This window comes from Choloepus didactylus, chromosome 24 (assembly GCF_015220235.1).
Source record: "Choloepus didactylus isolate mChoDid1 chromosome 24, mChoDid1.pri, whole genome shotgun sequence".
Lineage (NCBI taxonomy): Eukaryota > Metazoa > Chordata > Mammalia > Pilosa > Megalonychidae > Choloepus > Choloepus didactylus.
This window is the reverse complement of record NC_051330.1, coordinates 2,654,015-2,726,103: the sequence shown is the minus strand read 5'-3', so window position 1 is coordinate 2,726,103 and position 72,089 is coordinate 2,654,015. Positions and strand designations below refer to the sequence as shown.

The window sequence follows — 72,089 nt, the reverse complement described above, 5'->3', positions numbered from 1 at the left end:
TTTGGTGATGAACGCACAACTATATAATGGTACTCGAACAACTGAATGTTCGCTTTGTATGACTGCATGGTATGTAAATATATCTCAATAAGAATGAATTTAAAAAAATTAATCAGTTAGACACATAGTAACAAAATGCAGGAGCAAAGACTCATGACCAGTTCCATATTTGCAAAGAAAACATTTAATAAAATTCAGCAACAATTCATAATAAAAACAAAAAACAATTTTGTAAACTTCTTAGTATACTACCTCCAAAAAGGAAATTCCTTAATCTGATAAAGGATTATCAAAACGCCTACAGCAAATGTTACATTTTATGGTGAAATATTGAAGGTTTTATTTTGAAATCAGGAGAGAGATAAGGATATTTGTTATTTGTAAGAAAAAGAAATAATAGTTAAGAGAAATGGAGAAGAAAAAACGGAGAAGAAAAAATAAATTAATATTATTTGCAGATGTTATGATTGTATATGTAGAAGGGCTGAAAGGAACTATAGATAAAGTATTAGAATTATTAAGCGGATTTAGCAAAATTGCTGGATGCAAAATCAATATATAAAAATCTGTTGCAATTCTATATACTAGCAACAGATATTTATGAAATGGACATATACTTGTGAAGTGATTTTATATTGAAAAGTGTAAAAGCATAAAATACTGGTCTGCTATAATAAATAAATATGTTATTAAAATTTAAAAAAAAAAACACAATTGGAGCTTGATTGAGCTACCCTTCCTCACTCCTAGTATGATATGTGTCTAGTCACAGATGTCCCCCAAGCAGCAATTCCAGACTATTTACTAGTTGTTCCTGGGTGTTTACTAGCTGCTGTAGAGGACTAACTAATCTTGCCCCACCTCTGAACTGTTGATCTTTAACGTCTGTTCCAGTCACGGAGGCAGGAGTCTGAAATGACTTGCTCTCAAAATGGAGGTGGGGCCCTGAATACTGGGAAAAATACAGCTAATGCAAACTATGGACTATAGTTAACAGTAATATTGTAATATTGTAGCATCAATTGTAACTAAGGTACTATACCAATATTAAGTATAAATAATAGGGGAGTATAAGGAGTACAGAAGTTTTCTTTTTGGAGCAATGAGACTGTTTTCAAATTGTGGTTTTGAAAGCACAGCTCTGTGGTTTTACTGAGAGCTTGATTGTACACTTTGAGTGGATTATATAGTGTGTGAATAAAACTCTTAAAAGAAAGAAATAAAGAAAACATGTTGCCATCAAGTTAATGTTTATCTATGGAAAAATAAAAACAGAAACCCTTTTTTGGCATTTGTGTTCACATCTTCTAGTAGGTACTTTCATAAGTTTTATCACCTTCAGACTATCTATTGTTTATCAGCGTCACAGGTAAAATTTCAATTCACTTTCATTCCCAGAAAATACCCCTTCAAGCTGTATTCATAAATTTAGTATTACCTTTCATTTTTCTATGCATTAACTTTGTAGCTGAATGCTGGTTCCTTTTTCTAATAAGCAGTTTCTCTTGACTTCTTCTATGAACAGTGATAATATCAGTCTTTATTTCCTGCCCTTACCTCTGCATGCCTGCCAGCTCTGCCCCCACATCATGCTGGTCCACTTGAATTGGCAAGGTTTACCTTCAGTTCTGATGCATATTAAATGTTCCAGCCTTTTAAACTAATTCAAATCTAAAATGTTTATTTTGTGATAGCTATGCTTTCTTGTGGATAAATAAAAATGTATTTTACTATATCCCCAACCTTGCAATTTCCCAGAACTGAAGAAAGACAGGTGTGTTCAGGTTAAAAAGGGGCACTGAAGAGCAACACAATAATGATCCAAATCCAGAAATATCCCTGTGAAATGATAGAACTCTTAAGAAAAAATAAGATATTAGTGCTACCCAAAAGGAAAAGTGTGCAACACCTAAAAAGGTGAGAAGCTGACCAGATTCAGGCATCTCGTCAGTGGCACTGGGTGCTGGAGGAGAGTATGACAATGTCTTCCAAGTTCAGGGAACCTGATAATGGAGTTGCGGGTCTACAACCTGTAAAATGACCAAGAAACTCTGAAAGCAAAATATAGACATATTCAGAGAAAAAAAGGAATCAGGAGGATTTTATCCCATGCACCTCATCCATATAAAAGGTTGGCATTATCTCCAGCAACAAGGAGGAAACCAAGAAAGCACATGGTTAAATAGAAGCCAGTAACCCCGTATCTATCCAGAAGGGCCCTCACCATTCCCAGAGGAAGGGAGATTTCTTGGCTTCAGGGCTGAGCTCCAGAAGCACCAGTAAGTAATGCAGAGAAAGGCAGAGAAATCCCCTTCACAGTCTGATCCCTTCAACTGAGATCCAGGGAGCGCAGGGGACCCACAAAGCTTCCCAAGCCTCGAATTAGCCAAAGGGTCTCAAGCAACAGAGGGATATCTAGTCCCTGACTCCTTCCTGCCCCTGAGGAGGCTGGCTCAGGAGGGAAAAGGAGGGGCCCACACATTCCAACCTTGCTGCATTTTCCAAGAAAGCAAAAGTGAAACTTAGCTCCCTGTTCTTTCCCCAGGCACCATGAACACAGATCCCATGTCTCTGAGCCCTGGGGCTCTGCAGTGGAGACCAGGAGAGAAAGAGATTGACACTCAGCCTGTGATTCTCCATGCCCCTGCAAGCTCACCACGTCTAGATTCCTGGACACCATCCAGTGCTAAATACAGCAAATGTCTCACATTAGAGCTCCCAGGTCCTGTGCAAAGCAGAGTAAGCCCCCAGTTGTCACCTCCCTGGCCTTACCTTGGGCAGAACAATTTTCCTGTCAGCTATGGCCTTTCACCTCAGCATGCAGGGAAGGCTGGGGTGTGACTTCTTCTCCACAGGACTGTGGGCTGATCAGAAAGCTTTTCAGAGAAAGCTGCTGGGTCAAGTCAAGATGAATGGGAAAGGCAATGGGAGGAGGGGCAGGGTGTGATGCAACATGAAAAATTTCAGGTAATTGTTAACTAGGAGCCGCCTTGGCTGCAATGAGTCTTTAATTATCACAAGCTGCCTTTAAACAAGTTGTCTTATTTAGTGTACTCCAAAGTCCGAAGAGGTAGATAGAATTGTGCCTATTGAAGAGATGACAAGTCTGAGGTTAGGCTATGTGACAAGGTTACCTTACAAGTGACAAAACAGATATGGTAGGTGTAGGATTTGCTAGCAGCCTAGTGAGAAAGAAACAATTTAAGCAGATTATCAAAAATAGCTTTAATGTTTAGAAGTATTCATAATTGAGATGCAATTGAAGGGTGGAGGAAGAGTATAATGAGATTTTCATTTCTGAACTGTGGATGTGTAGGCATGAAAGAGATCCTCAGGAGGAAAATTCAACAGTGCTTAAAAGGGGCAGTGGGGCTGTCACTTAGAGATAGGTGAGCAGGTGTCAGGAATCCTCAACTTCATAATTGCAGGATTAGAGGAATGGTGGTGCTGTTCATAAGTTGGAGGTCACTGGAAAAACAACTCTCAACTCACCATGGCTCTTCCAGGTCCTAAGCATGTTGCACAAGTCTTCCCACTTATCTCTCACCTCCACCCTATGAGGAAGGTGTGCTGCAACTTCACAAATGGAGACACTGGGCATAGAGATGATAAGAAGCTTGCCCACATTTTAAACCGTGTGTCAGTAAAGGAGTAAATACAGGAATCTGAGCCATAGCCTCACCTCTAACCATGGCCTTCTACTGAGAACCAAACGTGGACATAGCTAAAAGGTGTTGTTTTTAGGGACTGTGGTCCTGAATGTGCTGTATTAGTGTTAAGCATTGTTGGGGTTTAGGGTTTTTTGTATAGGATCTATGGACTCAGTGTCATGAAAGAGTCTGAGAGTTGGGGCAGAGATGGGGTCAGCCCAGCTGAGGAGATGTGCACCAATGTCAGATGCTAAAGACAGTAAGAATCTCTGCATTTGAGGCCTGGGGAGCTGGGGTGAGATGACAGAGATCCCATCTTGGGCATTTTCGGGTCCAGCAGTTGCCTGAGTACTCTTGGATTGCAACTGCGTTGCAGCTTTCTCCACAGTGGGAGGACTTACCGAGTCCCTGTCTTCTTTCATCATGAGACTTCAAAGAACTAGACACAGTCATCTACAATAAGCTCAACTGAATGCAAAAGAACAGATAGAGAACAAAGTCAACCAACAAGAAAACTCTAGGTAAAAGAGTGAAAATGATGTCTAGAATAAAGTAATTAAGGCAAAGAGATGCCTAGACACCAACGAAATTTATGAGTCACATTAGGTAAAATGAACATATGGCCCAGTCAAAGGAACAAATTAACACTTTAAATGAGATACAGGAGTTGAAACAAATAATTAAAGATATTCAAACAAACATGATAAATTAATTCAAAAATCTAATCAAATGTTATGGGAAGATATGGCAAAACAGATGAAGGATATAAAGCAGACATTGGGCAAACATAAGGGAGAACTTGAAAATTTGAAAAAACGATGGCCAAACTTATGGGAATGAAAGCACAATAGAAGAGAAAAAGAAATGGAAATGTACATCAGCAGAATTGAAGAGGCAGAAGAAAGGATTGGGGAACTAGAGGACAGAATATCTGATATCATACACACAAAACAACACATAGGGGAAAGAATGGAAAAAATATGAGCTGGGTCTCAGTATTGAATGACAACACAAAAAATATGAATATATGTGTCATGGTTGACCCAGAAGGAGAACAGAATGGAAAAATGTCAGAAAGAATAATGGAGGAAATAAACACTGAAAATGTCCCATCTCTTATGAGAGACGTAATAAAGTTACAATTCTAAGAAGAACAGCATGCCCCAAACAGAATAAATCCAAATAGATCTACTCCAAGACACACACTAATCAGATTGTCAAAGAGAGAATTCCTGAAAACCATAAAACATTGTTGAAAACCAAAAAGCTCGAAATAAATGGAGAGATACCCTGTTTCATGGATCAAAAGATTCAATAATGTTAAGATGTCAAATTCCCCAATTCAGTGTATGCAAACTTTAAAAATCAGCCAGGATGTGAGAGATTTCAAGATGAACTGCCAACAGTCACAAATAAATGTAACTGAAATACAAATGTATTTCATAATCTTACTAAAGATGTTGGGAAAAAAGTGCTAACTTTAGTAAATTGGAAAACATTTTTTCTTTTGCCTGTAAGGTTAAATACAAAACAAATTGTCCATAAACACCTACTCTAGTAGGTTATACAGTTTTTCACAGGGATATGATTCAGCAATTATAAATGTTTATGTATATTCAGTTGAATAAAAAGGAAATTAGCTGTTGATAATGGGAGCCAGGTTTCTACTCTCCATTAGGATAACTTCAGGAAAGGAAGCTGGGCTTTGTCCAGCTGGATGCACCATGGGGTGTAGGAGGAGCTGAGCTCCAGCAGAATACCCCTTAACCTGAACCTCATTTATTTCTAGAGTAGTTGTAGGAGTTGCCTTGCAGGTAGGGTACCAATTCCCTGGGCTTGTTTGGATGACAGCTGCCGAGACAGGCTCTAGGAGCAGCACAGGTAACAAGGTGAGACCTCTGGGGAATTGGTTCTGTTCCCAGATGCTCCTGCTGAGGGAGGGGAACTACTGGTCACAGCTGATCCATTGTCAGACATCTCCTGGAGAGCTTTGGAGTCATACAGCAGGCAGTCCTGTTTGTCATTTACAGGAAGAATATAAAAAACTGAATTCTTAATGATCACTCAAGATGCAAATAAACAAAACCAGTAGGTGAAAAGGAGGAAATAATTACAGTCCACCAATAGATAACAATTAATTGTAAAGCAACAAATGCATTTATTACAGGTCTTAGAATAGCATTTTGGGGAGCAGAGATTCAGGTAACAACCTAAATTGTGTTCCAAGTTGAGGCTGTCAGGGAAAGGTTTTTAAAGGAAAAAAAAGGGGAAAAAAAAAGAAGTTGATTAGGGCAAGGACCTTAGAAATAGATTTGCACCCCCAACCCATAAAGGAAATTTCCTTAGGTTTCCTTGATATAGATTAGTTTCCATGATGGTGTGAGGGGTACCTGTATATACAGCTCTCACACTCTGTTTGAGTCTCTTAGCCTAATATGTTTCATTTTCCTTCTACTCAACACAAGAGATTAAAGACAATAAGAGATTTTCTGGTACAAAATATATGCATACATTTATAAAAAATGAATAAATAGGATTCATTTTAATGTCAAAATTAGCACAGAAAAAATACAAAATTTGAAGAAAATGCCAAATGCTAACATTTTTTACTTAAGAGGAATTAAATTATTTTTTTATTTGAGAAGTTGTGGGTTTATAAAACAATCATGCATAAAATACAGGATTCCATACACACACCACACCCACAAACTTGCCTTGTTTTGGAACATTTGTTAAAATTTATGAAAGCACTTTTTTATAATTGTAATATTTCTTAACATGGTTATCTTTGTTACAATCAGTGAATGAAAAATTATAATTGTATCACTATCATCCATAATTTACATTAAATGTATTTTCCCATATATTACCCTATTATTAACACCTTGTGTTAGTATCATACAATTATTTTAATTTATGAAAAAAATCCTTGTACTTGTACAATTAACTATAGCCCATCATCAACAACAGGGTTAACTCTGTTTTTAGAGTCCTGTTTTATATTTTAAGTTTTATTCTAGCAATATATGCATCCTAAAGTTTCCCTTTAACCACATTCACCTACATAGTTCAGGCCTACTGATTACACTAATGTCTTACCATAACAACCATCCACTGCCAAACCTATGCCATCAACCTAAATAGAAATTCTAGCAAGTTAAGTATCAGTTCCCTATTCTCTAACCCCCGAGCTATCTCCTGGTAGCCTATATTCTAGATTCTAACTCTATGAATCTGCTTATCATAGTCAGTTGTTTAGATGAAGTTGAAGTATCTTTTTGAAGTTCAAAACCAGACAAGGGTATACGATGTAACCCCATAATTTAACACAGTGGAGAACACAGCCACACTTAGACAAGGTGCTTAACCTCTCCAAAACTCAATTTTCTCATCTGAAAAAGTGGAGATACTTAAGAAATGCATTGAGTAGAGTGTTGTGTGTATGAAGTGAGATGGTGCAGATAAAACCCTCACACAGTGCCTGCGGCAGAGCACACGAAGTTCTTACTAAAAGTTTGCTCTTCCTGTTACTCAGCTTCAGGTTAGAGTATATCAAAGTTGCTACTGGGAATGGGAGGGAAAGTGTATTTCCCTTTTGGGCTTACGAATGATGCTCATATAAGCAAGAGAGGGTAGAAAACCACAGACAGGTTAAAACCCTCTGCCCCTTGCCTCTCTGCCTTGGAGGAGGGGAGGGCAGTAAGACTTTGAAGATGGTGGCGCCCAGAAGACTGGGCTGTTGAGTTTGTCTCAGTTCACAGGTTTGCTACTTACTTTCATTTTTAGTTATTTTGTAATGTTTAAGTCTTTGGAAAATTGAGTACATTGAAGAAATATTTTTACGTTCCTCACCAGAACCATAGATGCTTTGCTGCACCTACTTCCCCTCCCTCTCTATACCCACCCTTCCCACTTTTTAATTGAGATCAGGCTGTGTACATAATGACACATCACAACCACACAGCTCAGTGTGCATCTCCCAAGGATCAGGACTTTCTCCTTCAAGCCACGTCACCACTGATGCAATACCATTCTCCAACATACACAAAAGATGCGTCTAGAATAGCTCCCTCCCTCTCTTTCATGACCTTGAGTTCCTTAAAGAGTCCAGACCATTTCTCCTGCAGGACTCTTCCCACTGGTCATTCAACTTATTGTCTATTCACATCCAGGCAAACCAAACCCTTGGATATGGGATTGCGTGGGTGTTGTTGGGTGACGCACTTGATGTCAGGCCATCCCTCATGATGATTTCATTAAGATCATGACCACAGAATTTCCCCAATGTAAAGACATTTCCCCCTTTGTCATTAAATAAATGATCTGTGGTGTATTGTTCTGGGACTATATGAATCCTTTGTTCACCAAAAGCCTTCTACCAAGTGGTTCTACCATCTATTGAGGATGACTGCCAGAACTGGTAATTAGACTGGCATTACATCCTTCACCTCAATTTTTAAACTGATATTCTATAAAGAAAAGCTCTTTCTCTCTCTCACTGTGCCGGTTTGAATATATTGTGTCCCCCAAATGCCATTATCTTTGATGTAATCTTGTGTGGGCAGACATTATCTGTGTTGATTAGATTGTAATTCTTTGAGTGTTTCTGTGGAGATGTGCCCCACCCAGCTGTGGGTGATGACTCCAATTGGATAATTTCCATGGAGGTGTTGGCCCACCCATTGGGTGGGTCTGAATTAAATTACTGGTACACTATATAAGATCAGACAGAAGGAGCAAGCTTGCTACAGCCAAAAGGGACATTCTGAAGAAAGCACAGGAGCTGCAGATGAGAGACAGTTTGAAGATGGCCATTGAAAGCAGACTCTTGCTCTGGAGAAGCTGAGAGAGGACAAATATCCCAAGCGACATTTTTGAGGGACTGCAGCCTAGAGAGGAACGTCCTGGGAGAAAGCCATTTTGAAACCAGAACTTTGGAGCAGACACCAGCCACGTGCCTTCCCAGCTAACAGAGCTTTTCCGGACACCATTGGCCATCCTCCAGTGAAGGTACCCAATTGCTGATGTGTTAGCTTGGACAGTTTATGGCATTAAGACTGTAATTGTGTAACCAAATAAACCCCCTTTACAAAAGCCAGTCCATTTCTGGTGTTTTGCATTCTGGCAGCATTAGCAAACTAGAAAACTCACCTTCTCTCTCTCTTCCACTCTCATACATGCATGCACATACACACACACTATGGACTCATATATCCTATTTAAATTAAATGTTTTAAAAACATTACCTTCCATACTGTTTTTCATGCTCTAATTGTGTTAAATGGTGCCTGTGGGAGGCACATTAATCTTTGAACACTTCCTAGCTTGAGGGCACACCAAGAAATTGTAGAGTTTCTTGTATCTTCCCTGTCTCAGACCAGAATCAACCTTTTCTTCAAGCAGTTCTGATTTCTCTTAGTGAGGGATGGTATTTAAAATTTAGATCTGGACACTAGATGAGGTAGTAGCTACTCTCATATCATTGTTTCTAGGATCTTTATGAGAAAGAGCTAGGAATATATATCATGAATTCACACTGAGACTTTCAACTCACAGCCCAACACTTTAAGACCCTGTCCCACCGTTTCCCATTCCCTGTTTCTGTCTGCATTCTCTCAGAGTGAAAATATCAATGTATTAACTCATTTACTCTATCCTCCAACCTAATAAGAATGCACTATTGGTGAAAATTTTCCAGTGTTACCAATAAATCTCAGTCGTTTATTCCTCTGCCCTGTAGTTCTCAGTCATATACATGTCTCCTCTTATTTAATGCAGGTGATAGACTTTACCACTTCAAGATATCACATGGCAGAACAATATCCATAATTCAATAACTTTGATCCAGGCACAATAAAGAAATATGTTAGAGAGACATGAAGTGTCTCAACCCATTTTATGCTTAGTGTAATATATTCCATGGTTTCATTTCTGTACCCAAGGTTTAGGATTTTCTTAAATTATAGTGGGAAGATATAGATACAGGGGAAATATTGAAGCAAAATTATTCGGGGGGCAATGATTTCATGTCTGTTTCTGAGCACAGCAGAAAGCTTCTCCACACAGTGCACGGTGCTTTAGTTTTATACAAATTGCATCAGGATCATCAGCCAAATCCTCATATGTGGAAGTTGACTTCAGATAAGCATTTATTGTGTTCAGTTAGTAACAAAGAGTAAAGAAATTTTAAGTCTCATCACCTGTGGGCAGTCACTCTCATCAGTTCCAGGTAGTGACAGATCTCCTCCCAAAATACATGAATTGTACATAGAACCACAGGTGCTGTCATTTCCCATTTTGAGCTCTCAAATACATTTCACAGTTTATTTACTCTTTAAATAATTGTACAATTTAATTCAGTGACTATTTCCTGAATATTTTCTAGTACCAATAACTATTCTGGTCATTGGGGTTATAATAATGAAAAACACAATTTACCTAATCTGACTCAAGAAGAAATAGAAGATCTGAATAAACAAATAATAAGTAAAGCAATTGAATGAGTAATCAAAAATCCCTGAAGCAAGAAACACTCAGGATTAAATGGCTTTGCTGGTGAATTTTATTACACATTCCAAGAAGAATTAACACCAATTCTGCTCAAATTATTCCAAAATTTGAAGAGGATGTAATACTCCCTAACTCATTCTATCAGGTCAAAATTGCCATAATACCAAAGCCAGATAAAAAAAGTACAAGAAAAGAAATTACAGACCAATGTACCATTTGAATACAAATGAAAATATCATGAACAAAATATTAGTAAACCAAATCCAACTGAACATTAAAATAATTATACACCATAATCAATTAGGATTTATTCCAGCTATGCAAGTGCTGTTTAACACAAGAAAATCATTTAAATAATAAAATACATGAATAGGAAGAAGGGTAAAAAGTAAAACACACGATCATCTCAATGGACACCAAAAATGCATTTTACAAAATCCACCATGCCTTCTTAGTAAAAATGCTCCTCTAGTCCCATAGAAGAAATCTTCCTCAACACGATAAAGGGCATGCTATGAAAATCCCACAGTTAACATCATACTCAATGGTGAAAGACTGAAAGCTCTTCCTCTAAGAACAAGAATAAAACAAGAATGCCCAATGGCACCATTATTCAACATTGTAGTGAATGTTCTCAACTGAGAAATGAAGCAAGAAAAAGAAATAAAAAGCATCCAAATTGGAAAGGAATAAGTAAAACTTTCCCTGTTTGCAGATGACAGGAATGCTATATATAGAAATTTCTGAAAAAATCCACAACAGGGCTACTAGACCCAATATATGAGTTCACCAAAGTGGCAGGGTACAAGATCAACACACAAAATTCAGTATTGTTTCTATACACTAGTAATGAACTATTCAAAGAGGACATCAAAAAAATTACACTTACAGTGGCAACTAAAAAATCAAATATTTAGGAATAAATTGAACCCAGGATGTAAAGGAGTTGTATGTGGAAAATTACACAGTGTTGCTGAAAGTAACTGAAGAAGTCCAAGATGCCCCTTGAAGGGCATTGCATCCCATAGATTGGAAGACTAAATATTAAGATGTCCCATCTACTCAAAGCTATTTGCATACCCAATGCAATCATAATAAAAATTTCAACAGCCTCCTTTACAGAAATGGAAAAGCCAATCATCAAAATCACATGGAAGGGTACGAGGCTCTGAACAGCCAAAAACGTCTTGAAAAAGATGAACAAAGTTAGAGGACTCAAGCTTTTCAATTAAAAAAAACTTATCACAAAGCTAAAGTAATCAAAACTGCATGGTATTGGCAAAAGGACACACTTAGGGGCCAAAGGGCTCAGATTGAGAGTTCAGAAATAAATCTTCATACCCATGGCCAACAGATTTTGATAAGGGCAAGAAGTCCACTCAATGGGGAAATCATTGCCCCTTCAACAAAATTTCTGTGAAAACTGGATATTCATATTAAAAAATATGGAGTGAAGCACTACCTCACACCAGAAACAAAAATTAACTCAGATTGGATCAATGATCTTTATAAAAAACCAAAACCATAAAACTTGTAGAAGAAACAATATCTTCAGGACCTTTTTAGAAGTAACGATAACTTAGATTTTGAAACAAAAGCATAACAAACAAAAGAAAAGGTAGATAAATGGAACATCATTAAAATTCAAAATGTTTCTGCATCAAAGTAATTCATCATGAATGTACAAAGCAATCTACACAATGGGAGAAAATATTTAGAAAACACATATCCAAAAAGATTGTAATAAAAATATCTACAGATATCCTACAACCTTCCATAACTTATCTGTTCTTTTTTTAAAAAAAATATTTAACTTTACTTATTGAAAAATTAAAACAAACAACAAAAAACATTTCAAACAAAACATTTAGATACATAATACATAGCCAAACAAAGAAATAAGAAAAACAAATAATATAAAATAACGACATTGCTTCCAACATGTTCCTACCACATCCCAAGAAAATTAACAAACCATAATCAAACAGATATAAGAAAAACCATATAACCTAAAATAACTACATTGAAGCTAATTTTTTAGTGCAATAGCTTTTTGCTTTATCAAAAAATTAAAAAAATCAAACAAAACAAAACAAAGGAATAAGAAAACAAATAACCTAAAATAACTGTATTGCTTCAGACATGTCCCTACATACCCCAAGAAAATTAACAAACTCTAACAAAACAAAGGAATAAGAAAACAAAAAAAAACCTAAAATAACTACATTGCTTCCAACACGATCTTACCATGCCACAGAAAGCTTCCACACCATAATCATTTCTGAGCATTCCTATAAGATTGAGATTACCCTCGGTAGTTTATCTGTTCTTATTAGATTATCATTCCCCCTTCACTCATTGCTATCTATATCTAGGTTCCCTAAATTCTACTTATTTATTTTACATTTTTCACAGAGTTCACATTAGTGGTAACATACAATATCTCTCTTTTTGTGTCTGGTTTATTTCACTCAGGATTATGTCTTCAAGGTTCATCCATGTTGTCATGTTTCACGACCTCATTCCTTCTTACTGCCACATAGTATTCCATTGTGTGTATATACCACATTTTGTTTATCTGCTCATCTCTTGAAGGACATTTGGATTGTTTCCATCTCTTGGCAATTGTGAACAATGCCACTATGAACATTACTGTGCAAATATTTGCTCATGTCACTGCTTTCAGATCTTCCAGGTATACACCGAGAAGTGAAATTGCTGGATCAAAGGGTAACTCTATGTCTAGCAATCACCTTGAGTCACCCTCGGGGAGTCATTGCATTGAGTCAACCACATCCAGAGCAAGAGAACATTCAGAAAGAAGCTCCTGTCACCAGAGATTCACTGCAGCACATTGCTTTGCTTTCCTTCTTCAGAGTTTCTGAGGCAACCATTGAGAGAAGGAGGGACGTTCTGCCAGGGAAGATCTGACTTGAGGCCCTAAAGGCTGGTGTTTGAGCTATATTTCCATAGTGGGGATCAACGCCGATGATGTGAATAGATGGAAGAAAGTCATAAACAGTTACAGAACCTGCTTTGTTTTGGATGATTAATCCCTTAAAGAACTGGTCAAGAGTTTGAATATGCCTGAGGAGACACTCCAAGCACATATTAAGTCTCCGAGTTTCTTTACGTATAAAAAGGTTGATGGCATAGGGGAAACACTTCTAAAATATATTGAGAAAATCAGCTCATACACTGATGGTCCATTCATACACTGTTAGTCTTCACTTCAGAAAAACCTTTTCTGTACATTCTCACCTCCTGGAAACAGTGAAATGGTGATGCTAAAACTCTTCACATAAATATTGAAATGTTCACAGTGAATGAAGGACAGAAACTTGAATCACATAGGAAAGACAGAAGGGAAAAAGAATAGTCCAGAATCCTGGGCAGAGATGAGAGTCCTCACTTTCATGTGCTAAACCATAAACTTCTCCCAGCAACCTTAGAACAGTAGAAGATGATTAGTCTCTGCCTAACACACACAGTTTCCCTAATGAATGTTCACTGACCAAATGCTGTTGAAGTGACCAGGTATTTTTGTTTTGATTTTTCATCCTTCCTCTGCTTCATCCCAATCACTCTCCCCTGGAGACTCTGTCTTACATTTCTTGTTTTTTTCTTCCTTCCCACCTCTCCGTAATCTTGTTCATTTTTAATGGATTCAACTACCGTCATTACAGATGACTTTCAGACCCATTTGCATTAGGGCTCTCCAGAGAAAAAGAATCAACAGGATATTAATATCTATACCTATACCTATTTATATCTATGCAAAGGTTTATTACCAGAATTGGCTCTTGTAGCTGTTCAGAATGGTAAGTCCAAATTCCATAGGACAGGCCATAATTTGGAAACTCCAATGAAGGTGAAATTGTATTACCCAGGAGAAGCTGGCTGGCTGGGAGTATGAAGTAGATATAGAAACTTTTCAACTTCAAAAATTCTTAATTTCTGACTTTAGGAGCTACAATTGATTGGATGACAGGATTCTCCTCATTGCTGAGGGAAATTTTCTTTGTTGACTGTAAATACAATCAACTGACTATAGACGTAAATCCACCTACACAGTGGTTTCACAGTCACAGTCTGTTCTGTGTTTGCTTGAACAAATAATCAGACACCACAACCTAGACAAGCTAATACTTCATTTGTCTATTCATTTAACCTTTTTTGAGCATCTTCCATGTGCCTGGCCTGGAAATGTGTCACTGAACAAAGCAATGGCACCTTCTGCCTCAGGGAGCTAGCTCACAGTCTATCTGGAAAGACAGATAACACACAAAGAATTGACATACATAAAGAAAGAGTTACAAGGGAATATGGCAAATTAGGAGAGGCAGGGCAAAATTCTCTGCTGTGAAAAAGACTAGATAATGGCAGAAAGTTCTCCAAAATAGCAGTTCCAAGATGCCACCAGACAGGCAGGGACTTCTAAACCATAGCTAGTGGGGACATCACTAGAGAGGCAGAGAGGATGCATTTGAAAGGATGAGTTTGAGTGTATTTGGCTGAGACTGCTGCCAGGGATGGCCGGCTGGAGCCAGCAATTGAACACGGGAGGGAGCAGGATTCTATGCCCTGTGAACCCTTCTTAGCAGTTAGCTGGTGAGATAACCCTTCACAGCCCTGCAGCCAATGCTCCCAGGCTGGGGACTGGTGGCTGGAGCCAGAAACTGATTATGGGAGAGAGCAAATTAACATGCCCTGTGCATCCTTCTCATCAGTTGGCCAGGGTGATAACCCTTCACAGCCCCATGACTGAGAGTGCCCGTGCTGGGGACTGGCAGCTGAAGCCAGCTGATGAACATGGAAGGAAGCAGTTGCCTTCAGAGATAACCCTTACCAGCCCTGTGGCTGAGAACTCCCATGTTGGGGACTGGCAGTTGAAGCTGGCCAACAAATGCAGGAGGGAGGAACTTTCCAAACCCTGTGCACTATCTCAGAAGTTTGATGGAGAGGTAACCCTTTGGACTCATGGTGGCCACATTCACTCTTTCAACATGGAAGCCCATATTAAGCACAGCTGAGAGAAAAGGGCACTGCACAGAAGCAATAGGAGCACAAACTCAACCACAGGGACTTGAGAGCAAATGGTAGACAGGGATTGGGATGCATTTGCGCTGGCAGGTGAGACATGCAGATCCACAGCCCCATGGTAGTCCACTCATAGCCATGGGAACCGCAAGGACCACTGTGCACTGGATCAGACTCCCTGACAAACTGTGCAGGGCCCAACCCCCACACACAGGGTTGGCAGTCCCAAGTGCACACAGAGAACTGGTGCACTGATTGGATTTCAATCCAGGTTGGAACATGCCTAGTGCACAGGTGAAGTTAGGGGAGAGCTGGCCTAAGAGTAAGTGGTATCTCAAGATGGCCATCTGCTTATAGGACAGGGAAAGTGCACTAAACCAAGCTGCAGTTTTGCCAAATTATAGATAAATGTTCAAATAAGCCTGCATATGCTAAAACAACCTTATCAAGAAAAGCTAATGCCCCAAGGCCAACCATAGAAAATCATAAAGAACATGAAGAAATGAGAAGATATAGACAACACAAATGACCAAATTGAAAACCCAGAGGAGACACAGAACATGGAGCAATTAATCAAAGAAGTACACACAAATCTCCAAAACTTCAGTGAATTGGATAAGGACATAAAGAACATCAAGAAGACACTAGAAGAGCATAAGGAAGTATTTGAAAGAGTAAATAAAAAATTGCAGAACTTATGGAAATAAAAGATAGCATTGATTAAAATAAAAAGATCCTTGAGATGCATAACACCAGATCTGGAGAAATACAGGAATGAACAAACGAACTTGAAGATAGTGTGTTCATAAGTGAAAACACAAAAGAATGAATGGTGAAAAAAATCAAAAAATTTGAAATGGATCTAAGGGCAATGATGGACAACATGAAGTGCAGAAAAGAATAATAATTGGTGTTCCAGAAGGGGAAGAGAGGGCAAAGGACTAGGAACACAATTCAAAGAAATTGTTGGGGAAGACTTCCCAGCCCTGCTACATGACATAGATATGCAAATCAAAGATGCCCAACAAACCTCAAGTAGAATAAATCCAAATAAACCCACTCCTGGACATATTCTGATAAGATTGTCAAATTCTGAAGAGAAGGAGAAAGTTCTGAAAGCAGCAAGAGAGAAGCAATTCACCACATACAAGGGAAACAACATAAGACTAAGTATTGACTACTCAGCAGGCACCATGGAGGTTAGAAGGCAGTGGTATGACATATTTAAAATTCTGAAAGAGAAAAATTGTCATCCAATAATCCTTTATGCAGCAAAGCTCTCCTTCAAAACTGAGGAAGACCTTAAAATTGTTACCAACAATTTGCAAACAAGAGACCAGCCCTACAAGAAATACTAAAGGGAGCCCCACTGGATGAGAAAAAAGAAAGGAGAGAGAGGTCTGGTGAAGGGTACAGAACTGAAGAGCTTTAATAAGGATACCTTAAAGTAAATAAAGAGAGAGAGAGGAGAAATATGTATCTGACAAACATAAACCAAAGGATAGGATGGCTGATTCAAGAAATGCCTTCACAGTAATAACACTGAATGTGGATGGATTAAATTCCCCAATTAAAAGATATAGACTGGCAAAATGGATTAAAACATGTGAACCATTAATATATTTGCATACAAGAGACTCATCTTAGACACAGGGACACAGAGAAATCGAAAGTGAAAGGATGGAAAGAAATATTTCATGCAAGCTACAGCCAAAAGAAAGAAGGAGTAGCAATATTCATCTCAGATAAAATAGACTTTAAATGCACAGATGTTATAAGAGACAATGAAGGTCTCTATATACTAATAAAAAGGACAATTCAACAAGAATAAATAACAATCATAAATTTGTATGTACCCAAACAAAGCATCCAAAGTACACGACACAAACATTAACAAACCTGAAGGAAGCAATAGATGCTTCCACAATAATTGTGGGAGACTTCAATATATCACTCTCTCCTATAGATAGATCAACCAGACAGAAGACCAGTAAGGAAAGTGAGAACCTAAACAATAAATTAAATGAATTAGACTAAACAGACATATATAGAGCATTACATCCCAAATCACCAGGATATGCAGTCTTCTCTAGTACTCATGGAACTTTCTCCAGGATAGATCATATGCTGGGGCATAAAACAAGTCTCAATAAAGTTAAAAACACTGAAATTATTCAAAGCACATTCTCTGATCACAGTGGAATTCACCTAGAAGTCAATAACCATCAAAGATCTAGAACATTCACAAATATCTGGAGATTAAACAAGACACTTATAAACAATCAGCAGGTCAAAGAAGAAATAGCAAGAGTAATAGCTCAATATCTAGAGATGGATGAAAATGAAAATGAAAGCACAACATATCAAAACTTATGGGATGCAGTGGAGGTTGTATTGAGGGGGAAATTAATAGCTCTAAATGCATACATTAAAAAGGAAGAAAGAGCTAAAATCAAAGAACTAATGAAGAACTGAAGAAGCTAGAAAGTGAACAACAAACTAATACCAAAGCAAGTAGAAGAAAAAAAAAAGGATTAAATCAGAAATAAATGATATTGAGAACAAATAACAATAGAGAGAAAACTAATACTAAAAGTTGGCTCTTTGAGATCAACAAGATTGACAAGCCCCTAGCTAGAATGACAAAATCAAAAAGAGAGAAGACTCAAATAAACAAAATAAAAAATGAAAGAGGGGACATTGCTGTGGATCCTAAAGAAATTTTAAAAATCATAAGAGGATACTATAAACAACTGTATGCCAACAAACTAGAAAATTAAGAGGAAATGGATAATTTTATGGAAACACATGAACAACCTAGACTGACCAGAGAATAAACGGAAGACTTCAACAAACCAATCACAAGTACGGAGATCCAATCAGCCATCAAAAAGCCTCCTACAAATAAAAGTCCAGGGCCATATGGCTTCACAGGGGAATTCTACCAAACTTTCCGAAAGGAACTGACAACAGTCCTACTTAAACTCTTTCAAAAAACTGAAGAAAATGGAACACTTTTCTATCTCATTTTATGAAGCCAACATCACTCTTATAACAAAAACAGATAAAGATGCTACAAGAAAGGAAAACTACAGGCCAATCTCTCTCATGAATATAGATGCAAAATTTCTCAACAAAATACTTGCAAATTGAATCCAAAGACACATTAAAAAATCATACACCGGACTTGGGCAAGATGGCGGCATAGAGAGGAGTGGAAGCTAAGTAGTCCCCCTGGAACAACTACAAAAAACCAGAAACAACTAGTAAATAATCCAGAATAACTGCGGGGGGACAAACGAGACCATCCACTCATGATACACCAACCTGAATTGGGAGGAATGCCCGAGAACACAGCATAAAATCTGTAAGTAAACCTGCGGAACCAAGTCAGGAGACCCCCTCCCCCATAGACTGAGCTGCAAAGCCTCGTGGTGCCAGAGAGAAGCTCTCCCCCAGCAAGCAAATACAGCTCAGCTGAGCTCCAACTGGGGTTTTAAGTAGCGAGTGTGAACTGCTCACTACAGGTATACATCCCCCAAAACAGACAGAGGCTTTGGGTGACGACTGACCTTGGAGAGCCAGAGGGTCGCCTTGGACTAGGTCTGAAGGGGACTATCTGTTTCTTTTTCGGCTCAGTGGAGAAAGCCCCAGTCATTTTCAGTTTCCAGGGCTGTGACTCTGGGAAGGGTGGAGACAGCACAAGCAGGGAGTGGGACCATTGAAATGCTAATGACCTCCCCCTGGGGGCTCTGTCTTCTCTAGGAGGAAAGGGGTGGGGCCCTTTCCATTCAGAACCAGACCCCAGAGCCTGGGGGAACATGGCCATACCTCCTCACACCAGTGAAGAATTATAGGCTAACAGGCATCACCTGCCGGGCAGAAAAGCACAGTGACCAGAAGCATCAAAGGGTGGAGCAATTTTCTAAGACACACCCACAGGGAAACCAGATACTGAATATTTCTTCCCTCTGGGACCTGAGCCTGTTCTGGTCTGGGAAAACCTGATTTGGATAACCAAGGAAACCATGCGTAGACAACAGAATATTAAAACCTACACTAAGAAAAACAAAGTTATGGCCCAGTCAAAGGAACAAACGTACACTTCAACTGAGATACAGGAATTTAAACAACTAATGCTAAATCAGTTCAAAAAGTTTAGAGAAGATATTGCAAAAGAGATAGAGGCTGTAAAGGAAGCACTGGACATGTATACGGCAGAAATCAAAAGTCCAAAAAAACAACTAGAAGAATCTATGGAAATGAAAGGCACAACACAAGAGATGAAAGACACAATGGAAACATACAACAGCAGATCTCAAGAGGCAGAAGAAAACACTCAGGAACTGGAGAACAAAACACCTGAAAGCCTACACGCAAAGGAGCAGATGGAGAAAAGAATGAAAAAATATGAGCAACATCTCCGGGAACTCAAGGATGAAACAAAGTACAATAATGTACGTATCATTGGTGTCCCAGAAGGAGAAGAGAAGGGAAAGGGGGCAGAAGCAATAATAAAGGAAATAATTAATGAAAATTTCCCATCTCTTATGAAAGACATAAAATTACAGATCCAAGAAGCGCAGTGTACTCCCAACAGAAGAGATATGAATAGGCCTATGCCAAGACACTTAATAATCAGATTATCAAATGTCAAAGACAAAGGGAGAATCCTGAAAGCAGCAAGAGAAAAGCGATCCATTGCATACAAAGGAAGCTTCATAAGACTATGTGCGGATCTCTCAGCAGAAACCATGGAGGCAAGAAGGAAGTGGTGTGATATATTTAAGATACTGAAAGAGAAAAACCGCCAACCAAGAATCCTGTATCCAGCAAAGCTGTCCTTCAAATATGAGGGAGATCTCAAAATATTTTCTGACAAACAGACAATGAGAGACTTTGTGAACAAGACACCTGTCCTACAGGAAATACTAAAGGGAGCACTACAGAGTGATAGAAGACAGGAGTATGTGGTTTGGAACACAATTTTGGGAGATGGTAGCACAACAATGTAAGTACACTGAACAAAGGTAACTATGAATACGGTTGAGAGAGGAAGGTGGGGAGCATGTGAGACACCACAAGAAAGGAGGAAAGATAAAGACTGGGACTGTGTAACTTGGTAAAATCTAGAGTATTCAACAATTGTGATAAAATGTACAAATATGTTCTTTTATGAGGGAGAACAAGCAAATGTCAACCTTGCAAGGTGTTAAAAATGGGGAGGCATTGGGAGAGGGATGCAATCAGCATAAACTGGAGACTGTAACTAATAGAATCATTGTATTATGCTTCCTTTAATGTAACAAAGGTGATATACCAAGGTGAATGCAGATAAGAGGGGGGGATAGGGGAGGCATGTTAGACACTTGACATTGGTGGTATTGTCTGATTCTTTATTCTACTTTGATTTAAGGTTATTTTTCCTTTTGCTGCTTCCTAGCTGTCATTTTTTTTCCTCTTTCTTTTGCCTCTCTACCTTCTTTGACTCTCCCTCCTGCCTTGTGGAAGAAATGTAGATGCTCTTATATAGAAAGTGGTGAAGGTGGTGAACACATAAATGTATGACCATGCAGGGAACCATCGATTATTTACTTGGGATGGAATGTACGGTGAGTGAACAAAACCATATTAAAAAAAAAATGAGTTGATGACAAAACCTTGAGGGCAATATACTGAGTGAAATAAGCCAGACACATTAGCACAATTATTACAGGGTCTCACTGACAGGAACTAATTATAATATGTAAACTCATAGACATGAAATATAAGGTACCAAGATATAGGACGAGGCTTAAGAATGGGGAGTGGCTGCTTAATATGAGGAGAATGTTGAATTAGGATGAACTCAAATGTTTGGAAATGAACAGGGGTGTTGGTAGCAAGATGTGAGAATAAGTAACAGTGCCGAATGGTGTGTGAATGAGGTGGAAAGGGGGAGCTCAGAGTCATATATGTCACCAGAAGGAAAGTTGGAGGTCAAAAGATGGGAATGCATAAAACTGAATCCTATGGTGGGCAATGTCCATGATCAACTGTACAAATACTAGAAATCACTTCCATGAACCAGAACAAATGTATGACAATACAATTAGACGTTAATAATAGAGGGGCATATAGGGAAGAACTATATACCTATTACAAACTATATACTACAGTTAGTAGTATTTCAACATTTTTTCATAAACAGTAACAAATGTACTATATCAATACTATGAGTCAACAATTGAGGGGGGTGGTTAGGGATAGTGGAGGATTAGAGTTTCCTTTTCTTTTTTTCTTTTTTCATCTTTCACTTTATTTCTTGTCTGGAGTAATGAAAGTTTTCTAAAAATTGAACACATTAAGCTGTGTGATGGATGCACAGCTGTATGAGGGTACCCAGGGGCAAGTGATTGTACACTTTGGATCTTTGGATAATTGTATGGTAACTGAACAATCTCAATAAAAATGAAAAAAAAAATCATACACCATGACCAAGTGGGGTTCATTCCAGACATGCAAGGATGGTTCAACATAAGAAAATCAATAAATGTAATACAACGCATTAACAAATCAAAAGAGAAAAGTCAAATGATCATCTCAATAGATCCTGAAAAAGCTTTTGACAAAATCCAGCATCTTTTTTTTGATAAAAACACTTCAAAAGGTAGGAATTGAAGGAAACTTCCTCAATATGATAAAGGGCATATATGAAAAACCCACAGCCAGCATAGTACTCAATGGTGAGAGACTGAAAGCCTTCCCTCTAAGATCAGGAACAAGACAAGGATGCCCACTGTCACCACTGTTATTCAACATTGTGCTGGAAGTGTTAGCCGGAGCAATCCAGCAAGACAAAGAAACAAAAGGCATCGACATTGGATAGGAAGAAGTAAAACTGTCATTATTTGCAGATGATATGATCTTATATTTGGAAAACCCTGAGAAATGAATGACACAGCTACTTGAGCTAATAAATAAATTTAGCATAGTGGTGTGATACAAGATTAATGCACAGAAATTAAAAATGTTCATATACACTAGAAATGACTTAATGGAAGGGTCACTCAAGAAAAAGATTCCACTCTCAATGGCAACTAAAAAAATCAAGTACCTAGGAATAAACTTAACCAACGATGTAAAAGACCTCTAAACAGAAAATTACAAAACTTTACTAAAAGAAATAGAAGGGGACCTAAATAGATGGAAAAATATCCTGTGTTCATGGATAGGAAGGCTAAACATTGTAAGATGTCAATCCTACCCAAGCTCATCTACAGATTCAATGCAATTCCAATCAAAATTAGAACAACCTGCTTTGCAGAATTGGAAAAACTAGTTATCAAATTTATTTGGAAAGGAAATCCCTCGAATTGCTTAAAAAAAAAAAACCTTCTAAAAAAGAAAAACAAAATGGGAGGACGTACGCTTCTGGAATTTGAAAGTTTCTATAAAGCCACAGTAGTCAAAACAGCATGGTACTAGCACAAAGATAGACATTTTGATCAATGGAATCAAATTGAGAATTTGGAAATAGACCCCAAGATCTATGGTCAACTCATTTTTGATAAGGCCCTCAAATCCACTGAACTGGGACATAAAAGAGTCTCCTCAACAAATGGGGCTGGGAGAACTGGATTTCCATATCCAAAAGAATGAAAGAGGACCCCTACCTCACACCCTACACAAAAATTAACTCAAAGTGGATCAAAGAATTCAATATAAGAGACAGTACCATTAAACTCCTAGAGGGTAATATAGGGAAACATCTTCAAGAGCTAATATTAGGGGGTTGCTTCTTATACTTTACACCCAAAGCACTAGCAATGAAAGAAAAAATAGATAAATGGGAACTTCTCAAACTTAAAAGCTTCTGTACCTTAAAGGAATTTGTCAAAAAGGTAAAGAGGCAGTCAACTCAATAAGAATAAATATTTGCAAACCATGTATCTGGTAAGAGACTGATATCTTGCATATATAAGGAAATCCTACAACTCAATGACAACAGTACAAAGAGCCCAATTATAAAATGGGCAAAAGATATGAAAAGACACTTCTCTGTAGAAGTTCATTTTCATTAGCAATCAGGGAGATGCAAATCAAGACAACAATGAGATGTCATCTCACACCAATTGGAATAGAATACACACAATAGAATACTATAGGGCAGTAAGAAGTTACGAGGTTGGGAAACATATGACAACATGGATGAACGTTGAAGACATAATGCTTAGTGAAATAAGCCAAACACAAAAGGAGAGATATTGTATGTTGCCACTAATGTGAACTCTGTGAAAAATATAAAACAAGTGTATTAAAAGTAGAGCATAGAAAAGCACTGAAATTGTGGAGCTGTAACCCATAACAATTTTTGAAATTACCTGTATGACTGCTTGTTGAGCTGTACATCAAGAGATGACACCTTTCTGTACATGTTATATTTTACAATAATGGAATTGGCTGAAATTGTGGAACTGTGACCCATGACATTCATTGAGATTTGCTCTGTAACTACTTGTGAAATCATAAACTGAATGTTATCAATGTTATGTATATAGATATAAAAAAAAGAAAACACAGAAGTGGCTCTCTGGATGGGCACCTGCTGCCAAAGACGCTGACCACAGAGCCATCCTTGGTAGTGGCTTAATCCCACAGATATTCAGGCATGGATACCCAAGGCCACATAGACCCAGTGTGGGACACTAGACTTTAGCATATGTGCACATTTAAATTGACTACATGGAAAACAGATCATCCTGGAGGAATTTGTGGCAGGCTGTGTACAACCCAATGCACCTAATTTCCAGGACACTTTTACAAAAAACAATTTGGTATCTTTGAGCATTGACCCTATATGGCTCCTTAGGTCAGAGTCACCTCTTGCACAAGTTATTGGAGGCTGAAAAGGCATATGAGCTGGCATAGAGCAGTATGGACTCAGGACTGAAATGTGGAATGAAAGGGTGGCCCAGAGTATGGCAGAAGAGTTGAATGAACCGTAGTCACCAAAGAGGAATATTTGTATAAAACCAAAGAGAACAGCCCAGGATTCCCAGGGGAGAAACAAAGGAGAGGAAATCCACCCCAGGAGGAGCACTATTGCATGCCCTACAGTAACTGTGAAATAGTTACTGCACATACCCAAATTTAGAAACATGTGCAGAAAGACCAGAGAAAAACTGAACTGTTAATCATGATCTGCTCTAAATGTTCAATAGTAACTGGAACAAACCTTTCCGAAGTGCCTCAACACACACCCATCTACACCAAAACCTAGGCAAAAGTGAGAAATTGACTTCCAGAATTAGCAGATCAAAATTATCAAATGCCCAGATATTAACAGTGATCACAAGTCATACAGATAATCCATAAGAGATGACCCATTCAAGGAAACAATTTAATACAGCAGAGGAAGCAAGATATCAGAACAACTAATCATTCATTCATTTTCCTCAGATTCTATGAGGAAATAATGGCTGAAATTTTCCCAAATCTGACAAATGACTTGAATGTGTACCCAAGATGCACAATGACTTCCAGACAGGATAAAACCTAATAGACAGGGAGGCGGGGCAAGATGGCAGACTGGTGAGCTGTAAGTTTTAGTTACTCCTCCAGGAAAGTAGGTAAAAAGCCAGGAACTGCGTGGACTGGACACCACAGAGCAATCTGTCTTTGGGCATACTTCATACAACACTCATGAAAATGTCGAACTGCTGAGATCAGCGAAATCTGTAAGTTTCTGTGGCCAGGGGACCCGCGCCCCTCCCTGCCAGGCTCAGTCCCATGGGAGGAGGGGCTGCCAGCTCCGGAAAGGAGAAGGGAGAACTGCAGTGGTAGCCCGTCTCAGAAACTCATTCTACTGATCCATACTCCAACCATAGATAGACTGAGCCCAAACACCAGAGAATCTGACAGCTGCCAGCCCAGCAGAGAGGAGAAAGGCATAGAAAAAAAAAAAATAACACGAAAAACTCCAAAATAAAAGCAGAGGATTTCTGGAGTTCTGGTGAACACAGAAAGGGGAAGGGCGGAGCTCAGGCCTTGAGGCGCATATGCAAATCCCAAAGAAAAGCTGATCTCTCTGCCCTGTGGACCTTTCCTTAATGGCCCTGGTTGCTTTGTCTATTAGCATTTCAATAACCCATTAGATCTCTGAGGAGGGCCCTTTTTTTTTTTTTTTTAATCCTTTTTTCTTTTTCTAAAACAACTACTCTAAGAAGCCCAATACAGAAAGCTTCAAAGACTTTCAATTTGGGCAGGTCAAGTCAAGAGCAGAACTAAGAGAGCTCTGAGACAAAAGGCAATAATCCAGTGGCTGAGAAAATTCACTAAACACCACAACTTCCCAAGAAAAGGGGGGTGTCCGCTCACAGCCACCATCCTGGTGGACAGGAAACACTCCTGCCCATCGCCAGCCCCATAGCCCAGAGCTGCCCCAGACAACCCAGTGTGACAGAAGTGCTTCAAATAACAGGCACACACCACAAAACTGGGCGTGGACATTAGCCTTCCCTGCAACCTCAGCTGATTGTCCCAGAGTTGGGAAGGTGGAGCAGTGTGAATTAACAAAGCCTCACTCAGCCATCATTTGAGCAGACTGGGAGCCTCCCTACACAGCCCAGCAGCTCAGAACTGCCCTGGGGGGACAGCACTCACCTGTGACATAGCACAGTCATCCCTCAACAGAGGACCCGGGGTGCACAGCCTGGAAGAGGGGCCCACTTGCAAGTCTCAGGAGCCATACGCCAATACCAAGGACTTGTGGGTCAGTGGCAGAGACAAACTGTGGCAGGACTGAACTGAAGGATTAGACTATTGCAGCAGCTTTAAACTCTAGGATCATCAGGGAGATTTGATTGTTAGGGCCACCTCCCCTCCCCGACTGCCCAGAAACTCGCCCCACATACAGGGCAGGCAACACCAACTACACATGCAAGCTTGGTACACCAATTGGGCCCCACAAGACTCACTCCCCCACTCACCAAAAAGGCTAAGCAGGGGAGAACTGGCTTGTGGAGAACAGGTGGCTCGTGGACGCCACCTGCTGGTTAGTTAGAGAAAGTGTACTCCACGAAGCTGTAGATCTGATAAATTAGAGATAAGGACTTCAATAGGTCTACAAACCCTAAAAGAACCCTATCAAGTTCAGCAAATGCCACGAGGCCAAAAACAACAGAAAATTATAAAGCATATGAAAACACCAGACGATATGGATAACCCAAGCCCAAGCACCCAAATCAAAAGACCAGAAGAGACACAGCACCTAGAGCAGCTACTCAAAGAACTAAAGATGAACAATGAGACCATAGTACGGGATATAAAGGAAATCAAGAAGACTCTAGAAGAGCATAAAGAAGACATTGCAAGACTAAATAAAAAAATGGATGATCTTATGGAAATTAAAGAAACTGTTGACCAAATTAAAAAGATTCTGGACACTCATAGTACAAGACTAGAGGAAGTTGAACAACGAATCAGTGACCTGGAAGATGACAGAATGGAAAATGAAAGCATAAAAGGTAGAATGGGGAAAAAAATTGAAAAAATCGAAATGGACCTCAGGGATATGATAGATAATATGAAACGTCCAAATATAAGACTCATTGGTGTTCCAGAAGGGGAAGAAAAGGGTAAAGGTCTAGGAAGAGTATTCAAAGAAATTGTTGGGGAAAACTTCCCAAATCTTCTAAACAACATAAATACACAAATCATAAATGCTCAGCGAACCCCAAATAGAATAAATCCAAATAAACCCACTCTGAGACATATACTGATCACACTGTCAAACACAGAAGAGAAGGAGCAAGTTCTGAAAGCAGCAAGAGAAAAGCAATTCACCACATACAAAGGAAACAGCATAAGACTAAGTAGTGACTACTCAGCAGCCACCATGAAGGCAAGAAGGCAGTGGCACGATATATTTAAAATTCTGAGTGAGAAAAGTTTCCAGCCAAGAATACTTTATCCAGCAAAGCTCTCCTTCAAATTTGAGGGAGAGCTTAAATTTTTCACAGACAAACAAATGCTGAGAGAATTTGCTAACAAGAGACCTGCCCTACTGGAGATACTCAAGGGAGGCCTACAGACAGAGAAACAAAGACAGGACAGAGACACTTGGAGAAAGGTTCAGTACTAAAGAGATTCGGTATGGGTACAATAAAGGATATTAATAGAGAGAGGGAAAAATATGGCAAACATAAACCAAAGGATAAGATGGCCGATTCAAGAAATGCCTTCACGGTTTTAACGTTGAATGTAAATGGATTAAACTCCCCAATTAAAAGATATAGATTCGCAGAATGGATCAAAAAAAATGAACCATCAATATGTTGCATACAAGAGACTCATCTTAGACACAGGGACACAAAGAAACTGAAAGTGAAAGGATGGAAAAAAATATTTCATGCAAGCTACAGCCAAAAGAAAGCAGGTGTAGCAATATTAATCTCAGATAAAATAGACTTCAAATGCAGGGATGTTTTGAGAGACAAAGAAGGCCACTACATACTAATAAAAGGGGCAGTTCAGCAAGAAGAAATAACAATCGCAAATGTCTATGCACCCAATCAAGGTGCCACAAAATACATGAGAGAAACACTGGCAAAACTAAAGGAAGCAATTGATGTTTCCACAATAATTGTGGGAGACTTCAACACATCACTCTCTCCTATAGATAGATCAACCAGACAGAAGACCAATAAGGAAATTGAAAACCTAAACAATCTGATAAATGAATTAGATTTAACAGACATATACAGGACATTACATCCCAAATCACCAGGATACACATACTTTTCTAGTGCTCATGGAACTTTCTCCAGAATAGATCATATGCTGGGACATAAAACAAGCCTCAATAAATTTAAAAAGACTGAAATTATTCAAAGCACATTCTCTGACCACAATGGAATACAATTAGAAGTCAATAACCATCAGAGACTTAGAAAATTCACAAATACCTGGAGGTTAAACAACACACTCCTAAACAATCAGTGGGTTAAAGAAGAAATAGCAAGAGAAATTGCTAAATATATAGAGATGAATGAAAATGAGAACACAACATACCAAAACCTATGGGATGCAGCAAAAGCAGTGCTAAGGGGGAAATTTATAGCACTAAACGCATATATTAAAAAGGAAGAAAGAGCCAAAATCAAAGAACTAATGGATCAACTGAAGAAGCTAGAAAATGAACAGCAAACCAATCCTAAACCAAGTAGAAGAAAAGAAATAACAAGGATTAAAGCAGAAATAAATGACATAGAGAACAAAAAAACAATAGAGAGGATAAATATCACCAAAACTTGGTTCTTTGAGAAGATCAACAAGATTGACAAGCCCCTAGCTAGACTGACAAAATCAAAAAGAGAGAAGACCCATATAAACAAAATAATGAATGAAAAAGGTGACATAACTGCATATCCTGAAGAAATCAAAAAAATTATAAGAGGATATTATGAACAATTGTATGGCAACAAACTGGATAATGTAGAAGAAATGGACAATTTCCTGGAAACATATGAACAACCTAGACTGACCAGAGAAGAAATAGAAGACCTCAACCAACCCATCACAAGCAAAGAGATCCAATCAGTCATCAAAATCTTCCCACAAATAAATGCCCAGGGCCAGATGGCTTCACAGGGGAATTCTACCAAACTTTCCAGAAAGAACTGACACCAATCTTACTCAAACTCTTTCAAAACATTGAAGAAAAGGGAACACTACCTAACTCATTTTATGAAGCTAACATCAATCTAATACCAAAACCAGGCAAAGATGTTACAAAAAAGGAAAACTACCGGCAAATCTCCCTAATGAATATAGATGCAAAAATCCTCAACAAAATACTTGCAAATCGAATCCAAAGACACATTAAAAAAATCATACACCATGACCAAGTGGGGTTTATTCCAGGCATGCAAGGATGGTTCAACATAAGAAAATCAATCAATGTATTACAACACATTAACAAGTCAAAAGGGAAAAATCAATTGATCATCTCAATAGATGCTGAAAAAGCATTTGACAAAATCCAACATCCCTTTTTGATAAAAACACTTCAAAAGGTAGGAATTGAAGGAAATGTCCTCAACATGATAAAGAGCATATATGAAAAACCCACAGCCAGCATAGTACTCAATGGTGAGAGACTGAAAGCCTTCCCTCTAAGATCAGGAACAAGACAAGGATGCCCGCTGTCACCACTGTTATTCAACATTGTGCTGGAAGTGCTAGCGCCAGGGCAATCCAGCAAGACAAAGAAATAAAAGGCATCCAAATTGGAAAAGAAGAAGTAAAACTGTCATTGTTTGCAGATGATATGATCTTATATCTAGAAAACCCTGAGAAATCAACGATACACCTACTAGAGCTAATAAACAAATTTAGCAAAGTAGCGGGATACAAGATTAATGCACATAAGTCAGTAATGTTTCTATATGCTAGAAATGAACAAACTGAAGAGACACTCAAGAAAAAGATACCATTTTCAATAGCAACTAAAAAAATCAAGTACCTAGGAATCAACTTAACCAAAGATGTAAAAGACCTATACAAAGAAAACTACATAACTCTACTAAAAGAAATAGAAGGGGACCTTAAAAGATGGAAAAATATTCCATGTTCATGGATAGGAAGGCTAAATGTCATTAAGATGTCAATTCTACCCAAACTCATCTACAGATTCAATGCAATCCCAATCAAAATTCCAACAACCTACTTTGCAGACTTGGAAAAGCTAGTTATCAAATTTATTTGGAAAGGGAAGATGCCTCGAATTGCTAAAGACACTCTAAAAAAGAAAAACGAAGTGGGAGGACTTACACTCCCTGACTTTTGAAGCTTATTATAAAGCCACAGTTGCCAAAACAGCATGGTACTGGCACAAAGATAGACATATAGATCAATGGAATCAAATTGAGAATTCAGAGATAGACCCTCAGATCTATGGCCAACTGATCTTTGATAAGGCCCCCAAAGTCACCGAACTGAGCCATAATGGTCTTTTCAACAAATGGGGCTGGGAGAGTTGGATATCCATATCCAAAAGAATGAAAGAGGACCCCTACCTCACCCCCTACACAAAAATTAACTCAAAATGGACCAAAGATCTCAATATAAAAGAAAGTACCATAAAACTCCTAGAAGATAATGTAGGAAAACATCTTCAAGACTTTGTATTAGGCGGCCACTTCCTAGACTTTACACCCAAAGCACAAGCAACAAAAGAGAAAATAGATAAACGGGAACTCCTCAAGCTTAGAAGTTTCTGCACCTCAAAGGAATTTCTCAAAAAGGTAAAGAGGCAGCCAACTCAATGGGAAAAAATTTTTGGAAACCATGTATCTGACAAAAGACTGATATCTTGCATATACAAAGAAATCCTACAACTCAATGACAATAGTACAGACAGCCCAATTATAAAATGGGCAAAAGATATGAAAAGACAGTTCTCTGAAGAGGAAATACAAATGGCCAAGAAACACATGAAAAAATGTTTAGCTTCACTAGCTATTAGAGAGATGCAAATTAAGACCACAATGAGATACCATCTAACACCGGTTAGAATGGCTGCCATTAAAAAAACAGGAAACTACAAATGCTGGAGGGGATGTGGAGAAATTGGAACTCTTATTCATTGTTGGTGGGACTGTATAATGGTTCAGCCACTCTGGAAGTCAGTATGGCAGTGCCTTAGAAAACTAGATATAGAGTTACCATTCAATCCAGCGACTGCACTTCTCGGTATATACCCGGAAGATCGGAAAGCAGTGACACGAACAGATATCTGCACGCCAATGTTCATAGCAGCATTATTCACAATTGCCAAGAGATGGAAACAACTCAAATGTCCTTCAACAGATGAGTGGATAAATAAAATGTGGTATATACACACGATGGAATACTACGCAGGCAGTAAGAAGGAACGATCTCGGTGAAACATATGACAACATGGATGAACCTTGAAGACATAATGCTGAGCGAAATAAGCCAGGCACAAAAAGAGAAATATTATATGCTACCACTAATGTGAACTTTGAAAAATGTAAAACAAATGGTTTATAATGTAGAATGTAGGGGAACTAGCAGTAGAGAGCAATTAAGGAAGGGGGAGCCAAAATCCAAGAAGAACAGATAAGCTATTTAACGTTCTGGGGATGCCCAGGAATGACTATGGTCTGTTAATTTCTGATGGATATAGTAAGAACAAGTTCACAGAAATGTTGCTATATTAGGTAACTTTCTTGGGGTAAAGTAGGAACATGTTGGAAGTTAAGCAGTTATCTTAGGTTAGTTGTCTTTTTCTTACCCCCTTGTTATGGTCTCTTTGAAATGTTCTTTTATTGTATGTTTGTTTTCTTTTTAACTTTTTTTTCATACAGTTGATTTAAAAAAGAAGGGAAAGTTAAAAAAAAAAAAAAAAAAAAAAAAACAAGGAAAAAAAAAAGGATGTAGTGCCCCCTTGAGGAGCCTGTGGAGAATGCAGGGGTATTCGCCTACCCCACCTCCATGGTTGCTAACATGACCACAGACATAGGGGACTGGTGGTTTGATGGGTTGAGCCCTCTACCATAAGTTTTACCCTTGGGAAGACGGTTGCTGCAAAGGAGAGGCTAGGCCTCCCTGTATTTGTGCCTAAGAGTCTCCTCCTGAATGCCTCTTTGTTGCTCAGATGTGGCCCTCTCTCTCTGGCTAAGCCAACTTGAAAGGTGAAATCACTGCCCTCCCCCCTACGTGGGATCAGACACCCAGGGGAGTGAATCTCCCTGGCAACGTGGAATATGACTCCCGGGGAGGAATGTAGACCCGGCATCGTGGGACGGAGAACATCTTCTTGACCAAAAGGGGGATGTGAAAGGAAATGAAATAAGCTTCAGTGGCAGAGAGATTCCAAAACGAGCCGAGAGATCACTCTGGTGGGCACTCTTATGCACACTTTAGACAACCCTTTTTAGGTTCTAAAGAATTGGGGTAGCTGGTGGTGGATACCTGAAACTATCAAACTACAACCAAGAACCCATGAATCTCGAAGACAGTTGTATAAAAATGTAGCTTATGAGGGGTGACAATGGGATTGGGAAAGCCATAAGGACCACACTCCACTTTGTCTAGTTTATGGATGGATGTGTAGAAAAGTAGGGGAAGGAAACAAACAGACAAAGGTACCCAGTGTTCTTTTTTACTTCAATTGCTCTTTTTCACTCTAATTATTATTCTTGTTATTTTTGTGTGTGTGCTAATGAAGGTGTCAGGGAATGATTTAGGTGATGAATGTACAACTATGTAATGGTACTGTAAACAATCGAAAGTACGATTTGTTTTGTACCTAAGATAAAAAAGGATTCTGAAAGCAGCAAGAGAAAAGCCATTCATCATCACACAAGGGGTCCTTGACAACACTACATGTCAATTTCTCATTAGAAACCATGGTGACAAGAAGGCATTGGTACAACATATTTAAGGAACTGAAAGAGGAAAACTGCCAGCAAAAAACATTCAGTATTAGGCAAAATGTCCCTTAAAATGAGTGGAAGTTTAAGATATTCACAGATAAACAAAAACTGAAAGAGTTTGTCACTGAGAGTGCTACAGTACAAGTAATGCTAAAGAGAGTTCTTCAGGTTGAAAGTAAAGGACAAGTGATACTAGCTTGGAGTAGTATGAAGAAATGAAAATCTTCAGGAAGGCTAACTACTTGTTTAAATGCAAAACCCAGGAGTATGATATCCTCATTTTGTAACTCTGCTTTTATTTCCTATAAAATGTAGAATACAACTGAATAAGGAATACTCATGTTCCTTTGTTACAGAAACCTAAAATATAAAGAAGTAATGTGTGACAAAAACAACAGAAAAAAAGGAAAATGAAAGAGTATAGGAACAGAGATGGTTTATACTATCGAAGTTAACTTGGTATCATTTCTAACTGGTGGTTATAGAATTAGGTTGTTTGATACATACTCCAGGGTAACCACAAAGTAAGTATTAAAATATATGTAGAAACAGAAATGGCAAAGGGAACAGTCATTTACATGACAAAAACCAAATATCCACAAAAGAAAGCTTCAGTAAAGGAAAAGAGGGACAAAAAATGTATAAAACATGTAAGTAACAATGGGAAACATGGCTGAAGTAAGCCCACCTTCTCAGTAAATACACTGCATATAACTGAAACCCTCCAAACAAAAGACACACATTGTTTAAATTTGCATTTGCCTGATGGCTAATGATTTTGAGCATATTTTCATGTGCTTTTTGGGAGTCTCAAGGATCTTATGGTTAGTGGGAATGAAACTGAAAATAAACACATATGAAAATATACGTTAGTGACAAAGTACAGGAAGGAAAATAAAGCAGGGTCAGAACACAGTTTGAGTAACTGATAAATAAAGAATAACTTCATTCCCTATAATTTGTAGGATCCTCTGTACTATATATCAAGTTCCCAGGCATGTCAGCCTGTCCATGAGCTCACTGAACTTTTATTTGTTCCTGTTCCAATGTTGAAGATTAAAAAATGTATATTCTGTCTTTGTAGCTGGTCTCAACAATGCATAAGGCATGCTCCCTCTCTTTGATCTTCTTTCCAAAGTCATCTCCCCTATCACGGACTTCTGTTTCTTAATAAACATTTTAAAATAGTTTATTAACATTCTCAAAATAATCTAGCTGAATTTTTGTAAGGATTGTAACAAATTCATAGATAAATGTTGGAAATTTTATGTCTTTTCAATATTAGTTCATCCCATCATAAGCATAGAATATGTCCCCACTCATTTTTATCCTTTCATGTCCTTTAGTAGGCTTAGTTCTTTCATGGAAGTCTAATGCATTTTTGTTTAGCTAATTCCTAGATATGTTATTGTTGTGGTTAATTTGGTTACCATTGAGATTGTCACCTTGTTGATTTTAAAACTATGATTTTAAAAATTTTTAAGTGTTTTATAATAGATCAGTTGTTAGTTTACAAGAAAAAAGCATGCAGAAAGTACAGAATTCCCATAGGCCCCCGGTTCTGCTGCAGGGATACTGCCTCAGGTCCCAGGGTGTTACCACCCTTGCTCAGGACCACAGAAAAACACTTCAGTGAGACATGAACGTATCATATAATCATTTTTTTGGAGAAGTTTACAGACAGGGATGCAGTCGAGGGCAGCAGCTGTATTCCAAATAGTACACCACATTATGCAGCAGATTACATGGGGATTATGTAGGAGAGGAACAAAGAAGTCACAGAGCCAAACTGTGCAAGACCACAAGATTTGTTTAACAAGGAATGTGTGTGAGACTTCAGGGGCTTTGTGTCAAACAGCTCCATCCACCATGGTTTCCGGGCAGTTTTCACCTGCCCTGAAATCATTATACCTGCCTTGTATAATTTACACCTTCTAATTAAGTAAATACTTCCTCCTTCCTTGGGGCTTGGCCAGAGCCCTTGGAACACATTCTTTGCTGTCACCAGAAAGCAGGAAAAACAAGGGGGAGAAGGCAGATGCGAGGTTTGCACATGAGAAAATATCTGCCTTACACTCCATGCATGCAAACCTTGTTGACCCTTACGATCTTATCCACCATTCTTCTGTGACCAATCTTGGGTCAGGTTTGCAGAGAAACATTGCATGAAAATTCCACAATAGCAGTATAAATCGTAGCAGCTACATAAGATGCCTCTAAGAGTTGCGTGCATACTTATGAAAATATGCTGCCATATGGCCATTGTCCTTCCCTTAAAAAAACATGCAAGATCTCATATTGGAAAGCAACCCTATGAATATCATTGTTTTGGTTTGCTAAAGCTGTCAGAATGCAATATACCAGAGATCGGTTGGCTTTTATAATAAGGACCTATTAGTTACAAGTTACAATTCTAAGGCCATGCAAATGTCCAAATTAAGACATCAACAAGAGGCTACCTTCTCTGAGGAAAGGCTGCTGGCATCGAGGTTTCCTCTATCACATGGGAAGGCAAATGGTGAGATCTGCTGGTCCTTCTCTCCTGTTTCTGGTTTCAATGGCTGTCTCCAAATATTTCTGGGCAGTTCTCTCTAAACTCTCAGGGCTTTTACTGTCTTTTTATCACTTCACAAAGGACCCCAGCAAAGTGTAAGGCCCACCTAGAATTGGGTGGATCACATCTCTATGGAAACCACCATATCAAAATGTCCAACCTGCAATAGGTCTGCACCCACAGGGATGGATTAAAAGAACATAGGCTTTTCTGGGGTACATAACAGATTCAAACAGCACAGTTATCTATGTTGAAAAATCTTCAGTCAGTCTTCAACCTTTGAAAACACGAAAGAATTGACACAGGAGAGAAACCCCATGAATGTTTTCTATATGGGAAAGCCTTCAGTCTATCTACTTACATTCGACAACACGAAAGAACTCACACTGGAGAGAAACCCTATAAATGCCATCCATGTGGAAATGCCTTCAGTCATTGGTCTTTCCTTAAACATGAGAGGTCTCACACTGGAGAGAAACCAATAAATGCCATCTATGTGGGAAAGCCTTCCATCAATCTGCTCATCTTCGACAACATGACAGTTCATGCTGGAGAGAAACCCTGTGAATGCCATGTATGTGAGAAAGCCTGCATTCACTGCTCTTCTCTCAGGTGACAGGAGAGATCTCACGCTGGAGAGAAACCCCATGAATATCATGTATGTGGGAAAGCCTTCATTCACTGCTCTGTCCATAAACAACATGAGAGAACTTACACTGTGAAGGCCATCCATCTGGGGAAAGCCTATGCCATCCATGTGGGGAAGCCTTCAGTCATTGCCCTGGCCTTAAGTAACATTAGGGAACTCACACTAGAGAGAAAACCTATACATGTAATCTATGTGGGAAAGCTTTCACTCATAGTCATGCCCTCAGCTAATATGAGAGAATGCAGAATGGAGAGAAGCCATAAGAATACCATCAATATTTGAAAACCTTAATTTTTGAACCACAGCCATGTCGACCAGGTTCGCATATAGTTGAACAATTGGCATGCTCCATCTCTTGTAAAAGTTTAAGTACAGCACCTCTTAAACATTTACTAGGATGGTCAAAATTCCCTATGATATGCAGCCAATAACTTCAAATTTTTTGTTTTATAGCGATTGTTTTAAGTGCAAAAGTTGAGGCTGCGTTAAGAATAAAGATTAGAGCCCCTCCCTCCCCCAGCCTTCCCTGCCAGCGGACGCTGCAGCGCTTCTTTCCCGCTTTTTTCGTATTCCCGCCCCCCTTACTATTTTTTTTTTTTTTTTTTTTTCCTTTTTTCCCCTTTCCCCTTTTCACCATTTCCTCTCGGAGGCTCTTTCTCCGGGCAGGGGCAGAGCCGGTCTCCCCTCCCGCCGCCCCCGGCCCCAGCCGCCCCAGGGCGAGAGGGAGCCCCCTCCCCACCCGGGCACAAGCGGCGGCGCTTGGAGGAGTGGGACCGGCGGTGGCAGCTTCAGGTCCAGCAGCATCATGCAACTAATCCGCCGATCGACCCCCCGGTGCCGGGGAGGAGGAGGGAGAAGAGAAGACAGCTGCATCAAGCTGGGTGGCAGGCACATTCCAAGGATATCATGAAGTTTCCAGGATCTTTGGAAAACCAGAGATTGTCTTTCCTGTTGGAAAACGCAATCTCTAGGGAAGCCAAGATGTGGAAGGTGAATGTGCCCAAAACGCCTACAAATCAAGTGTTGCATCTATTGGTGAGACTGGTGTAGTGAAGTCTCCAGCTATTATCATAGATACATCTATTTCTCCCTTCAGTTTTGGTAGTGTTTGCCTCGTGTGTTTTCGGGCACCGTGTTAGGTGCATAAATACTTACGATTGTTATTTCTTCTTGGTGGAGTGCCCCTTTTATTAATATGTGGTTTCCTTCTTTGTCTCTTATAATGGTTTTTGTGTTTAAAGTCTATTTTGTCCAATACTAGTATAGCAACCCCAGCTCTTTTTTTGGTTACTGTTTGCCTTTGTCCAGGGCAGATTGGAACAATGGCCTCAGAACCACCCAGCCAATCCAAAGTTGCTAATCAAAAGTCACGATCAGTGATCAAATCAGCCGTTCCCACCCCTGTAGTGATAGTTTCCTGCCTTTGCTCTCTCTGTCATGACTTTGGGTTGTCGTGTTTTGGCCCTTCCTTGTTCTCCTGCTTTGTCCTCTTAAATACAGGACCTTAAACTGGATGGCAGCATAAGGCCTGAGGCTAAGTGAGGTCATCTGTGTGGGGAGGGGTTCATGGTGGTGATGCTTGTGTAGACAGAGGGAGCCAAGAGTGGCAGCACCATGATGTGGGATGGGCAACCCCCTCACAGTGTGTCCACAGAGACATGACTTCATAGCAGGAAGTCACACAATCAATCGCCTGCCTTGTAAGGGGATCCCTATCTGCATTACTCATCTATTCTGTGTAGCAAATTACCCCCAAAATTAATGACTTAAAACAAGTATTCATTATCTCATCGTTTCTGAGGGTCAGAAATCTAGGAGTGGTTAACAGGTCTGCTCTGGATTAGGGTGTATCATTAAGTTGCAGTCAAGCTGTCAGACAGCGCTGTATCATTGAAGCTTTGACGGGCTGGGGTCTTGCTTCCAAGATGGCGCACTCATAGGCTGGTGCTTTGTGCTGGCTGCTCGTCCCCTCATTGCTCTCCCATGTGGCCTCTGAGCCTGCAGGACCTCTTTTTACTATGACTACTGGGATCCAGAGAGAGAGGGATCCAGTGAACAAGATGGAGGAAACAGTCTTTTATAACATAATTTTGGAAGTTATATCTCATCACATCTGCCGTCTTCTACTTGGTGAAGAAGAAGGGATTACACAAGGACACAAAGACAGGAGAGAAGGCTGGAGGCCACCTTAGAGGCTGCCGACCACTGACAGAAGGAGCAGCTCTAGATTATTCTTCCCAATCTTTTTCTGAGAAATGCAGGACCCCTCTTCTAGGAATTCCATGTGGTACGGAGGAGGCAGCATTATGATCAGAGGTTATACTCATTTTGACTTCTATTTGTTCCATTTCATCACCTTTTGTCTTTTAATCATTCTATATTTTGGATTTCTATGTGGGAAAACAAATGGTACAGAACCCCCTAATGGATCTCCAAGCCTGAATATCAGTCTTTCTGATACTCATTTTGACCTGATTTCCATCTTGGCTAGGTTACTGGGTGGCTCTGGTGAATGGATGTGGGCTCTTCTCCACCCTCCCTCATCATGAGGATCCAGGAGACACAGGTCAGAGTTGGGGTTACCATAAGAGCCCACACTTGGGCCATCCAGACCTCTAATACCTTTTGACCACTAATCTCAATTCCTTCCCTCCTCCCGCTTCTCAGGGTACTTCTGGAAAATGATCTGAGGGTACAGGAAGATTGTTCCCTTCCTGAATCTCCCTAAAAGGAGACTTGGTGTAAGGATGTGAGGCAACTCTGCCTTTAAGGCTTCTACATGAACGCAAACCTCTCCCCTCATTCCACTGTATGAACAGTTTGAGTGAGCAGCTTTCCTTTCAGTGAGCTGCCTCTTGATGTGAAGTCACTTTGTCCCTCATTAGCCATGAACAGCAGTCATGAGAATTCCTACCATTTACGGAATTATATGCCAGGCCCTATTCGAAGTGCTTTACATGACTTAAATGATTTAGTCCTCACATTATTGGATCTGGGTGGTTACCCTATACAGCAGGTCATGTTATTATGCCCATTTTATGGATTGGGAAACTGAGACATGGGGGAAGTTAACTGATTTTCCCAAGGTCACACAGCAAGGCCATGTTGGGACCAACTCTAGTATAATATTAGGATTCTTAACTCCCTCACTAAACCTCTTTTAGTTCACCTGAATTCAATGTTAACTTCACTGTCTATCCCAGTGAATGCTTATGATCAGCTCTGATAAACTCTCCCCTGTATGGACAAGCCTGAAGATGGGCCAAATCTTTATCCACTGGTCTAGCAGAGATGTCTACTGAGTTGAGATTGCACTGCCCACCTGGGTGAATTCTTCCTGCACAGAGTAAAGGTGATGGGGCCGCTGGGGTGTGATTCAGGGGTGGGAGGGTGATGTGGTGGGGACTGAAGGATTCCCATGGTGTGAAAGACAGATATGACGCTTCTGGTTGTGGGAGAATGAAACTACAACTTTTATTTTTTAAAATATGCCATGAAAACCATTTTTATTTTTCATATGTGTCTCCAGTAAGGAGACTGTCTAGATACATAGTCAGATGATTTCTGATAAGCAGGAGAAATTGCATAGAGTTCATACGGGTTGGGTTAACTATACAGCAGTGATCTTATAGACAGTGGGCTGATTTCCTCGATGCCAGTGATCAAATTGAATTTCCTACAACACACATGGCAGAAAATTTTAAGTGAATAAACACACTTTTCTTAACAAACATAATCAAAGGAGTACTACTTACTACAAGTGTGACTAAACAAGATTACAGGTTATAGAGTTGAGAGATGACTTAGAAATGCCTTGGTAAGATAAGGTGTAGATGACAAAATCTTCCCTGTCCTTTTCTTGTAAACTTTTATTAGGAGCAGTAATTATCTCTACAAGAGAAAGAGCCACTATAAATCGATACTTAAAGCAGAGCTTTGCACACCTGAGCTCCACCTCAGCTGGGAATCCTTACTCAACTGTTTTCTAGGGCCAGAATATACAGGTTCTTCCTAACTTAATCTTCAGTACTGCATTAAAATAGAACCTGAGTCTGTACCGTGAAGTTTTAAGCACGTGTGAGCAGTGATTTTCAATCTTGCATGTTTTTCCTCAAAAATACCATTTGACTTGGGGTCTCTCTCTCCCGTTATTAACCAACATAACTCCACAATGTAACTCCTATACATGATCCTCCTAACTGCAGTTCTCCTGGGAAGGTTCTCGTTTTTAATTTCTTACCAAATATAGATGTAGAAGTACTGCCATCCAGCTTTTGCTCCATCTTCCTCAGTGCAGGCAGAATGGTTGGGAGCATCTGAGAAACATTTACCTGGAGCTTATTCTGCCCTGGGCACTCTGCCAGGTGCTGGGGCTACACAGATGAGTAAGGGAGAGGATTTTGAACAAGGATCCAAAAGCATAAAAGAGTCTTGTTTATATAAGTAAACTGCAAGTCGTGTGCTACTGCTGGAAGTAACAGTGTGAAACCTGGATAGACAGGAGGTGATGTTGGAGTAGAGAAGGAGATTTGTGAGCTTGGAAGCAAGAAGTGAGTCCAGGGTTCAGCTGAGAAGTAGTGAGGGGGGGGGAGGTGAATCTGCAATATGTTAAGGAGGTTGAATTGCCAGCACTTGGCCATCTATTGCATGTGGGAATGAGGCTAAAGGACACCCTAGGAGAACACCCAACTTTTCCTCTTAGATAACTGGGTAGATGAATGAACTGAGAGAGAAGAGAGAAGAGGAAAGCTCTTTAAAACATAGAAGAGTTAGTGTGTGTATATATATACGGGGCACAGAGCATGGAATGGGGTGCCTAGGGAAGGTTTGGACCACCCAAGTTGGGGGTTCCTGTGAGAAATCCAGGTCCACCATGAAGGTGTGTATGGAAGGAGACAGGGCTGGAATCAACTCTGGTGGGCCACTGTTTGGTACAAAGGGCAGGAATAGTGAGCTTTGCTCTTCTTTGCAATAACTGGCTACTACCTATAAGAATGAGCCCATCTGCCATGTCCTTGTTTGGATACAGATGGTTTCTGGCATCTGCTGAGGAGAGGATAAGGACAGGACTTTACAGGCAGCCAGATCGGACTTGGTACCCTGACAGCATCACACAATGCTTCTCAAAGAACAGCTACAGACACACTCCCCATACAGCCTTCCCCACACGGTGTTCTGCCCCTGACACCAAAAGTGTCTCTGGAGGCCCAGGAAATGGGAATCAGACATGAAAGGCGAAGGACTAAGGGGGAAACCAAGGGTCCTCAAATGAAGAGGAATGATGTCCTCCTTAAATAATAAGTGCATGACAGCACTAGGATATATGTCCACTGTAAAAACAAAAACATCTTTCATCCCATATTTGGATCCTGGCTAATTTAGTTAGTAAAATCAAATAAATGCTAAGAAAAGAAACTATGGTGCTTGGTGAGGTGGGAACAAAATGAGCAAGTCATTAACCATCAATCTCAAGGAAGTTAGAACACGTGGCAGTAGAAGTGTGGATCTCTCTGACTGAGAGGGCAGAAGGAACACGGTGCTCACAAGAGGACCTCAGAGGACCTGACTTCCACCAAGAAGCCACCTGCTGACATGTTCCTCCTCAGATGATGGAATCTTCCAGGACTTGCTTCAGGATGGTCCTGGTGTCCTCGGCAACTACAGCAATGAAGCGTTTGTGTTTAATTCGTCTGAAATAGCGGATGACAGGGTCACCCAAAAGTGGAATGGAGCTAAGAAAGCTGAGGAATGCCTGAACGAATGCCCAACTCATGCAAGTTAGTTTCCAGTCCCCTTTGCTGAGAATCTGCAGATCCTGGGACTTCATGATGGCCTTGTACTCTACAACAGCTCTCCCCATTCTCATCGCCAACTGCTGGAGAGATTCATCATCCACACCGAAGTGCCAGTGACAGGCTTTCAGACACTCCTCCAAATCATCTGCATTCCTGATGCCAAGGGTGTCCTGGAAAGACTGTGTGCCTACTTTCTCCTGCAGGGAGGTCATTTTGTCATTAATGATCTTCTCACAGACATGGAACAGGTTCTGTAGTGGGCCATCACACCTGATGTGGGAGACGTCCTTCTGCAATGTTTCCGTAAGTTGTGGGAAGTCGTGCAATGAAGGCTCAAGGCTGGAAACCAGGAATATGGGGGGTTCGCACACCCGCTCCTTCTGGAGATTTTCCAGGATATGTCCTCGGATATTCTGCTGGAGCTCTCCCTCCCTGGGGGCACTCGTATTGAGGTCCCTGTCCAGCTTGGTCCACACCACATAGAACTTCTTTCCCATGCACTCAATGGCCTTGGCAAGCCTGATGTGATTCATGCTGAACTCTTCAGATGTGATAACGATGAAGAGATCATACAGGCTGAACTGCATTTCCTGCTGATAATTCTCCAAGCTTTGGGTGGTAGCCCCTGTGCCGGGCAGGTCCCACAGCAGCACATTTGGAAAATGGGAGGATGAGTAGGAGGCACGAGTGAGGGTGGTTCTCACCACCCCAGTGGGAGCTGAGGCCTCCTCCTCGTGCCCGATGCCCCGCAGTGCGTTGATGAAGGAGGACATGCCATTGCCAGAGTCCCCCGTGACTGCGATGTTCACAGGTGTGCAGGACACTGTCTTCACAGTCTCCCTGACCACAGAGATCACCTCTGGCCACTTCCCAGCTGCCCAGGCCTTCTCAATGCTCAACGCCTCTGCCTCAGCTGGAACGCTGCAGCCCGAATGGTACCGCACAACAGAGGGGAAGGATGCAGATAACGGAGTGTGAGGGGACACTGGGGACTCTTCCATGTCTGTGAGCAGTGGGGTAGCCTGGGGAAGGAGCAACAGCAGAGCATTAGGATGGTCAAGTACACAGGCCGGCGTGGAGGAGTCTCACTTAGTACCCACAACCATGCCGACAGCAAAGACATTGGCTGTGAAACCATGCAAGCCTTTGGAAAACAGTTTGACAGTTCCTCAGATGTTTAGACAGTTACCATGTGACCCAGAATTTCTATTCCTAGTAAATACCCAAATGCAAACATGTGTTCACAAAAACCCTTGCACCCTAAATGTTCATAACAGACTTATCCACAATAGCCAAAAGTGGAAACAACCTCTCAGTCAGCTGACCAATGAGTAAATAAAATATGATGTATCCATACAATGGAATGTTGCTTGGCAATAAAAAGGATGAAGGACTGATACATGCTACAACATGGATGAATTTTGAAAAAAATATGCTAAGTGTATGAAGCCAACCACAAAGGACTACATTCCATTTATAGGAAAGGTCCAGAATAATCAAATCCATAGAGAGAGAAAGTGGGTTAGTGTCTGCCTGGGGCTGGCAATGGTAAAAGAGTAACAGTATCTTTCCCAGGTAATGAAATGTTCTAGATTTGATTGTGTTGACGGTTGCATAACTGTATGAATAACCTAAACACCACTGAATTTTACACTTTACATGTGGGGTGTGTGAACTGTATCTCAATAAAGTAGTAAGAAACGTAAGAGAGTAGCAAAAGTGTTCCTTGAGAGATGTGCACGTTCTTGCGGGTTGTGGGGGAGCCCTTGAGGAATGCTCTGCGGCTGCTGCGCCCTCAGTCAGCCCCAAAAGCAGGACCCGGGACACCAGTGGACTCGAGCGGCAGAAGGTCGGTCCATCCCTGAGCCGTGAGCTGGGCGAGCACCTGTCCCCTCACCCAACCCACCTGGACGAGCAGGACGCCCGTGTGAAACGCACTGCGGGTCAGGGGTGTGCTTGCGCGAGCTTCCCATACAGAAGAATTTTATTTCCGATTTCCTAAAATTCCTCAGTGGGTTTTTCTTTCTGAGTCAGGAGTATTTTTAAATATTTTAATCAATATTGTAGAAAGTGCTTTTTCTTTTTTTCAATACATTTTTAAATGCAATTTTGAGATATATTCCCATAGCATACAGTCCTTCAAAGTGTTCACAGTTGTTCATGGTTGTGCATTGTTTCAATACATTTTTAATGAAAATTTTAGATATATTTCACCACTGACTGCCATACCTAGCAAATGCCTGATCTTTATGTCCTTCAGCATCTCAATCACACAAGCCTTCCAAGTAATCTCCCATTTATTGTTAAGTGAGCGCTCATATTTGCACATTATTTTTTATTATTATTATTAATGTAAGTATTCAAGTTCTTTGTGAATGTAGTTTTCTCTTGTTCATTGACTCCCCCTAATGTGATTTAAAGCTCTTTGTGAGGCAGGATTAGGAAAGACAATTAGTTTGGATGACCTGGTGGATGCTACTTCAGGTTGTGGCAGGCTGATGGATTTTCACAATCACACAAGTTACCAGTGACTGCTGTGATATTTTCTCTTTAAAATCCCCTACTCTGATCTATGTGCATGAATACATTTTTTAATTAAGTTCAGCTATTGGGTTCCCAGGAGCCGTCCCACAGCCCTGTCTGTTCTGAGTGGGGTCACCTGTCAAACCCACCCATGTCTTCTTAAGAAGCTTCTGGAGACTCTGTCCTAACGGAATTGCCCAGCTTTTTAACCTGGAAGGCTGATGTCCAGTCTGTGGGACAAGTTTCACAGTCACTGGTGGTGCAGCCTGTTGCCCTCCACTTCCCACACTCACCCCATGTTAAAGAAAATTCACTGATTAGCAAATATAATGGAAATTACCAGTATCCCTGCTTCTCACATTTCCTGATAGTTGAGGAAGAATAAGAGTCTTACAGATAAGAAACAAGCCCAAAATTACAAAGCTGATGAGTGAGGGATCCAAGATTTGATCCCAGAAGTGTGATTCTGTGTTTGTCTGGGTGATAGGAGGACAATCTTGCTTAATGTGGAATCTCCAGCCCCATGTGCTCCCTCTTGCAGGATGCTCAGGTGCTTCCCCTGGGACATCTCGATCCAGTTATTTCCATCACGTGTCATTTCCCCCACCCTGGATGTCCCTTCCTTAATTTGCGGAGAGAATGGAAGCCACTGTCTTCTGTCACCTCCCACCCGACATTAAAGAAAACTCACTGATTTGCAATTGTAAGGGAAATGATCACAAAGTATTTCCATTTTTGGAATCAGTGGTAGGGATTTAACCCATTAACAAATGGATATGAGTAATGAAATCATCAGGGCGATGCCAGGAGTTCAGAGTGAGACAAGAGAACGGTAAGGATATGATACTGTCTGCATCAGAATCACAAATCCCTGAGCTGTGCCCACAGTAAGTCTTCAAAGTCCTCCACCCGGAGCCTGTGAAAGGCTCATCTCACCAGAGCAACAAGGACAGTGTCCCCTGCCTGAAGGTGAGTGGAGTCTGCACTGAGAGAGGTCAGGGGATGAACAGTGTGGTAGTGGGTGCTGCACGAGGGGGCAGTGCTGGCTGGACGTGAGGAGAACGTGCCCTGTGCTGGGTCCAGGCTGGGCAGGTTTCTGGAATGGGAGGGTTGACCAGCTGGAAGGATTCTGTGGTGTCAGGGTAAAAACAACGTCTTTGCTGCACTGAGTGCACTGTATGATTTGTTCATGAGGCTAAGCCTGGTGGGAAAGGAAGGGGTGGACAGTATTGGTCGATGGCTCCTGGCTCCTTCTAGGTTTCTTCAAGTCCTATTGTGGCCCCTTCCCCAAAAAAAGTGCTGGTCCATTGGCTGATGTTGACCCAAGGAACATGGAGGTCTACGCAGAGCCTCACGAGCTGCTCAGACACCAGGGAAATAATCTCTTTGTGAAAACCAGGCTCACTGACCAGGCTGCCAGCACAGTCTTCTCCTGCCTATGAAGCAAGCTATGAATTCATTTCCATTGACAATTTCCCCTTCTTTGGGGCTACGGAAGGTTTACTGTTCTTGTCCTCGATTCCCATGGGGCCAGGCCAGTCAGAAAGGAGAGTAAGAGGACAGAAGCCCCAGGAACTTTCTCCCTGATTTGTCTAAATCGGACAACAACCCACTGTGTGGAGCCACATCACCTTGACTTGTTCTCTGAGACATCTTGTTAAAAACAGTCTTTCAAATAGGCTGCAAGCCCCACAAGGACTGTTACTCACACAGTAATAAGTGTTAACTTAGTTCTAGTTCTTCATAGTTTTAAGTAAATATTTGATAACCAGGCAGAGACCAGGCTAGCAGCAAAAGCCTCTAAATTTCCCTGCTGATGGTCTGTCCCTGTTCAAAACTTAACTGAGCTCATCATGCCTGAGAACACAAAGGCAAATTAATACTGCAATTGACTTAATTGAGCTTGGCTGGGTCTCCATTAGGCCTGTGTTAATGGTCCTGTCTTGGGGGAAAAAGGCAGATGGCTTCTCAACGTTTCTGCTCTCATTCAAGGCAGTGACTGAACATTTGATCTTTATTTCATCACAACAATCTGGCTGTTCCAGGGGTCCTAAGTAACCAAGTCTTAGGGACTGATTCAAAGAAGACGATTCTCTGCTCCTAGCTGATCTGGCTGGCCTGTTTCACACTTTAAGTGCACATACACACCCCACACGTGCTGACACATGTGCATAAACCCACACACCCTCACTCGTGCTTCTGTGTACATGCTCACACTGAGACACATGCACACATCTAAAACAATTTGCCATGAACCACTCTACACTGATACCTTCTATTCTAATCTATTCTATTCTATGCTATGCTACGCCACACCATGCACATTCCATTCCATTTCACCCCTTACCTATATAGTAAAAAAAGAAGCCCCTCATAAAATATTAAATAGACTTCATGACCTAAGACATGCAGAATGAAGAACATAGTCTAACAGATTCCCTACACAGGGTTCTACATTGTTAGTGCACAACTAACTACCCCAAGTCCCAGCCACAAGGACTCAGGGAGAATTGGGGCCCAGCCTGCAAACAGATGTGGAACCTGGGGCATCAGAGACCTTCTTGAGACAGGATCCAACATGGACTAAAGTCCTAGTCTCGTTCCCTGGTTGATCACCAGCAGAAAAGGTTGAAGGAAATTCAGTGTGCTGATTTATTCCAGGAAAGTGTGACAAATTTTCACGTGATCAGTGGGCTTGGTGCTAGAGAGAGTATATTATGGGAAAGTGGTGGAACAGCCCCCTCCCCTCATTAACATCATCTATAAAGAAATGATTTGGAGCCACGCAATAGGCAGAGTTTCTCCAACGCAGATCAACATTAGCTCTGAGAAGGACAAATTGTTCGGTGGAACATATCCTGAAAACACATCCCCATGTCCTGTTCCCTGGGTGGTCCAGCTGGGAGACTGAGGGACTCACAATTCCAGGCTATCTGAGACATTGCCCAAGGCTATTTCTGATCCTGGAGACCATCTCCATGCTGAAAATCAAGAGACTGTGGCTTACAATCTAAGAGAATATAAGATTCTTTCATCTTGCCTGACTGCTCTAAATTTGATTCCTGATGTAGCCTGTTCTACTTTCTCTTGACCAAGCTGCCAACCTTACTGTTTGCACACCTTCCTGCTCCCTCCCCATCCTGGCTGCCTTGAAGCCAATCAAGCAGCTGTGGGACTGCAAAGAAAAACAACTCGCACTGCAGGAAAAAAAAGGAAGGAAAACAACTTCAGATCCTAACCATTCTACACATCAGTCTTGCCCCCGAACTTCCCGTCTCCTCCCTCTCACCCCAACCCTTACGCTAGCCTGAGAGGCTCCTAAATGGGTAGTTCCCTACCTCCCCCCTCCTCTCTCCCAGCCCTTACAGACTCCAGGCGGCCTATTACCACCAAGGAAAACACTGGGGACCAAACTGTCCTAAGTGCAACCTCATTAAATAGTCACTTACCCACCGCTGTGATCGTCCCCCCTCACTGTCCTCCAGTGCGTCCCTCCAACCCGCTCCCAGCCCTCAAAAGGCTTTCTGTCCTTTGTCTCCAGGGGCTTGAGTCCTGCTCTCTCTCCCCTGCCATAGCAGTTCCTGAATAAAGTCATCCTTCCCCGTGGGGCACTGTCTGGTGCAGCTTTCCCTTGACACCCACCAGAAATCCCCTAATGCCAGGAGCATACAGATGAGAGAGACTCTACTTCCCACACTGGGCGGTTGGGAGGGTTTGGAGCAGCAGAAGTAACCGAGTGCTATCTAGGTCCCTGGAGGATATTAGAGAGGGGGCCTGCTCTGAACTCCCCACGGAAATGAGATGAGCCAGACCCCCAGGTCTCCCGTCCTTGCAGGCAGGGCTCTGCCCTTGGACGTCTTCACAGTGACATGGGTAGTAGCCCAGCTGCCATCCTGAGAGCCCTCTCACTCACCATTTCTTTGAAGCAGAAGGCGACCCTAATCGGACGACAGGGGACTCCCGGCGTCACCCCCTTCCTAGGGAAGGCTCGCTGTCCCCCCAGGCAGAGGCGGTTCACTTTGGGACCACCTGTCCACAACCGGAATGCAAGCCCGGTTTGCTCAGGAAGGTGGTGGAGAGTTGTGGAGGGGGTGCGGTTGTCCTGGAAGAGTCGAGAGAGACCAGGAGAATTGCTGGAAAAGCAGAGTCCGATCCTTGGGATTTCCTTCCCGTGCAGGGTCTGCAGCGCTGCTCCTGCTGGCTGCTCCCGCTCGCTGCTCTGCGCGCACTGGAGGGACCTCCAGGGTTAGCGACCCAGGCCAGTGCAGCTTTCAGTTTCTGTTCCTGGAAATCAACCCAGTTCTGGACAAGGGGGCGCGGCAACGTCTGGAGCTCTCCTTCCAATAGGAGGGGACTGCAGCAGGCTCCCGCGGAGCCCCTGCCTCTGCGCACAGGCTGACTCGGTGCCAAACTCCTGAGCGCAGTGTCAGAACGTGCAGTGACTGTCCCCTGCCCGTGGGATGGCGGCGCTGAGTGCAAGGCTGTGTCAGCTCTCAGCCCTCAGGAGGCCGGGCCGCACAGCCATTGCAGACATGCACGGAAAAGTTGCACGCTCGGGTTACCTGGTCCCTGCCCAGCTCCGGCGTTCACTCGCTCGCACCCGTGGGCTAGGAGGGAGAGCGGAGGGCGCGATCCATCTCTGCCCCGTCCCCAACCTCTGTCCCTCTGGTCTCTCTTCCAGGATCCCCGCCTCTAGTCACCGTCTCCTTCTGACCTCAGGCCTCCTCTGCTTTTCAGGAGATTCTCACCGTACCTGGCTCCCCCTCTTCATCTCTGGATAAACTCTTGAAACCCCCTGACTGATGTCCTCATTCAGGAAGGTGCCCCGGACCACTGAGGCTCGGTGGGCACAGGGGGGTTGGGGGTGGGGGGTGACAGCTGCCGGTGTCAGGTTTCCACCCTGTGTCCCCTGGAAGGCAGGTGTCAGGATGAAGTCAGGCAGCCTGAGCTTGACCACACGTGGTCACCGGGCACTGCCCTCGCAGCTGCTGCCCCCCAACCTGTCCCAGACACCCTGCTCCATGCACAGGGGCTCCTCCCAGTGTCCTGATGCTCAGTCCTGCTCTCAGGCTTTTCTTTCCTCCTAAGTAGCTCTTCACGCCTCTCACCCTCCATTCCATGGCCAGAGCCTTGGTAATTTGCTATGGCAGCAATTAAAATCCAGTACACTCATCCAGTATTGTCTGTGTCCCGGCTGTACCTCAGGGCCCTCTGCTAGTGCCCTGGGGCCTCAGTGCCCTGTTAGATAGAAAGCTCTCCAAAGTGGTGACTGACCGCAGACGTGTCCCACCATTTGTTTCCATGGAGATGTGACTCACCCAACTGGGAGTGATAACTCTGATTAGATAATTTCCACGGAGGTGTGGCCCTGTCCAATCAGCATGGGCCTTGATTAGTTCACCGGAGCTCTATAAAAGCTCAGACAGAAGGAGCTCACTGCTAGCTGCAGCTGAGAGGCACATTTTGAAGATGGCTGTTGGAAGCTGACACTGACATTTTGGGGAATGTCCTTTTGAAACACAACCTGGGAGCAAGCAGATGCCAGCCACGTCTTTCCCAGCTAACAGAGGTTTTCCAGACACCATTGGCCATCCTCCAGTGAAGCTATCCTATTGTTGATGCCTTACCTTGGACACTTTATGGCCTTCAGACTGTAACTTTGTAACCAAAAAACCCCCTTTATAAAAGCCAATCTATTTCTGGTGTTTTGCAAAAGGGTAACATTAGCAAATTGGAACAGACAGTCTGAGAATGCACCTACAGGAGGAAGCTAGAAAGACAATCATCCTGATTATCTCTACAAGAGCTTAGTGGAGCTAGTGGAGGCAGGATGAGGGGAGAGTGTTTTGGTTTGCTAAAGCTGGTGAAATGCAATATGCCAGAGATGGTTTGGCTTTTAACAATGGGGATTTATTAGCTTACAAGTTTACAGTTGTGAGGCCTTGGAAATGTCCCAGTTAAGGCATCAATGGGACAATACCTTCTCTGAAGACCAGTTTTGGTTAAGCCTCCAAAATAAACCTGGACTGCCTAGAAAAATAACTCTCACCCTGGTTTTTGCAATGCTTATGTCTGTAGAAACATCACAAGCTATATGAATGTGATAACCACATCATAATATAAATGCATTAATTTTGCAATTTTTCCCTTTAACTATTTTTTTTTAATTTGGTTAACCAGACTTATGATGCCTGCCTTCTCTGCACCTCTTCATCTTTCCTCTCCAAATCTTTCTTTGATAATATTAAAACTTGACAAAAACTCTTTGTGTCTGTTATAGAAGGTTATGCTCTAGACTTGGGTTATTGCAATCAGGCTTTTCCTCTTGCGAGGGCACCTGAAAGCTGGGGGGACCTGGGGACAGTTCTCTGCCCAGCGGACCAGCCATGGCAGGACTGGACTTCCAGCACTCCTAGACCTGCCCGCTAAATGCAACAAGCTCTCCAACCCCTCCCACCGCCTCCCCTGCATCATCGAGACCACCGAAGTCATCCTCACGACCATTCAAATATCAGAAACCCCCGCAGCCCTGCTGAAAACCATTGTCCTGAATATGGGGGACCCTGGTCAGAATTCAAGAAGTCAGTGAACTTGAGTGGGAAAAACACCTTTTCTTTTCATGAAGTCTAGCTGAAATGTACCCTTTCTCCCCGTGATGAGGCAGCAAAGTTCAGTGGGAATTAGCAGGACCTGTACTTTGGTCCCTGTGGTGGTTGGAAGCTTTATGGACCCCAAAAACGTATGTTCTTAAGTTAATCCATTCCTGTGGGTACAGACCTATTGTAGGTGGGACATTTTGATTAGGTTATTCAATTGAGATGTGGCCCACTGCATTCAGGGTGGGTCGTAATCCCCTTTCTGGATCCTTTATAAGGGATATAAATCCATAGAGAAGGAAAGAGATGAAACCCAGAGAAGTATAGAGAAAAAGTCCCCAGAGTTGCTGAGAGAGGACACACAAAAAACAGAGAGGAAGCCACTGAAGCCAGAAGCTAAAAGCAAGAAGGACCAGCAGACGCTGGCCATGTGCCTTCTCGTGTGACAGAGGACTCCTGGTTGCCAGCAGCCTGTCTTCAGAGAAGGTATCATCCTGTTGATGCCTTGAGTTGGACAATTCAACAGCTTAAGACCTGTAAATTCTAAGTCAGGAAATCCCCATTGTAAAAGGCAACCCATTTCTGGTACATGGCATTCCAGCAGCTTTAGAAAACCAAAACTGTCCCCAACAGCTGTTTTTGAATCACATGACAGTTGTTGCAGATGCCTGAGCTCCACCCCGGGATCTTATTTCACGAGGTAACCGAGAAGCACAGACCCTGTATTTCACAACTTTCAACACAATCGTTTTCTTTTCGTGTTCTTCTTGGTTTTCTACTTCCAAGGCCCAGCAGAGGGGGCGTCCGAGAGGAGGGGTGGGGGCCGCAGACCCACCCCAGGGACTCTGGGGCAGACGGTAGCTCCTCCCACTGAGAGCACCCCCTCTTTTTCGGAACCCCCACTGCCTACCCCACCCCTAGGCCTGCGACCGGCAGGGGCTCTGCGGAGGCCGAGCCGGGCGGGGCGGGCCGCAGCCTGTGCCACCCCTACGGCGCTGAGCCCTCGCGCTCCCCGGACACCGCGGGCCCCGGAGCTGAGGACAGGCTCCGCAGGAACCGGCACCCTGGGGCGGCGCGCAGAGCTGGCGACGGGCGGCCCGCGGAGCCCCCGGAGCGCACGCGCGGGGCTGCGCCTGGTGCTGCTGCTGCTGGGGCTGGTGCCGCCGAGCGCTGCAGGTGAGGGCTTGCGGTGGGGAGGGGGATAGGTGGGGATTGGTGGGGGCCCGGGGCTGACCGATCCCCACCGGAGCACGGGGAAGGAGTGGGCGAGGTGCGAGAGGGAACGCCTGAGAGTGGAGGGCCTACCTCTGGGTTTGGGGGCGATGGTGAGTTGGGAGCGTTGCGGGGGCGCATGGGGTTCCCGGCTAGGGCAAGGCCACGGCCGGCCATGTCCTCTGCAGCTCCCGGCATCGGGGTGAGCGGCCCTGCAGATGGGGACCCCGGAAGGCTGGAGGATCGCGGGGGGCGGGGGCCCGGGAGCAGCCGAGCCCCCAGATTCCGAGAGGGGAGGGAGGCGTGAGCCCCTCCAGGAGGACACCGTTCGCGCTCGGTGCACGGGGGGCGCGTCCCTCTGAAACGGCCCTGAGGAAGCTTCAGGTGGGAGCGGGGCGCACGCGTCCCCTTCTCCCTAGCTGGGTCACGCGCCTGCCATCTCGGTGTCTCTCCGGTGGCCTGGACGACCCCAAAGAAGCGACCGCCGCCCGCCCCCCGCCCCACACACACACCCCGCGGTCCCTCGCGGGGATGGAGGGTGTGGAGAGGCCGTGGGACTTTCTCTGACCCAGCCCGGAATTTCCATTCTTTCCCGATTGCAATTCTGCGCTCAGAGCTGACCTCATCCTGGACGCCCCCTCAGCGCAGCCCCAGGGCGCACCCACCACCCCCAGCCGCGCAGGTGCCAGACGTTTATCAACACAGGCGGGGAGAAGTGTCCACCCTCAGAGCAGTGACCACAGCAGTGTCCTTTCTGCTAGCTCTGTCCCAAATGCTTTACAGACACGAAGCCTCATTTTACAAAGGACTAAAATTCGCCCCAGAGAGGAAGCAAAGTGGCAGCTTGGGATCTAGAGCCAGAGTTTTAACCTTCTTAGACTGTGTTTTAATACCTAAAATGAAACACACAGAGGAACTCAATTATAGTGAAGTAAATTCATAAAATATTTTTAAGTTAAAAAGATAAATTTGTGTTAAATTAGAAGTAAGTGTATTACTTACATTAAATAACGCATTAAAGAGCAGCAACACTCATTTCTGGAATTTGGAAGTACTGAGGAGGGTAAAGCCTATTTCTGGGTGTCTGCAACAAATTTCACATGGTTTAAAGTGACATTTGGTTTCTGCTAGGGCCAAGGCACAGCTCCCGCTTGCTAATCCTACTTGTCTAAAAGACAAATCAGAGTCGAGTTGCAGTTTACAGCATTTTATACAGGACACCAGAATTGTTGCAATCACTTACAAGAGAAAGCAGCTTTAAAGCCCAAGAGTTGGCAGGAAGTTTTGTAAACACAGAGAAGGAAGTTGGCTAGGTTCTGTTGATTGAAGCAGGAACTTGTCAGTGAGTGAAAGGGGTGGGTTAAGTGTAACCGAGCTTTATTTTTAGTTGGGCCAGATATGTTTAACTAGGGGCTTAAATGGCTTTTCCGGGTGGAGCGCCTTGGTAGGGACTTTCCCAAGAGAAAGTTTGTCACATAGTTCTATGCTAGTTCAGAGAATTTAATTTTTGTGCTGGTTTTGAGAAAATCCAGGACTCCTTTTATTTTTAATGCAATTTTATTGGGATATATTCACGCATCATACAAACCATCCGAATCAAACCATACAATCACTGGCTCCCGGTATCATCACATAGTTGTTCATACATCCCCCTGATCAATTTTAGAATATTTTCATTATGCCAGAAAAAGCAGGAGCTACTTTTGATTGTATTTATCACTTCTGTGCTTCACTGACTCTGGTCAGGGAAGGAAAGGCTAAATTTCAGCTATAGGTTAGTAAAATAAAGAGGTTATTTTTCCCCATCCAAGTTGAGGTTCTTGACGTTCTCAGGTTCACGCAGCCCCAGGGGATCCGTGGACTCCGGATTAGGAAGCACTGCCCTTTTTACAGCCCTTTCCCGGGGTGCTAATAGGGACACCCAGGTGATTCCAGCTTGTCTGGTAGGGGTGGGTATGGCCGTGTGGAGGGAAAAGTCAAAATTGGCCCAAGAAGAAGGGATTCCCAGCCAAGGAGGAAGGAAGGAGTGGAAGGATATAACCGATGTGCACCAAGCTGTAGGATAGCTAAGACACGCCGGGAGAAGGTAGCCGGGGGTCCCTGGCAGGCCCCTCAAAGATGCTTCTGATGTCGGGTGAGGAAGGTCAGGCTTTCCCCTTGAGAAGCTGGGGAGTGAGGAAGTGACCGGGTCTTATCTGCCGAGTGGACAGTGGCTTTCAGGAGGCATCTATAGAAGTGCACTGTTGCTGGAGTGCTGATCCCCGTAACATCCTATCAAAACGATAGTGTTGTTATCCCCATGGTGAAGGTGGGGAAACTGGCTAGCCCGGGTCACTCCAAGTCACGTGGCTCGTTAGGGTTTGGACCCTAGTGGGCTGGCTCTGGGGTCCACGCTGCCTTGGGGAAGAGCACAGGCTGGGATGGGAGTCCAGACCAGGAAAGAGGGGAGGAGACGGAACCAAGCAGTGTCCTTGGGATCCAGAACCCTAGAGATGTATTAATTACAGATTAGATGATTACAGAGCTGGTGATGACAAAAGATGGAATTGGAGGCTGCGAGGGGTGAGAGTAGGGTGAGGGGGTTACTGTGGGGTATCTGGACGGGGGAGCAGGCCTGGGTGCTGCTGCAAGGGGTGAGACTTCTGGTTTTCCTCTCACCCCCTCAGCTGCCCCTGCAGGCTCTTCTCTGTCCCTCTGGCTCTGCCTCCCCATCCTGCCTTCCACAGCTGTCCCATCCTACCCCAGGGCTCAGTGTCCCTGTCATGCCGATCAAAGCCACATCCTTTCTTTGCCCAGACTTCGCCTCCCAGCTCCAGCCCCTATAACCTCCACCTTCCAGGCCTCTCCCTTGGACCGATCTGACAAATGTTTCCAACAGCATCTTCCTCATGCTAGACCTTTTACAAAATCTACTACTATCCCCATGTTTCAGAGGGGCAAACGGAGGCCTTTCTTTCTTTCTAGGCCTTTCTTTTCTGCCCAAACTCATCTCCTGCACTTTTGGGGGATATATAATTAGTTAAAAACAAAATTCCCCCACCCCCCCAACCTGGAAAACCTCTCCACAAAGGTAGAAGAGAAAGACAAACAACTTTATTATTGACTAAAGCATCACACCAGACTGAGACTGCATCACGGGCAACCCATGGAGAGACTGTAAATGAAGACATCTCGTCCTTCTGTGCAGCCAAAGAGATGCAACCCATCACACACACGTTCTCAAGATAAACGGGAGCTGGTCCTCAAGGAGGAAGGCACGGCAGCAGCACCCGTCACACGTAGTTCAGCTCAAGTTCACCTGGTAATTTGGGTGGCCTTTGTGTTTGGTAGTTACCTCTATCCAAAGGAATAACAAAAACTCATGTTCCTATGACAGGTAGAGAGTTCGAATTTGGAACCTGATGCCTGAGTTAAACTTAGGGTAGACCAGGGTGCTATCTTCCTTGACATTTACATTTCAGAGAGATGGCTCCTGGGTCCTTGGGCTATTGAGCCAGTTAGTTTTTAAAAAAGATTTACAGGTCGTGTGCTGAACCACGGCAGCGGACGGTTCATGGAAGAATAGATTCCGGTTGCTGTGTGAAGAATGGACTGGAAAAGAGAAAGAAGTGGGAGCCCACTGAGGAAACTGTTGCAGAAGCCGTGGTGCTTTCGAACCAGTCCCGGGGGCCTGGATGGGGAGAAGGCCCTCCTGGAAGGAAACGGTAGAAGACACCAGTATAGGCAAGAAATTCCAGGATAGTAAAAAATGTTTCCCCCACCGAGAAGTCCCTCCAGTGTGTGTGCTGCTGCTTGCGACGGCGCTCAGGAACGCGCTCGTCTACTTCTGCCTCGGTCGCTTTTTATTTCCCCTCAACATCCTGCCGTGGACTCCAGTCCCTGTCCCTTTGGTCTCTTCAGAGGGGGACAGATGGAAGCTGCTCCCCGTGGCCGTCCTGCGCGGAGCTGAGAGCAGGAGTGCGGCAGTTAAAACACGCTGGGGAAGGGGCTGTGAAGAGACTTCTCCAATGGCTGCTGCGTGGAGTGAAGCTGATTCAGAGCTGGGGAGCTAGCTTTGAGTCTCAGGTGTGGCAGAGACTTCAAGTTTTAGGGAACTATTGTGTTATACAAAGAGCAAAGCCTCCCAGAATTTAGAAATGACAGTTAAAGTTCAGGAGTAAATGTGGCTGCTATAAGAGCTTACAATTTAAGCTTTAATTTCCTTATTAGCATTTTTAAATGAAGCTACTTTCAGAAATTAAAAAAAATAGATTTACATACATCTCAAAGGAGCGGAGAGAGAGTTGACAATTGCAAGTCTTCTAAAGAAAACTGTTCTAAGAAAAGGACAGAGGAGGAACAGTCTCCTTCCCTTTTTGCACTAGGGGAACATTGTTTTTCATTTGTCTTTACGCTTACAATCGGCCTTCGGCCCTTGACCTTGGTTTTCCTGAACACACCACACTCTTTTTCGCTCCAGGTTTTCCCACTTGCTAGTTAGTCCTCCTTTCTGTGCAGAGCAGTTTTTCTCAAACCTCAGTGTGCTTCAGAATCACCCAGGGACTTGGCAAACTGCATAAAGCCGGGCTCCTCCCCAGAGTTTCTGAGGTGAGGCCTGAAAATTTGCATTTCCTGCAAGTTCCTGGTGGTGTTGGAACTTGTCCTGGAACGCTCTGACTCGCTGGCCTGTAACCTCCCTCCTCAACCCGCCCCACCTGCCTAGAACTAAGCCGGGGAGGCTTCCTCCAGGTTTCAACTCACTAGGCCCCTGACCCCCACCCACCCACCCAGTGTGTTCCCCAGAGCCCGGTGCCTCCCTAACCTGCAAGTTGTCCCCTGCTTGCCTTACTGGACTTGCTTCACTGTCTGTCTCCCCTGCCGAACCTCGGGCTCTGTCAGGCCCTGTGTCCCCACGCGGCCCCACCCAGCGCAGTGCCCGGAGTGCAGTGGGTGCACAGCAGACATTTGTCAGATGAATAACATTGCAAGGAGTGAGGTCGGGGCCGGGCATGCGGGTTTGGGAGGCCACAGCACACAGCTGACGGTTAACACCACACGATCAGGTGAGGGGCAGTGCTGGGGGGGGGGGCTGGGAGGGCGCGGATTCTCCACCTGGCAGCACCTGAGCGTCACCTGGGAGTTTTCAATGCGTGCCGCAACCTGCCCCAGATCAACTCAGTCCGTGTCACTGGCAGGATCCCCAAAGCTCCTGGGGACTCCAGGGAGAAGCCAGAGTGGAGCACCCCTGGCAGAGGGGGTGGGGGCACCCACCGGGCAGTCCGGACGGCTTGAGAGCAGAGCCTGGCTTTCCTTCTCCGCGGGTGGGGATCATCAGAGCCTATCTCGCAGGGCTGCAGGGAAGGCTCCACGAATTCACACATGTGAAGCACTAGAGCAATGCCTGGTGCAGAGGATGCACCCAAAATGCTGATTGAATTAAAAAGCAGGGCTCAGAACTCGTCCCTGTCACTTTACATCTGGACGTTTCCAGTCACTCCCGAGTAAATGCCCCTGTATCCCTCTTCCCCTTCGAAGGCGTCTCCCGTTGTTTCATGCCATCCCTCCCTGCAGCGGTCACCGGTATGTGCCATGAGATCCATCCTCTCCTCTCCCCCGTTTCCCCCATGCAGAGAGTCCCTGGGGGCTGCCCGTCGTGGCCGATGGGCCGGCGTCCGTGGCAAAGGAGGTGATGGCCCAACTGGCCACCATGAAGTTAGAAAACAAGCCATGGCCTGGAGGTAAGAACGTCCGGCCCCGCCTGTGGGAGAAGGGCAGGAATGGGGGCAGACAGAGCCTCCCGCCTGCAGGAAGGGGCCTCAGTAGTCTGGGAATCGAGGTGGGGTCGGGTGGGACTCCAGCCTGGCCTCCAGAGGGCTGACCCCTCACTCAGCAACTTGCCGTCCTCCTGACCCCTCACCCCCTCTGTCTCTCTGCTCCCCTTCCCCACCGCCCCCTTCAGAATTAGAAGGAGGAGACCAAAGAGAACAGGGATACCTGGGATCCTTCCCCCGGGCCTGTATTTGTTCCTTCTAGTCCTTCTCTCGTTTTATAAAGCTCATTGTGCCATGGGGCAGGTAGAGTCATTGCCCTCTCTGTCACGGATGAGGAAATCAAGGCCCAGTGCTGCTGAGTAAGTGCCTCGAGGCCGCACAGCCGGAGGGTGGCCTTACCGCTGGACTGTGGTCAGGGGCCAGATGAAAATAGCCTCCTGGGGGGGAGGGGCTGGGACTGACCACATGGCCCCGTGGTCAGCGAGGGACAGAGGGGGCTGCCGATGACACAGTCAGTCCCCCAGGCAATATCACAGCAGGAGCATTTCCCCGGGGACACCGGCCACACTGCTCCCTGACACTGACCCCGTCCGTCACCCCCGTCAGCCTGGCAGTGGTGGCCGCCAAAGCCAGGGGAGGTGACCTGATGGTTCTCCCTTGGCGTCCTTTGCCCCAGGAATGCTGATCCCTGCTGGGTCAGGTGGACAGCAAGGGGTAGTCTAGCCTAGCCCAGACCCAATTCCTGGGGCAGAAGTGAAGGGATGTGGGCAACACCTGCGTAACCTCACGCCCACCCCGTGGAGGGCAGGCTGTGCTTCCAGGACCTTATCTGGCAGGCGGTGGAGACGGCAGCGGGTTTTCAGGAGAGAGGCAGGACCCTCACTGGGTCTGTGGGAGATGGGATCTGGAAGTCGGCTGGGCGAGGGCACACGCTCATGGGCTTGTCCTCAAAACGGGTCCCTGATACCCAGATGCGCAAAAGATGCCAGGACGTCGCCCCTGGGTGGACACAGTCTAGGGAACCGGCTTCCCCCAGACAGGGACGGTGAGGCCAGAGCTGCACCCAGGCCACTTTGGATAGACAACTCTGGGAAGTAAACGAGGATTCAGTTCCTTCTGCTGCTCCTACACTGATTCATGCCACCTTTTTTTTTTATTATTCTTTTTGTTTTGGCCTACACTATTGCAGTAGCCTCAAAACGCCCCAGCACACCTGCCTCAGGACCTTTGCACTCTCTGCTCCCTCTTCAACCTAGAAAGCTCTTCCACCAGATCTTTGCATGGCTGGCTCCTTCAGGTCTTGACTCAAACGTCTCATTTTGGGGGATGGTCTTCCTTGACCGCTCCGATCTAAAATTTCAACCACCTTGTTCTGGTTTGCTGATGCTGCCATCATGCAAAATATCGGAAATGGAATGGCTTTTATAAAGGGGGGCTATTTGGTTACACAGTTACAGTTCTAAGGCCATAAAAGCATCCAAACTAAGGCATCAGCAAGAAGATACCTTCACCAAAGAGCAGCCGATGGTGTTCACAACACGTCTAACAGCTGGGAAGGCACATGGCTGGCATCTGCTGGTCCTTTGCTCTAAGGTTGTGTTTCAAAATGGCTTTTTCCAAAATGTCTCTGGGCTTGTCTATCTTAGCTTGTCCAGAGCAAAGTCTGGGTTAGCATCTCCAAAGTGTCTGCAACCAAGCGTCTCTCCAAGAGTCTCTCTCAGCTGTAGCACCGAGCTCCTTCTGTCTGAGCTCTTACAGGACTCCAGTGATTTAATTACAACCCACACTGAGTGGACAGGGTAACACCTCCATTGAAATAATCTAATCAAAGGTATTACTCACAGCTGAGTGAGTCACGTCTCCATGGAAACACTCAATCAAAAGGTCACATCCTAATCAGAAAGATTAATAAATCTGCCCCACAAGATTAAGGAACATGGCTTTCGGGGGAACATAATGTATCCAAACTGGCACACACCCCCTTCCTTAACATTTTATATTTCCCAGCTTTATATTTTTTTTTTCGTTCAGCCCTTGATCACTGTCCAACCTAATCATATGCTTCAATTATTTATCTCACTTCTCCCACATTGATGTAGGCCTTCTGAGAGCAGGGCTTTCAGGATGTCCTGCTTATCACAGCATGCCCGGGGCCTAAGAGAGTACCAGATAAACAGTAGGGGCTCAGAAAACACTTGCTGAATGTGTGTGTGAAAGGGAAAGGGGATGAATGGGATTCAGGTCATTTCTGCGCATGTGGTCTAGGCTGCTGCCCGGGCAGGGAATGTCAAGACAAAAGCATGTGCAGAGTGGTGCCTCGGGAGGGCAGAGTCTGGGGAGACGCTTTGTGGGGGGGGGGGGGCTCCTGTAACCCCAGACACATGGTTTGAGTCAGAAGTGTGTTTGCCAAAGGGTGGGGTGAACCAGAGGCCTTCTGGAGGAGATGTTGAGTGTCAGGGACTCTTCGCTCAGATGTGGCCTCTCTCTCTAAGCCAACTCTGCAAATAAACTCACTACCCACCACCCCCCTACATGGGACATGACTCCCAGGGGTGTAAATCTCCCTGGCAACATGTTACATGACTCCCAGGATGAGTCTAGCCCTGGCAACATGGGATTGAGAAAGCCTTGACCAAAAGGGGAAAGAGAAATGAAACAAAATAAAGTTTCAGTGGCTAACAGATTTCAAATGGAGTCGAGAGGTCATTCTGGAGGTTATTCTTATGTATTATATAGATATCCCTTTTTAGTTTTTAGTGTATTAGAATAACTAGAAGGAAATACCTGACTCTGTTGAACTGTAATCCAGTAGACTTGATTCTTTTTTAATTATTTTTTGTTGTTGAATATATCATATATACATAGAAGTGATAACTTTCCAAGTGCAATTTAACAAGTAGTTAGCAAATTTCAATGACTATTATAGGTTACAGATCCACAGTTTCAGTTATTTCCTCATTATGAAATATTACTTATATAAAAAAGGTATAGCTTTCAAATTACAATTTAACAAGTAGCTATAGAACAAATTTCAAAGGAATGCTTTGTGTTACAGTTCCACCATTTCAATTCTTTCCTTCTAGCTATTCTAATGCCATAGCAACTAAGAAAAAGAAAATATAAAGATTCAGTATTCATAATCCTTTGTTAAATTCCATCTTGTCTGTTGCTACCCCTTCCTCTAGTTTAATCACTTTCCCGATCTTCAGGGATGTCTAGGCAGTGACCACCCTAACCTGTTCATGTTGGAAAGGGGTGTCAACTTTATGAGCAAAGGGGACACATCTAGTTGATGTTCTAGAAGAGGCTATTGCCTCTAGGTTTGGGAACTTGGCTGACATGGGAGCACTCTAAAGGATTTAAGTTTCTGAATAATAAATGTAGTGAGTGAAACTTTTATAGAGTCCCAGATAGAGATCTGGGTATTCTTTAAGGTTTTGGGGACTACTGTTGACTTAGGCCTATCATACTGTGGTCATTTGGCATATCTAGGTGAAGCTTGCATAGGAGTAACCTCCAGGACAGACTCTTGACTCTATTTGAATTCTCTTAGCCACTAAAACCTTATTCTGTTTCCTTTCTTTTCCCCCTTTTGGTCAAAAAGACATTCTCAATCCCTCAATGCCAGGGAGAGGCTCATTCCCAGAATCCATGTCCCACATCACCAGGAAGGCTCACTCATCTTGGGGGTCCTGTCTCACGTCAGGGGGAGGGCAAAGAAGAGATTGGTGTGGTCGGAGCATGGGAAGGAAGGGACAAACAGAGAGCTGTGAGCTGTATCCAGCTCATGACTTTCACATTTCAGTATTCAAACATCGAGCATCTACTGTGTGCTGCAGCTGTTCTGGATCCTAGAGAAACATCAGAGAACAAACTGTCCAGAAATCCCTGCCCTGGGGAAGCTGATATTTCAGGGGGAGAGATAGACTATTAATAAGATAAGCAAGTAAAATGCATATGTTAGAGGAAGTGGTACATGCTTTGGAGAAAAATAATGCAGGGATGGGAGCTCGGGAGCACTTGGTAAATATTTAATAGGTAGGCAAGGAAGGCAAGACTGAGCAAAAACTTTTTTACAGATGAGATGAGAGAGCCAGCCATGAATATCTCTGGGAAAAGTGTGCTAATATACTATATGTGAATGTGGTTAAAAGGGGAAATTTTAGGCCATATAGATGATACTAGAATAAAAATTAAAAGATTAGACATAGGGCCGTACAACACAGTGAACCCTATTGTAAATAATGGGCTATTAGTTAATAGTACAATTATAAACATGTTCTTTCATGAATTATAGCAAATGTACTGCACTAAAATGTCACTCTTAACCCATCACTCTACTGCCTCAGAGTTTCTCCATGTCCTGGTCAACTGATTATTCATTTCATTTCTGTAATCCAGAGTGTCCCTCAGTTGCATTTATAAATCTGGACAAGGGGACCCTAAAATACTTCCAACATGATAATTTAGATGTATAGTTTTACATGTATACACCTTCCTCAAATGCTGTCATTCAAAATTACACCACACTGGAGGTGTGCTGCATTTTTAAAGACCCAGCATTTGTTTTTATAGCTTGAGTCACGACCGACTGCTAAATAGGTTTCCTTTCTGGGACCAAGTCAAATGGACAAGTTGAGGCTTCTGGGGGCCTGGTACAGAATGAGCTCCAGGCAGTGTATAGACTTAAAGAGAAAAGGGATGGTGTTTTAGTTTGCTAATGCTGCTGGAATGCAACATACCAGAAATGGGTTGGCTTTTAACAATGGGTATTTATTAAGTCACAAGTTTACAGTTATAAGGTCATGAAAATATGCAAATGAAGGCATTAACAAGAGGATACCTTCTCTGAAGACAGGCTGCTGGCATCCAGAGTTCCTATGTCAGATAGCAAGGCACATGGCACTGTCTACTTGCTCTTTGCTCCTGGGTTTTGTTGCTTTCTGCTCCTAGTTCCAGTGGCTTCCTCTCTGAGTGTCTGTGGGTTCTCTCTTAGCATCTCTGGGACATTTCTCTCTCTCTCTAAGCTCTCTCCAAAAATGTCTGCCTTTTATTCTCTCATAAAGGACTCCAGTAAAGGATTAAGACCCACCTTGAATGGGCTGGGTCACATCTCAATTGAAACAACCTAATCAAAATGTCCCACTCACAGGGATGGACTAAAAGAACACAGCCTTTTCTGGGGTACATAAAGCTCCAAATCAGCACCGATGGATTATCAAACACTGCTATGGGATGGTTTACGGGAGTGGGAAGGAGGGGGCAATGGAAATCAAGACACCATGAGCTTGGCAGCAATGGTTTAAGCTAAAAATGATGGCTGATCTCCATTGGGCATCTTTGGGGAGTTAATAATTTCACATAAATTAATCTTCCAAACAGCCAAAAATTTTTATCATGTCATTTTGAATTGTGAGATGGGAAATCAGATGTTCACACTTATTATAGATGAACATAAAGTCAGTAAATGGGCCCTGAGTGAGGTTTGAGGGAGTTTCTAGGAATGAAGTTCATGAGCCTTAGTGCATAAACTTTGGCCTCAGTATTTTATTGATTGATTGGATTGATTGATTATTCGTTTATTTAGACTGTCTGGATGTCCTTCCATTTTTTTTAACCAAATGCCTAGTTCTGCCTCTTGCTGTCACCCCACTCCCTCCCGGATCACACCAGTTCCTGGTGCAGATCCTAACACAGCCTGAGACCAGCTTCCACGTTTCCACAGGGACCCATTCTCTCCACTACCACTACCTGGCCCTGTCGGAACCGGGCTCGGACCTCCCCGACTTTCTGGCCGTGGGCTACGTGGACGACCAGCCCTTCATCCGCTACGACAGTCGCCTGGGCAGGGCCAAGCCCCAGGCCCCGTGGGTGGCACCCATCGAGGCCCAGTACTGGGAGACAGAGACCCAGAAGCAGCGGGCCTGGGAGAAGGTGCAGCAGGTGGAGATGTGGACCGTGATGGGCTACCACAACCAGAGCAGCGGTACGTCAAGGGGGCTGTCCGGGGTGCAGCGTGGCTCCTGCCCCTCCCCACATCCTACTCCTTTGACCCCCGCTGCATGCTGATGTCCTGGCAGCCATGGCTGTCCACTCGGGGGGAGGTGCCGGGCAGCCCTCGCACACTCCTGATGTGCCACCTTTCCAGGCTCCTTCCCGACAGCCAAGCACGGGAGACAGGGGCCTTCAAAACTGACTCTGGGTCCAGCGGCCGTCCCACAGGCCAGCATGGCCTACGATGCCTCCCCCTTTATGGTCACTGGACCAGGGTGGTGGGTTCTTTTGCCCGATGCTCTCAAATGACCAACTCCTGAGACACTGGGTTTCAAAGAGAGAGTTTTATAGGAAAGCAGGAGAATGACTCGCCTATTGGTCCAAATTCTGTCCCCACGAACTACAGTAATTCTGATAGTTTTGTTGCATCAAAAGATGGGCAGGTTTTAGGATAATGAGCACAGTGTCCCCAGATGATGTAATAGAAGTGATCTAATACTGAGCAGGTGCAGATTGATTAGATGCTTAGTCACAGAAAGTATGTAAGGAAATGGCGGCCTTAATATGATGATGGGCATGATTTTTAGTATTATAATGAGGTATAGGTGACTTGTAGGTTAAAGTCTAAGCTACTGCACATATCAGGCAGGCACATTTTGGTTAGTTCCAGATTCGGTTATGAACATAACTTTGGACTTGGGGTGGTTAGTTCTGGGCTGATCCAAGACCCTTCATTAATAAACATTAGGGGCTGACTTTAGTGATCATGAGACTAAGTTGAAAAACTGGATAAATGGGTAGATGTAAAGTTTAGTCACAAGGTTTTACAATCACAGGGGCACAAGATAAAGACTACTGAATTATTATCAGAGATCAAGGCAGCTGGATTACAGTTCAGGTTTCAGATACTCCCCTCTGTCTACTCTAATATACCAGAAAGGAAAAAGGAACATCTATATAACGATTCAGCAATCACCGTCAGCCCTTAAATCCTTCTTGGTTACACTCCTACCCGGGGTTCCAGACCTCAGCAGACTGGGGGAGACTTTTCCCTGCCTCACTCCCCAAAACCCAGGACCCAAGCTCTCAACCACCACCCCTGCCAGGCTTGGAAGGGAGACCCCATGGTCTAGGCTAACAGCTTGAGGTGGGAGAGAGAACCTGGGTGAGGAGTGAGGTGGATGCAGGTGGGGACTCTACTCAGCCCCAGGGAGACGGGGCATTTCTCTCAGCCCGGTTCCCCATCTCTGAAGCAGGCATAGAAGCCAGCCCGTTCTCACAGCATGCTCCGAGTGCTGGTTCACCCTCCTGCTCTGTGCCCAGACACCCAAATGAGCACCCTAAAAGCCACGGGTCCCCGGAGGCCTGCAAAGGGTAGATGTAAAGGAGGGAGACTGAGAAGGGCTGCATGGCAGGCGACGTGTCCTGGACCTGGGCTCAGTGGAACCAGCCCGGGGCCTCCAGTGTGAGTCCGACTGACCCCCATGTGGCTGGGGTAACTGCCAAGCTCACCCAGTTTCACATTTTAACATCTCTGAAATTGAAGCATGTCTTACTCTTACCATTGAATGCATCTCACATCCATAAATAGCAGAGTTCCTTCCTTCTTAGCAGCATATAAACAACAATGTGTCTTATCATTATGAAATCAGTTGCTCTTCCCAGATGAGGATCTGAGGTTCAGAGAGGCCCACCAGCCTTCTCGGTCCTGGCTGCCCATGAGAATTTCTTGGGGAGCAATTAAAGAAAATATTAATGCCCTGCTCCCCTCCCTGCCCTTCGGGAGTCCCCCATAACCAAGAAATTAATATTTAACAAATAATTATGATGACTGAACATTATATAGATGCCTTTTTCTTACTTTCTAGTATATGGTAGAATAGCCAAAAGGAAATACTTGAAATTACTGAAACCCTCTGAATTGCAAATTGTAAACACCTCATGACTGGCCCTGTTTTACAACTTATCACTAAGACAACCCTCTATTGTTAATGAAGGAACTTGAGTCAGCCCAGAACTAACCCCTGACTGCAGTATTTATGCTGGTTATTGTAATGGTTATTCTAGCTTAGTTCTAGCTTAGCTCTACTCCTTTACATCTGTAAATTGAGTTGTTTATACGTCACATTGTAATGGTAACTACTCCATCTTCCCTTATTTGAATCCATAAAAGCCTAAACTCCTTAGACTGATACATGAACCTTTTATTCAGGGAGACAGGTTTTAGACCCATAGGCTGTATCTGCTCTCCTTGCTTCCAGTTGCAATAGACTCTTTCTTCCTTTGAAACCCGGGTGTCATGGATTGGCTGCTATGCGATGGGGAGAGAACCCATGTTTGAGCTGCATCCCCCCATGCTCTCCCCCCCAGCCCCAGCCCCTGCCCCGGTGGGTGGTGGGCGTCTCCCCAGAGGCCGGGGACCCCGCCCTGGCGCCCCCGGTGCACAGCCTTCCCGCCCGGCCTGCTCAGGCCTGCACAGCGCCCAGCGCACGTTCGGCTGCGAGATCCGGGCGGACGGCAGCACCGGCAGCTTCTGGCAGTTCGGCTTCGACGGGCAGGACCACCTGACGCTGGACCTGGAGACGCTGAGCTGGGTGTCCGCCGAGCCCCTGGCCGTGCGCACCAAGCGCTGGTGGGAGATGGAGCGCTGCTACGCCGAGTACGACAAGGCCTACCTGGAGGGGCTCTGCCTCAGCTCCCTGCGCAGATACCTGGAGCTGGGCGGCCGGAGCCTCACCCGGCGAGGTCAGGGCCAGCCCCTGGGGTGCAGAGTGACCCTCCTCACGTGGAGTGGGGGCCGTCCCGCTTTACTGAGGGCAGGGGGTAGAGGCTCTTGTCCTCCTCTCTCAGGCACGTCCACCGGGGCCCAGACAGACAGACTGGCTGACAGCAGGCAGGACAGACCCCGGAACTCTGGCCTCACGCCAGGACCCTGTGCCTGAAGTGAGGAGTTCTGGGGTCTCCTCTGCCCCACAAGGTGGTCTAGGGCGATTAACCCCTGACTCTGGGCCTCCCTTTCTTCAACTGGACAGCAAGTGGGTTAAATCAGGTAGCTCAGGAGATCTTTTTTTTAATTTATTGTGAAATATAACATATATACAGAAATGCGATAACTTTCAAAGTACAATGTAACAAGTAGCTATAGAACAAATTTCAAAGAATGTTACTGTTAGGTCCGGAGCCGTTCAAGAATCCACACAACGCAGTGAGTCATGGTTTAAGTAGAGAGTTCAAGGTTTATTAGAGGAAGAAAGCAGGTGGGAGCCGTCAGAGAAGAAAAAGGAAGAAAATGGCTCCAGCTCTCTTTCTGAGAGCAGCATTTTTTAAACGAAAAACCCACGTTGGGTGTTGGGGAAGGGTCCTGCTGACTGTGTTCTGGGCCTCGACTGGGTGAGGGCTCATCAGTTTCTGCTGACTGGTTACTAGGGTTCTAACGCACTACTCTTCTTTGATGCACACTGTGTTATCTATGTGGAGGAAGCAGGCCTCTTGGCTTGTTTGTGGTCATTCATCTTATGGGCATATCTGATCTTGCCTCGTCTGCTCCCTAGAGTCTAGGCACCACTGTGACTGGGATTCCTAAAACAGCCTTCAAACCTTAGTTTATGGCACACCTGGTATCTATGAGATAAGCAGCAGGGCCCCTGGATCAGACATTCCTTCTATATGTTAGACTCTTTTTTCTGGGGTCTGACAGAAAGGAAAACGCAAAGACTGGGTAAAAATGAATCATAATGTGAAATAGCAACAGTAAGGTATAGACGTGATTTAGAATTATGTTCATATTTAATCAAAATGAACATTGGATAACAAAACGAAACGCCTTTGAATTTAAAAAAAAATATGAGTCTTCACAAGGTTAGACTCTTTTTTCTGGGGTCTGACAGTTATGGGTTATAGTTCCACCATTTCAGTTATTTCCTTATTGTGAAATATAACATATACACAGACATGTAATAACTTTCAAAGTGCAATTTAACAAGTATCTATAGAGCAAATTTCGAAGCATGTTAAATGTTACAGCTCCACCATGTCAGTTATTTCCTTCTAGCTATTCTAGTACCCTAGAAACTAAAAAATAATATTTATATAAAGATTTAGTATTCATAATCCTTTGTTAAAGCCTATCTTGTCTGATGCTGCCCCTCCCTCTCATTTCATCACTTTCTAAATCTTCAGGGATATCTGGGCAGTGACCACTGTAACTTACTCATATTGAAAAGGGGTGTTGACATTATGGGGAAGGGGGATGGATCTGGTTGATGAAGAGGCTGTTGCCTCTGGGTTTTGGAACTTATCTGGCATAGGAACAATCTGGGAGACTTAAGTTTCTGAAAAGTAAACGTAGTGAGTGAAACTTTTATAGAATCTCAGATAGGGACCTAGATATTTTGGGACTACTGTTGGTTAGGGCTTGGAATACTGTAGCCATTTGGGTTATCTAGCTGGAGCTTGCGTAGGAGTAACCTCCAGGAGAGCCTCTCGACTCTATTTGAAATATCTTAGCCACTGAAACCTTATTTTGTTACCTTTTTTTCCCCTGTTTTGGTCAAAAAGGCATCCTCAATTCCTCGATGCCAGGGCCAGGCTCATTCCTGGGAGTCATGTCCCACATTGCCAGGGAGATTCACTCCCCTGGGATTCGTGTCCCATGTAGAGGGGGAGGGTAATGAATTTCTTTGCAGAGTTGGTCTTAGAGAAAGGCCACATCTGAGCAACAAAAGAGGTTCTCTGGAGGTGCCTCAGGAGAACCAGCTGGTCAGAAGTGTGGGTGGCCCAGGAACCCCCAAACTTGCAGCAGTCTCATGGGTCTGTGAACTTGGCTTAACTTCTGAATTGTGTTGTGGTTGACATCAGAAGTTATTGCAGGGGTCTAATGGACTTGGACCTCTGGCTCCAGTGGGTGGTGTCCCTCAACAGCCCCCAGACCACTTAAGGCTGGTGGTAACTAGAGCCCTTTATCTGTCTGTTTCCAGACACCCTCTTCATATTGAACATGGTCCCCAGGCCCCAGGCAGGTGTGTTCTAAACTTCTCCTGATGCAGCCACCAGACTTGGAGATACAGGAGACATCACAGCTCTGAGACGCAAGGGCTGGGACAGACATTGGGGAAGGCTGGTGCTTGGGGGTGCTGAATAGTGGCAGCCTTGCAGAGCTGCAGAAGTCAGGGAGACTGTCTGGGGAAGTGGGCTGGGTCAGAGCACCCAGCACCCTGTAGTTGTTTGTTGATTTGAGTGGGTGTGATGCAAACTGGCTGTAACAATAGGGAAGACATTCCTTGAGGGGCTGACAGGGCAAATAAAGCCAGGAGGAGATGCTGTGATCATGAGAGGAGGGTATAAAGGGTTGGAGCTTAGACACTGGACCCAGCCCTCCAGATCCAGAGCTGGCTCCATGACTTGCTCGCTGTGTGGTCTTGGGCTACTAACTTACCCTCTCTGTGCTGTCTCCCAAAGCACGATATAGATATGTTGAACTCTTACTTGGTGTTAGGTGCTGTTCCTAGCCCTTTACCTGCATTATCTCATTGTATCCTCTGAACAGCCCTGAGAAGAAGGAACAATTAAACCCCGTTAAGCCTTCAAAGATGGGGGACTAAGGGGCCTCCCTCAGGTCACACACCCAGCTTCAAACCTAGGCTCTCTGGCTCCTGAGCCCTCAATTCTAAAAACCCAACTCTACGGTGAGGGAAGGATCATAACTTTTGTCTTCATTTAACAAACACTTATTAGGCACCTACTGTATACAGGAAATCATGAGGAAATATGTAAAACCTTTGAGAAAACTCCAGGGTCTCTATAGAAGGAAGGGGTGGGTGTGTCCATACAGAACCCAACAGCCCCACCCAGGACCCTTCTCCAGGGCTGGGAGTGGGAGATCACATCCCTGACATGAGAATTCTGAGTACAGGGCCCCTTTGGGACAGTTGGTGATGGGTCAGCTATGCCTCCAACAGTAAATTGAGTGCATCCCCTGGAGACAGAACCTGTCTCCATCTCCTCCCTGTCCTTCACCCCTGGAAGCAGGCAGAGGAGCTGGGGATAAAGACATGGCGGGGTGGGCAGAAAGCAGCTCTCACCAGCCTTCCTCATCTCCTCTCTCTGCAGACCCACCCAAGGTGCAAGTGACGAAGCACCTGGACCAGGATGGGGGTGCTGTGCTGAAGTGCTGGGCCTTGGGCTTCTACCCAAAGGACATCACACTGAGCTGGTGGCTGGGTGGGGAGGAGCTGGCCCTAGAGACCGAGCGGGTGGAGACGCGGCCCAGTGGCGATGGCACCTACCAGACATGGGCAGCCGTGCAAGTGCGCAAGGGGACGGCAGAGTCCCACTACTCTTGCCACGTGCAGCATCCCGGCCTGAACAACACACTCACTGTGGTCTGGGGTGAGGAGTTGGGCCTTGGCTGGAGTGGGGAGAAGGGGAGCAGCGGGGGGCCCCAGGACATCTGGAGACTGCTCAATCTGGGGGGCATGCCCCTTTCCCTTTCTTAGAACCCCCTTCTTGTTGCGGACCCACCACTGTGATCATCATTGCCATTTTGGTCACCGCCCTGTTGGTGGCTGGAGTTCTGGTTTGCACAGCTTGGCTTCGAGGTCAGTGGGGAAGAAATGAAGGGGTGGGAGGTCCTGCCTAGTCTGCCCACGATGTCTGTCCAGCCCTGTAGAGAGGAATGCTCAGCTCCCCATCCTTCAGCCAGAACTGTTCCCCACCTGGGGATCAGCATCTGCTGCTAAGGCCCTGCCTCCTGCCCCCCGCCCCCAACCCCACCCCCTTCAGAGAAGTCCCCAGCCCAAGCACGCCGGCTCCACAGCCACACACCTCCCTGTGGGCCCTGCAGATCCCACAGTCGGGAAATCCACTGGGTCTGATATTGGAAGGGGCCCAGAGTGGGGATTCGGGGGGAGGTGGGGGTCCGGGAGCCACCTCCCCACTTCTCTCCCCATCTCTGCCTCCCACCCACCTAGTCTCCGGTTTTGTGTTCTTTTTTCCCACAGCCAGGAATAAGGCATCTTACAATCAAGCCCCAGGTGATTGTGGGATGGGGTGGGGTGGAGGAGGAACCCTCGAGGGTAAGAAGTGATCCAATCATGGCTGAGATGCCCTAGAAGCAAAGATGGGGTGGATAGGGCTGAGGGAGGGACCCCCAAGGCTGAGAGGTGACCCAGTCATGGCTGAGAGGCCTTAGAAGCACAGATGGGGTGGACAGGGATGGGGGAGGGGAGCAGTCTCCCTGGTTCCAGCCCTGGTCCCAGCCCTCTGCCCCCTCCCATCGTCCTGGACCATTCCTGGCAGGAGTGAGGGATTCCAGGCACAGATAAGGACCGAATAGGGAGCCCTGGGTGTGTGGGCGGAGGGGGTGGGGCGTGCTATGGGGAGCCTCCACCCCGGGTTTGGGGGAGGGCCTCTGGGAGGGCCAGCATCACCTGTCTCCTTCCTGCTTGCAGGTGGAGAGGACCTCCATGAATCCCAAGGGCCAGCGAGAGAAGAGGCTGCCCAGCATCTCTGCTGATGGACGTTCACTGCTACAAGACCAAGGAGGGGTTTTGTGGGTGTTTGAGGGGCTGGAGGCCCCCTATACTGACTGGCTGACAGCTGCCACTTGACCATGAAGTACCCACCCCTTTCCAAACCTGAGCTCTCCTCACCCCCATTAGCCTACTACAGGCAGTTAAGCATTGCCATCCTTCTGAAGGCCTCTTAAACAAATCCAATTGGTTCCTGTTGAGGTTGGAGGAGGGTTTCAGTTTGCTAAAGCTGCTGGAATGCAGTTCTAAGGCCATGAAAATGTCCAAATTAGGGCATCGACAAGAGGATACCTTCTCTGAAGAAAGGCTGCCAGCATCCGAGGTTCCTCTGTCCCATGGGAAGGCACATGGCCGGTATCTGCTGGTCCTTCTCTCCTGGGTTCTGTTGCTTTCAGCTTCTGATTCCAGTGGCCTTCTCTCTGAGCATCTCTGGGGTGTTTCTCTCAAAGCTCTCTCCAAATGTCTCTGCTTTTTATCCTCTCATAAAGGACTCCAGTAAAGGATTAAGACCCACCTTGAATGGGCTGGGTCACATCTCAATTGAAACAACCTAATTAAAAGGTCCCACCCACAATAGGTCTGCACCCACAGGAATGGATTAAAAGAACAAGACCTCCCGTGGGGAACAGCCTCAGACCAGCACAGGGGGTGGACACTGATAATTCCTCAGATCCAGAAACACTTGACAGTTTGCAGAATGATTTCATGTGTGCAAACCACACTTGAGCCTCATGGATAACCTGTGAGTTTGGCAAGGTTATTCTCATCCCCACTTTGCCAGCATGGAAACTGAGGCTCAGAGCAGTTATGGATGAACCAGAATGACACATCCACCTGCTAGCA

General features: G+C 44.1%; 2 protein-coding genes across 2 annotated transcripts; one reads left to right on the top strand and one right to left on the bottom strand.

Moving 5' to 3' along the window:
- Nucleotides 1-39,334: 39,334 nt before the first annotated feature.
- Nucleotides 39,335-48,605, bottom strand: LOC119520092 (immunity-related GTPase family M protein-like). Its single transcript, XM_037817848.1, has 2 exons — nucleotides 48,079-48,605; nucleotides 39,335-42,664 (listed from the first exon to the last, which is right to left on the bottom strand). Exons 1-2 carry the CDS (start codon nucleotides 48,079-48,081, stop codon nucleotides 41,450-41,452), a joined length of 1,218 nt encoding a protein of 405 aa, XP_037673776.1. The 5' UTR covers nucleotides 48,082-48,605; the 3' UTR covers nucleotides 39,335-41,449.
- Nucleotides 48,606-48,625: 20 nt separating this feature from the next.
- On the top strand, nucleotides 48,626-71,586 carry LOC119519747 (class I histocompatibility antigen, Gogo-A*0201 alpha chain-like). Its single transcript, XM_037817494.1, has 9 exons — nucleotides 48,626-48,771; nucleotides 51,471-51,937; nucleotides 57,583-57,690; nucleotides 63,449-63,709; nucleotides 66,088-66,462; nucleotides 69,826-70,104; nucleotides 70,212-70,313; nucleotides 70,716-70,748; nucleotides 71,166-71,586. Exons 1-9 carry the CDS (start codon nucleotides 48,626-48,628, stop codon nucleotides 71,228-71,230), a joined length of 1,836 nt encoding a protein of 611 aa, XP_037673422.1. The 3' UTR covers nucleotides 71,231-71,586.
- Nucleotides 71,587-72,089: the final 503 nt, after the last annotated feature.

What these genes read in the sequence shown, in the direction of transcription:
- LOC119519747 (XM_037817494.1), top strand. Translation starts at nt 48,626, where the DNA reads ATGGCGGCGCTGAGTGCAAGGCTGTGTCAGCTCTCAGCCCTCAGGAGG. An exon ending in TTGCACAGCTTGGCTTCGAG is followed by an intron (nt 70,314 to 70,715) that starts GTCAGTGGGGAA and finishes TTTTTCCCACAG; the next exon opens with CCAGGAATAAGGCATCTTAC. An exon ending in ATCTTACAATCAAGCCCCAG is followed by an intron (nt 70,749 to 71,165) that starts GTGATTGTGGGA and finishes TCCTGCTTGCAG; the next exon opens with GTGGAGAGGACCTCCATGAA.